This window comes from Hyla sarda, chromosome 1 (genome assembly GCF_029499605.1).
Source record: "Hyla sarda isolate aHylSar1 chromosome 1, aHylSar1.hap1, whole genome shotgun sequence".
Lineage (NCBI taxonomy): Eukaryota > Metazoa > Chordata > Amphibia > Anura > Hylidae > Hyla > Hyla sarda.
Genome location: NC_079189.1, coordinates 487,163,693 through 487,235,781, shown reverse-complemented (window position 1 = coordinate 487,235,781; position 72,089 = coordinate 487,163,693).

Here is a 72,089-nt window from a genome sequence, read left to right as displayed (position 1 = left end):
TGAATAAAAAAATTGATGAAAGGTGTCAACGCAGGATAGTCTGGATGGTGGCTAAGCAGCCCCAAACAAGTTCCAAAGATGCTCAAGCTGTCCTGCAGGCTCAAGGAGCATCGCTGTCAGCGCCAACTATCTGTCGACATTTAAATGAAATTAAACGCTATGGCAGGAGAGCCAGGAGGACCCCACTGCTGACACAGAGACATAAAAAAGCAAGATTACATTTTGCCAAAATGAACTTTTTGAGCCAAAATCCTTCTGGGTAAACGTCTTGTGAACAGATGAGACCAAGATAGAGCTTTTTGGTAAAGCACATCATTCTACTGTTTACCGAAAATGGAATGAGGCCTACAAAGAAAAGAACACAGTACCTACAGTGAAATATGGTGGAGGTTCAATGATTATTTTGGGGATGCTTTGCTGCCTCTAGCACTGGGTGCCTTGAATGTGTGCAAGGCATCATGAAATCTGAGAATTACCAACAGATTTTGGGTCGCACTGTACAGCCCAGTGTCAGAAAGCTGGGTTTGCGTCCAAGATCTTGGATCTTCCAACAGGACAATGACCCCAAACATAAGTCAAAAAAAGCACCTGGAAATGGATGTAACAAAGAGCTGGAGAGTTCTGAAGTGGCCAGCAATGAGTCCAGATCTAAGTCCCATTGAAAACCTGTGGAGAGATCTTAAAATTGCTGTTGGGAAAAGTCACCCTTCCAATAAGAGAGACCTGGAGCAGTTTGCAAAGGAAGAGTGGTCCAACATTCCGGCTGAGAGGTGTAAGATGGTTATAGGAAGCGACTGATTTCAGCTATTTTTTCCAAAAATAACTGGGTATGCCACCAAATATTAAGTTAAGGGTGCCAATAATTTTATCCAGCCCATTTTTGGAGTTTGGTGTGACACAAAGGGAATAAACATGTGTATAGCAAAACATGTGTTACTGCAATCCTTTTCTGATAGAAAGACTTCATTTTCTGGAAAAAAAATTAGGGTTGCGGCCATGACTGTATATATATATATATATATATATATATATATATATATATATATATATATGTAGGCAGCACACCAAAATAGTGAAATCAAAAGACTGTGATTTTATTCCATGATGTAAAGTACAACAGAGATCGCCGAAACGTTGTACTTTAAATCATGGAACAAAATCCCAGTCTTTTGATTTCACTATTTTGGTGTGCTGCCTACATCTATTACCTACTAAGGAGAACCAGAGCACTGCGGCTCTATTGTGCCTGTGCTCACCTTATCTGTGTCAGGATGTGCTGCTTTTTATGGACATATATATTATATATATATATATATTGCTCACTAGGTTGAGATGTTTTACATTTTTTTATGTGTCTAGCTTCTGTATTTGGCTCACAAATCGTTTTGTACTGCTGCTCACTCATTCTGACATCCACTGCTCAGGAAGGGGTGTGTACCAGGCAGGCACTGAGCCCGTTCTACCTCCCCATGCATTCCCTTTCTTCCTGAGTCTCCAATGATGTGCTGGATCTCTTCATCAATCCCTGTGCTTTAGCTGGGACAAAGATGATGCTGCAGCTGAACAGGAACATGTTCTGGATGGTATACAGACCCCCCCCCCCCCCATGATTTCTATAAATAAATAAAATAAAAAATGAAAACTGTTGCAGCATTCCAAAATGGTGAATAAAGAAGTAGCTTTATTTCATCAAGCAATCAAGGTGAAACATTTCGGTCAACATTTCATTCTGAGAGACTGACCTTTCACTGACCATTCATAACAACACAGTGTATTGGCATACTGCAGTTACCGTATTTATCGGCATATAACACGCACTTTTTAGGCAAAAGTTTTTAGCCTAAAGTCTATCTGCGTGTTATACGCCGATAAGCCGCTGCAGTTCAATGATTTAAAGTGGGCGCTTTCAATCAATGAACTGCAGTGGCTTTGCAGGTGCAGGGGGAGAGAGGCTGTCGCTGCCTGTCCTGGGGTCTAGAGCCCTGCTGCCGTCCCTTCTCTCCCCTTGGCTATCGGTGCCGGTGCCCCATTGCCGGTGCCGATAGCCAGGGGGAGAGAAGCGGCGTGGGCAATGGGGCAGCGGTGCCGACAGACAGGGGGAGAGAAGGGGCAGCGGCACCTATTGCCGGTGCCGCTGCCCCGTTGCTTCCCCCATCCCCGGTTGTATAATTACCTGTTGCCGGGGTCGGGTCCGTGCTGCTTCAGGCCTCCGGTGTGCGTCCCCTGTGTCGTTGCTATGCACTGCACGGCGCGGCACACCGACGTCACTCGTCATTGCGCCGCGCCGTGCAGTGCATAGCAACGATGCAGGGGACACACACCGTAGACCTGAAGCAGCGCGGACCTGACCCCGGCAACAGGTAATTATACAACCGGGGATGGGGGAGGCAACGGGGCAGCGGAGACGGCAATGGATGCCGCTGCCCCTTCTCTCCCCCTGGTTATCAGCGCGGCTGCCCCATTGCCGGCGCCACTTCTCTCCCCCTGGCTATCAGCGCCAGCAATGGGGCGCCGGCACCGATAGTCAGGGGGAGAGAACGGGCAGCAGCGCAGATAGCCAGCGGGAGAGAAGCGGTGGCAGCAGGGCTCTAGACCCCAGGAAAGGCAGGGGGAGAGAAGCGGGCAGCGACGGCCTCTCTCCCCCTGCCTTTCCTGGGGGTGTATCGGGGTATACACATACACACACGCACTGTTCCCCGGAGCGCTCGCAACATCCTCGCTACTGCAGCGCCCCGGTCAGATCCACTGACCGGGTGCGCTGCAATACCGCCTCCAGCCGGGATGCGATTCGCGATGCGGGTGGCGCCCGCTCGCGATGCGCACCCCGGCTCCCGTACCTGACTCGCTCTCCGTCGGTCCTGTCCCGGCGCGCGCGGCCCCGCTCCCTAGGGCGCGCGCCAGGTCTCTGCGATTTAAAGGGCCACTGCACCACTGATTGGCGCAGTTGTTCTAATTAGTGTGTTCACCTGTGCACTCCCTATGTATACCTCACTTCCCCTGCACTCCCTCGCCGGATCTTGTTGCCATTGTGCCAGTGAAAGCGTTTCCTTGTGTGTTCCTAGCCTGTGTTCCAGACCTCCTGCCGTTGCCCCTGACTACGATCCTTGCTGCCTGCCCCGACCTTCTGCTACGTCCGACCTTGCTCTTGTCTACTTCCTTGTACCGCGCCTATCTTCAGCAGTCAGAGAGGTTGAGCCGTTGCTAGTGGATACGACCTGGTTACTACCGCCGCTGCAAGACCATCCCGCTTTGCGGCGGGCTCTGGTGAATACCAGTAGTAACTTAGAACCGGTCCACTAGCACGGTCCACGCCAATCCCTCTCTGGCACAGAGGATCCACCTCCTGCCAGCCGAATCGTGACAGTAGATCCGGCCATGGATCCCGCTGAAGTTCCACTGCCAGTTGTCGCCGACCTCACCACGGTGGTCGCCCAGCAGTCGCAACAGATAGCGCAACAAGGCCACCAGCTGTCTCAACTGACCGTGATGCTACAGCAGCTACTACCACAGCTTCAGCAATCATCTCCTCCGCCAGCTCCTGCACCTCCTCCGCAGCGAGTGGCCGCTTCCGGCCTACGACTATCCTTGCCGGATAAATTTGATGGGGACTCTAAGTTTTGCCGTGGCTTTCTTTCACAATGTTTCCTGCACTTGGAGATGATGTCGGACCAGTTTCCTACTGAAAGGTCTAAGGTGGCTTTCGTAGTCAGCCTTCTGTCTGGGAAAGCTCTGTCATGGGCCACACCGCTCTGGGACCGCAATGACCCCGTCACTGCCTCAGTACACTCCTTCTTCTCGGAAATTCGAAGTGTCTTCGAGGAACCTGCCCGAGCCTCTTCTGCTGAGACTGCCCTGCTGAACCTGGTCCAGGGTAATTCTTCCGTTGGCGAGTACGCCATCCAATTCCGTACTCTTGCTTCCGAATTATCCTGGAATAATGAGGCCCTCTGCGCGACCTTTAAAAAAGGCCTATCCAGCAACATTAAAGATGTTCTGGCCGCACGAGAAATTCCTGCTAACCTGCATGAACTCATTCATCTAGCCATTCGCATTGACATGCGTTTTTCCGAAAGGCGTCAGGAGCTCCGCCAGGATATGGACTTTGTTCGCACGAGGCGTTTTTTCTCCCCGGCTCCTCTCTCCTCTGGTCCTCTGCAATCCGTTCCTGTGCCTCCCGCCGTGGAGGCTATGCAAGTTGACCGGTCTCGCTATACACCTCAAGAGAGGACACGACGCCGCATGGAGAATCTTTGCCTGTACTGTGCCGGTACCGAACACTTCCTGAAGGATTGTCCTATCCGTCCTCCCCGCCTGGAAAGACGTACGCTGACTCCGCACAAAGGTGAGACAGTTCTTGATGTCAACTCTGCTTCTCCACGCCTTACTGTGCCTGTGCGGATATCTGCCTCTACCTTCTCCTTCTCTACTATGGCCTTCTTGGATTCCGGATCTGCAGGAAATTTTATTTTGGCCTCTCTCATCAACAGGTTCAACATTCCGGTGACCAGTCTCGCCAGACCCCTCTACATCAATTGTGTTAACAATGAAAGATTGGACTGTACCGTACGTTACCGCACGGAGCCCCTCCTAATGTGCATCGGACCTCATCACGAAAAAATTTAGTTTTTGGTCCTCTCCAATTGCACTTCCGAAATTCTCCTTGGTCTACCGTGGCTTCAACGCCATTCCCCAACCCTTGATTGGTCCACAGGAGAGATCAAGAGCTGGGGTACTTCTTGTTTCAAGGACTGTCTTAAACCGGTTCCCAGTACTCCCTGCCGAGACCCTGTGGTTCCCCCTGTAACCGGTCTTCCTAAGGCTTATATGGACTATGCTGACGTATTTTGCAAAAAACAAGCTGAGACTTTACCTCCTCACAGGCCTTATGACTGTCCTATTGACCTCCTCCCGGGCACTACTCCACCCCAGGGCAGAATTTATCCTCTGTCCGCCCCTGAGACTCTTGCTATGTCTGAATACATCCAGGAAAATTTAAAAAAGGGGTTTATCCGCAAATCCTCCTCTCCTGCCGGAGCTGGATTTTTCTTTGTGTCCAAAAAAGATGGCTCCCTACGTCCTTGCATTGATTACCGCGGACTTAATAAAATCACGGTAAAGAACCGCTACCCCCTACCTCTTATCTGAGAACTCTTTGATCGCCTTCAAGGTGCCCACATCTTTACCAAACTGGACTTAAGAGGTGCTTATAATCTCATCCGCATCAGGGAGGGGGACGAATGGAAAACTGCATTTAACACCAGAGATGGACACTTTGAGTATCTGGTCATGCCCTTTGGCCTGTGCAACGCCCCTGCCGTCTTCCAAGACTTTGTTAATGAAATTTTTCGTGATCTCTTAAATTCCTGTGTTGTTGTGTATCTGGACGATATTCTGATTTTTTCTGCCAACTTAGAAGAACACCGCCAGCATGTCCGCATGGTTCTTCAGAGACTTCGAGACAATCAACTTTATGCCAAAATGGAGAAATGTCTGTTTGAATGTCAATCTCTTCCTTTCCTAGGATACTTGGTCTCTGGCCAGGGACTACAAATGGACCCAGATAAACTCTCTGCCGTCTTAGATTGGCCACGCCCCTCTGGACTCCGTGCTATCCAACGTTTTTTGGGGTTCGCCAATTATTACAGACAATTTATTCCACATTTTTCCACTATTGTGGCTCCTATCGTGGCTTTAACCAAGAAGAATGCCAATCCTAAGTCCTGGTCTCCTCAAGCGGAAGACGCATTTAAACGGCTCAAGTCTGCCTTTTCTTCTGCTCCCGTGCTCTCCAGACCTGACCCATCTAAACCCTTCCTATTGGAGGTTGATGCCTCCTCAGTGGGAGCTGGAGCGGTCCTTCTACAAAAAAATTCTTCCGGGCATGCTGTTACTTGTGGTTTTTTTTCTAGGACCTTCTCTCCGGCGGAGAGGAACTACTCCATCGGGGATCGAGAACTACTGGCCATTAAATTGGCACTTGAGGAATGGAGGCATCTGCTGGAGGGATCAAAATTTCCAGTTATCATTTACACCGATCACAAGAATCTCTCCTATCTCCAGTCTGCCCAACGGCTGAATCCTCGCCAGGCCAGGTGGTCTTTGTTCTTTGCCCGTTTTAACTTTGAAATTCATTTTCGCCCTGCCGACAAGAATATTAGGGCCGATGCTCTCTCTCGTTCCTCGGATGCCTCGGAAGTAGAGGTCTCTCCGCAACACATCATTCCTCCTGACTGTCTGATCTCCACTTCTCCAGTCTCCATCAGGCAAACTCCTCCAGGGAAGACCTTCGTTTCTCCACGCCAACGTCTCGGGATTCTCAAATGGGGTCACTCCTCCCACCTCGCTGGCCATGCGGGCATCAAAAAGTCCTTGCAACTCATCTCTCGTTTCTATTGGTGGCCGACTCTGGAGACGGATGTTGTTGATTTTGTGCGGGCCTGTACTGTCTGTGCCCGGGATAAGACTCCTCGCCAGAAGCCTGCTGGTCTCCTTCATCCTCTGCCTGTCCCCGAACAGCCTTGGTCTCTGATTGGTATGGACTTTATTACAGACTTACCCCCATCCCGTGGCAACACCGTTGTTTGGGTGGTCGTTGATCGATTTTCCAAGATGGCACATTTTATTCCTCTTCCTGGTCTTCCTTCAGCGCCTCAGTTGGCAAAACAATTTTTTGTACACATTTTTCGTCTTCACGGTTTGCCCATGCAGATCGTCTCGGATAGAGGCGTCCAATTCGTGTCAAAATTCTGGAGGGCTCTCTGTAAACAACTCAAGATTAAATTAAACTTCTCGTCTGCTTATCATCCTCAATCCAATGGGCAAGTAGAAAGAATTAACCAGGTCCTGGGTGACTATTTACGACATTTTGTTTCCTCCCGCCACGATGACTGGGCAGATCTTCTACCATGGGCCGAATTCTCGTACAACTTCAGAGTCTCTGAATCTTCTTCTAAATCCCCATTTTTCGTGGTGTACGGCCGTCACCCTCTTCCCCCCCTCCCTACTCCCTTGCCCTCTGGTTTGCCCGCTGTGGATGAAGTGACTCGTGATCTTTCCACCATATGGAAAGAGACCCAAAATTCTCTTTTACAGGCTTCATCTCGCATGAAAAAGTTTGCCGATAAGAAAAGAAGAGCTCCCCCCATTTTTTCTCCCGGAGACAAGGTATGGCTCTCCGCTAAATATGTCCGCTTCCGTGTCCCCAGCTACAAACTGGGACCACGCTATCTTGGTCCTTTCAAAATCTTGTGCCAATCCTGTCTCTTACAAACTTCTTCCTCCTTCTCTTCGTATTCCTAATGCCTTTCATGTCTCTCTTCTTAAACCACTCATCATCAACCGTTTCTCTCCCAAACTTGTTTCTCCCACTCCTGTTTCCGGTTCTTCTGACATCTTCTCCGTGAAGGAGATACTGGCCTCTAAGACGGTCAGAGGGAAAAAAAATTTTTTGGTTGATTGGGAGGGCTGTGGTCCTGAAGAGAGATCCTGGGAACCTGAGGACAACATCCTAGACAAAAGTCTGGTCCTCAGGTTCTCAGGCTCCAAGAAGAGGGGGAGACCCAAGGGGGGGGGGGTACTGTTACGCCGAGCGCTCCGGGTCCCCGCTCCTCCCCGGAGCGCTCGCAACATCCTCGCTACTGCAGCGCCCCGGTCAGATCCACTGACCGGGTGCGTTGCGATACCGCCTCCAGCCGGGATGCGATTCGCGATGCGGGTGGCGCCCGCTCGCGATGCGCACCCCGGCTCCCGTACCTGACTCGCTCTCCGTCGGTCCTGTCCCGGCGCGCGCGGCCCCGCTCCCTAGGGCGCGCGCGCGCCGGGTCTCTGCGATTTAAAGGGCCACTGCGCCACTGATTAGCGCAGTTGTTCTAATTAGTGTGTTCACCTGTGCACTCCCTATGTATACCTCACTTCCCCTGCACTCCCTCGCCGGATCTTGTTGCCATTGTGCCAGTGAAAGCGTTTCCTTGTGTGTTCCTAGCCTGTGTTCCAGACCTCCTGCCGTTGCCCCTGACTACGATCCTTGCTGCCTGCCCCGACCTTCTGCTACGTCCGACCTTGCTCTTGTCTACTCCCTTGTACCGCGCCTATCTTCAGCAGTCAGAGAGGTTGAGCCGTTGCTAGTGGATACGACCTGGTTACTACCGCCGCTGCAAGACCATCCCGCTTTGCGGCGGGCTCTGGTGAATACCAGTAGTAACTTAGAACCGGTCCACTAGCACGGTCCACGCCAATCCCTCTCTGGCACAGAGGATCCACCTCCTGCCAGCCGAATCGTGACACGCACCCTCATTTTACCAAGGATATTTGGGTAAAAAACTTTTTTTACCCAAATATCCTTGGTAAAATGAGGGTGCGTGTTATAGGCCGGTGCGTGGTACACCCCGATTAATACGGTACTTAAAAATAACAATTCACTACTCAAAAATGTGTTTCCTGTCTAAAAACTGTGACACTTTTTATGATGATCATACTGCTTACTCATAAATAATGGCTTGATGCTACATAATAAGCTAAATGACCTCAGCTGCTTAGCAACACTGATATCAATAGCTATGGAACAGGATGATATTTCCACTTAAAACGTAGAGGTAAATGAGCAAGCTTTTGCATAGAAGCCATCAATTTAATAAGTAAAATAATGTAAAATGTTTAATTCAAAGGTTCAATAGTAAAGTATAATTACTTTAGCATTTGTAACCATGTTTCTGTTCACACAATGTAATAACAGATCATATATCAAAATATTGAAAAATGTTTGATTCCTATTAGACTACTGTTGTTTGCCTTCAACCTATTTAAAGGAAGGCCTTGATTTTTATTACTAAAGCCAAATATGTTGTGGCAACATGTTTGCTGGTAGTCTATAAGTACATATGAGTATTAGACATGTGCAGAACCAAAAATTTTGTTTTTTTCGTTTTCGTTTTTTTAAAATTTTCGGTTCTGTGAATATTCGGAATGCTGTGTATTCGTCATATTCGGTTTTCGGATGCATCCGCGGAAATTTCTTTCGTCTTCGGATGCATTTGTTAATTCGGATCTTTCGTTATATCTGTAAAATCCGTTAAATTTAGCATTCGTTACTAAACGAAATGCACAATAGTTTCACTTGCTGATCCTCTTTTGTAATAAATAGCAGGTGTTACCTTAGGATTCTTGTTGTTTTCACCTTTTTTTGCAGTTTTCTCTGTGTAGGAAGGCAAGTTTTCCTCAGGTAAACCCAATGAAAAGAATCTAATTCATTCCTTACATTCGGTTTACTCATAACGAATGCATTCGTTATTCGTTAACATGCATTATTCGTTATGCGTTACTTAACGAATGCATTCGTTAATGGTATATTCGTATTCCATTTTTTTTTCGTGCATTCGGATTGTAACGAACACCCGAAAATGGGAAAATTTGTTAAGTTTAGTATTCGTTCCGAAACAAATTGCACATGTCTAATGAGTATATACTGTTTTCATTTGAATTTTTTTTTTAAATGGACAAATGCCAGAAAACTTTTAATATAATCTTCATAAAACAATTACATCTCAAAAACGTAAATATATGCTGTGTATTCTTCTATTCGCTGACACACAGGGCTACCTAGCAGCAGCCCTGTGTTTAGTGAGGTTTGTAGGCGGAGCCGCTCGCCGATGTAACTGTGACATGCCACCCCATCTCCAAACCTCACTGCAAACACAGTGGTCCCTCAAGTTACAATATTAATCGGTTCCAGCACAACCATTGTATGTTAAAATCATAACTCTTTGGAAACCTGGTTATTGGTTCTGAAGCCACCAAAATGTCATAAAAAATAGGAAAAAGTGAGGTTTAAATAAAAATAAGTAGATAACTAATATAGATAAAACAAGATAAAACATATAAAAGTAAGAAAGAGCTGCTGGGAGCTGTAAATCTAAGTAGAGGAGATGGGGTGGCAGCAAGTCTAAGTAGAGGACAGCAGGGTCCTGTAGAGGACAGCTTCAGGGTCCTGTACAGTACACACAGTGTCCCAAAAAAAAAGTAAATTGAAGAGTTGTACAGAACACGTGCTACCTCCCTGTACTGTAGGGGTCACTACCACACAGGAATTAAGTGCATGCGCTTCAGTAATGCAGGTGTTTTACCAGTGAATGTCCATTCAAATTGGTCAGATTTTAGGGCCATTCAAATGTTTCTCAAATACATTGTATGTTGAAACTATTGTATGTTGAGGCCATTGTAAGTTGAGGGATCACTGTACTGTTTTTTGGCACTGCCATTGTACATGAGTGGTACAGAGGCAACCAACTTTCAACACACACACACACCCATTGAATTAAAATGTAGTTTCTTCCTAACTAGCTGTACTCAGTATTTAAGTATTAATATTCAGAGCCTAATACGAGTATCCTAATCTATCATTATTTAACGGAGTATTCCAGCCAAATACATCTTATCCCCTATCCAAGGGATAGAGGATAATATTTATGATCGCGGGGGGCCTGATGCTGGGACCCCCCGCGATCTCCGTGCAGCACTCACATTCTATGCGGTGCTGCGTCTCCAGTCTCTGAAACCTCTTTGTTTCCAGGACTGGAGATTTGACGTCACCCCATGCCTCCTCCATTCATGTCTGTGGGAGGGGGCGTGACACCCCCTCCCATAGACATGAATGGAGGGGGCATGGCGCCATGTCACGAGGGGGCGTGGTGTCATGTCACGAGGGGTCGTGGCGTCACATTACGAGGGGTCGTGGCATCATGTCACGAGGGGGCATGGCATCATGTCATGAGGGGGCGTGGCATCACGTTACGTCTTCAGTCCCAGAGACTGGAGAATGCGGGTGCTGCATGGAGATCGATCCTTTGGATAGGGGAAAATATGTATTTGGTCAGAATATCCCTTTAAGCCCTTTTAATCTTCTATTAAAATGAGTAGGACCTAGTAAAAGTAAGAGTAACAGAGACAGAGAATGAGCACGAGTAGCAACAAGAAGCTAGATGTCAAGGCTTACCCAAAAATGAATAAAGATGATATATAAAAAGAAAACATTGCATATGAATACATATGTAGGGTCAATCAAAGCATGTCCCATAAAATATTAAAACATCCATTAGAAAAAACAGACATAAGAAAAAAAAATTGCTCCTTCGTAGGTTGCTTCCCTCTGCTCCATATTCTGTAAAAAACTGAATAAAACACAAGAATTACCACAGATTCCACATACCCTACACATTCTGACAACTAAAAGAAACTAAACCTTACTACTTCTAAAAGCAAAAATCCAATGTGACGTGAAAATTAGACTTAATAATCAAAAGTACACAATTCATAAAAATAAATAAATAAAAAAACGGATTCACCTGTCTCTTAACAATTTACTGGAATGGGACACATGGAAAAAGATCTTCGCTTTATGATATCCTGATGTTCCATGATATAAAAGTATAGGGTTAAATTAACCCTAACCCAGCCCCATTTTCAAGGGTTAGGTATTTTGTCTAAAGTCCCATGCAAGTCTATAGGACTTCCGTTCCAATACTCCATAAGCTCCACTCTGCTGGTGATTGTGTCGGTCTAGCTTGGAAGCTATGCCCCTTCTGCAAGTGAGGTCCCTTCTATTTCCAGCCCTTTTTTTGTTTTGGTTCACGTCCAAAAACACCATTTACAATGACCATCATTTTCGATACACCCACATCACAAGTCTTTCCACCACAATCTCTTCATCACAGCTTAGCCCCACACTACTCCACAAACTCACAATCTCTGCATGAAGGTGTCAGCCCGGCTTTAAAGCTACACCCCCTGCCAAAAGCCACACCTAATGCAAAACCACACCCTTTTATATCTTAGGCCTACAATCTCTTCATCACAGCTCAGCCCCATCTGAGAACGGGATATGAGGTCGGTATATGAGGATGGGATATGAGGACAGGATATAAGGTCAGAATATGATGACAGAATATGAGGTCAGGTATGAGGATGGCATATAAGGACAGGATATATATATATATATATATATATATATATATATATATATATATATATATATGGGCGGGATAAAAGGTCAGGATCTGAGGATGGAATATGAGAAAGGGATATGAGGTCACAATATGAGGTCAGGATATGAGTACAGGATATGAGGTCAGGATATGAGGACAAGAGCATCAGTGTTGCTTTTGCTCTCCAGCAAGGTTTAGATAGGAAGACCAGACAATGCTGGTTACTCTGCTAGGTACTCTGCTAGTCAAAAATATAGGTAAGCTGTTCTAGTCCGGAAAATGTACAAAATGATAAACAAAGCATTATATATACCATGGAACAGTAAGTATGAAAGACAGTCATCATTAAGTGGAGAAAAAATGGCACAACAGAGACATTACGAAGAACTGGTAGGGGAGGTTAGCAAGAGTAACTGCAGGAATTTCTGGCAAGTACTGGCTGTGTGACATGTGACAACAATCTCCTGCATTCTAAATATGAATGGGCTATGGAAGCCTTTTCTTACAAAGAAAGCCATAAAGTCTCCTAAAAGCACATGGGAAAACATGTCATGGTCTCATAATATGAAGGTTGAAGCATGCCCAAGGTGAAGCATAAAAATAGAGGAAAAAAGCGGAGGTAGCGCCGGGATGTGGTGTAGGTCTTTATCCGGTATAGGTGGGTACCCAGGTGGGGGTATCGTGTTCCTTGCCAGTGATGGTAGCTTGGTATACAGGCCAGCAGTGTGAGGACGGAGCCCAGCGGAGAGTCCGTAGAGTAATGCAGAAGTATTGGAGGAAAAAAGCTGCGTTGGCGTTCCCAAGGAAGTAACCCAAGTCGTGGGTATTGATGTAAAATAAATTTTTTTTACAGCATAAAAAAAATCTAAGAAAATAATAAATATAAATCTAATATATATATTTATATTTATTATTTTCTTAGATTTTTTATGCTGTAAAAATAAATTATTTTGCATCAATACCCACGACTTGGGTTACTTCCTTGGGAGCGCCAACGCAGCTTTTTTCCTCCAATATTTCTGCAAGGTGAAGCATGGCAGTGACAGCACCATACTTTGGGGCTGTTTTTCTTCAGCTGGAACCAGGGTCTTTATCTGGGTGGAGGGATTTAGGAATGGACCAAAACCTTTAGGCGTCCATTAGAAAGCTGAAAATAAAGAGGAAGTGTACCTTTCCCTACCACACGACAACAACACAAAAACACTTTCAAATCCACATATGTACGGCTTAACAATATGAAGAGTAACATTTTGAAATGGCCCAGCCAGAGCACAGACCTTAAAGGGGTTATCCAGGAATCGAAAAACAGAGATATTTAGTTTCATAGACAGATTCCTGTCTGTCTCCAGGTTGCGTGTGGTTCTGCAGCTCAGTTCCATTGAACTGAATGGAGCCAAGTTGTAATAGAACACCCAAAGGGGAGACCAACAGGGAAGAGTATTTGAAAGAAATTATATCTGTTTTTTGATTGCTGGATAACCCCTTTAATTCAATTGAGCATTTGTGGGGTGATCTGAAGAGCCCTGTGAACAGGAAAGGTCCTCTCAATCTGAAAGATATGGAGTGCTTCTGCAAGGAAGAGTGGGCAAATTGTCACACCAAGGTGTGCCATACTAATAGACTCCTACCCTTAAAGACTGATTGCTGTAATAACATCAAAAGGTGTCTCAAGTATTAGTTTAAGTATTAGTTTAAGGGTGTGCACACTTATGCAACCAGGTTATAGTGTGTTATTTAGTTATTGTTCTAGTTATTTTAAAAAGGTGAGTAGACTTTTTATGTGCACTGATATTTTTTTTAGAGCAGAACATATGGCTCAGGAGTATTTTTTTTTTATCAGCTCATATTGTTAAAGGAGATTTACAGTGTTAGACACTTATTAACTATTCGCGATCTCCTGTACAGGGCCCCAGCCCTCCTGTGCAGGAGGCACATCGTCCACAGCATGACACCGTGGCCAACACGCCCCCTCCATGTATCTCTATGGCAGAGGTGGAAATGCAGCGATCGTGCATCCCTGCCTCTCCCATAAAGCTGTAAGGCAGGGGCATGCAATGCCGGGTCCCCGTACAGGTGATTGCGGGGGGTACCAGCGGTCGGATCCCCCGCGATCAGACACTTATCCCCTATCCTTGACACAGGGGATGAGTGTCTTACACTGCAGTACTCCTTTAAAATAAATCAAAATATTCACAAAACAAAGTAGTAGCAATCGTCAGGGCCTGTGTACAAAAGAGATTTTTTTGCCAAAAAAATCAGTCACTTACTGTATTCACATGAGAAATCCGAGTGAATACTGTGGGATTTCTGACACCATTTTCACTCTGTATGCAGAAAATCATGCAGCAACTAATACAGTCTCCACGCAGACACTCCTTTAATATTTAATATTTAGTTTGTATTTTCTTCTGCATGCAGAGTTGGAAGTCCTTGTTGGAGAAACGTGTTGTTTCACGCAGAACGGAGCAGTGTTTGGCAGTAACATTTACATGCATTTCAGCACACAGAACACAACCTTATCATATCTTTGAAGAAGTAAACAAAGAGGAAAAAACTAAACGGTTGTTCCTTGTGCAGAACATGAGAAACTGAGTAATGTTTTTTCCTATATTATAATCCACCCTCCCCTGGTGGAACTAGAAATAATAACCAAAAGGTTACCTGCACTGAAATTCTTTGGACATTCTAAGTGCCAAAATGGAAGTAAAATTAGATTTGCGCTTATTACTATGTGTGAAAAATAACATGGCCAGTCCTATTAGGCCAAATAGTTTTTGGTACAGCCAGATGTCAATTTTTTCTCCCATCTGAGGAGGTGGATGATCTTGTTATAAAAATATATTATGCAATAATTTAAATAGATAACTCACTATAAAGTATCTATTTGGACTCATTTTTAGTGATGATTATTTTTGGCTTGCACATGTTCATAATTGTGTTTGGCCTTTACCAAATTCGTATTACTTCTTTCTACAGGCATTTTATCAGTTTGCAGATCTTAACCTATACTTTTCCCATTCATACCTGACTCCTTATGCTCCCTTCCTCTAGACTCACAGGCAGTATATCTCATTTTATGATTTATGAGGAGTATTCAGAGAAAAAGTCTAGTTGAAGAACTTCTAGGTAATATAATCCTATATCTATCTATCTATCTATATAACACCACTGTGACTATACAACATACCAGGAAAGGTTAAAGGACCTTAACATGTATAGTGTCATGACCAGGGGGTGGACAGGGAGAGTGAGCTCTAAGCTGTCCCTATATACACTCTCCCAGCCTACTTGCCCATCCACCCTTAATGGTGGATCGACAACTTGGAGACGGTCCCTCCCTGCGCTAAAGTGCAGTGGCATTAAAAGAAATAATAAACATAGTCGGTCACACGCCAGAAACAGAATGGGAAAACTACCAGACAACAGATATACCAGAGAGAATATAAACTCTCAAACAGGGCAGAATATTGTGTACTAACAAACAGTTCACAAACCAGAATCCAGATAAATGGCAGATATGATAAAATGAACCAGACCAGGCATGCAACAAGTAAACAACAGAATCCAAGAGATGCAGGGGATAAATGGAAGAACTGAATGCAAAAACAACAAACTGATAAGGAACATAGAACACTGTACACACTGGGACACAGAACAGAAACAAACTGGACACCCACTCCAAATAAGTTGTAGACAGCATAATGAAGCCAAATGGACTACTAGCCAGTGGACACACTCCTCCGTGTGAACAAGATGCTGACCTAGTAGGAAACTGAAATATAAAACACAGAAACTCGAGACCAGAACCGGATGAGTCTAAATAGACTCCAGGAAAGACTAGACTGAACCGGATGAGTCTGAATAGAATGAAGGATACCAAATTATAACTTACAGAGCAAATAAGACTAATACAGTGTGAACACAGACCAAGCAGAATGGACATACATAATACTAAAAACTGACATATGAAACACAGACTAAAATCTACAATAGACAAGACTTAACCATGGCTAAAACTCAGATAATATCACAAGATAAATGCAAGGTGCATGCTCAAGCAGACATGGAAGAGTATTGCACAAATGACCAGCTCAGAATGCAGGAGAACTCTGGTTAAAATAACCCCACACGAGTTCTCATTGGTTCAGAGCATTAACCATTCCTAATCCAGGGAGAATGGCAAACTGCTCAGAACATCCTAGTGTGTGAATACACACCTAAACAGAAAAAATACATAAACAAATAAACGGACATTACATATGGCTTGGAAGAAAAATGAGACAGAGGGGATATGATAGAAACTTTTAAATACATAAAGGGAATCAACACAGTAAAGGAGGAGAAGATATGTAAAAGATAAAAACTACCACAAGAGGACATAGTTTTATATAAGAGAGGCAAGGGTTTAGAAATAATATCAGGAAGTATTACTTTACTGAGAGAGTAGTGGATGCATGGAATATCCTTCCTGCAGAAGTGGTAGCTACAAATACAGTGAAGGAGTTTAACCCCTTCATGACCCAGCATTTTTTTTTTCTGGCTCACATTTTTTTCCCCCTTACCTTCTAAGACCCATAACTTTTTTTATTTGACTGAGAAAGTTGCATTAGGACTTATTTTCTGCGTGACGAGTTGGACTTTCCACTGATTAATTTTTTTTTTACTCAATGTATTACAAAGACAGAAAAAAATACATGCAGGGCAAAATTGAAAAAAATATGGAATTGCACAATTTTGTAGGGACCTATCATAAGCCATCATCAGATGGCTTACATAGGTCAATGTAATGCTATTGCATTACATTGATCCATTAAATCTGTGCTTGATTGCTAAGGGCTGCCAAAGGGAGCCTTAAGCAATCTCAGAGCCAGGTAAGACACAGAGGTCCAGGCATAGCACCATTTAGTGTTTAAAGGGGTACTCTGGTGCTAAGACATCTTATCCCCTATCCAAAGGATAGGAGATAAGATGCCTGATCGCGGGGGTCCCGACACTGGGGACCCCTGTGATCTTGCACGCAGCACTCCGTTACAATCAGTCCCCAGAGCATATTCGCTCCGAGTCTGATTACTGGCGATCACGGGATCGGAGCACTGTGACATCACGGGCCACGCCCTGTGTGATGTCATGCTCCGCCCCCTCAATGAAAGCCTGTGGGAGGGGGCGGACATCTTTCACGCCCCCTACCATATGCTTGCATTGAGGGGACGAAGCATGACGTCACACGGGGCAGGGCCGTGACATCACAGTGCTCTGGCCCTGTGATCGCCAGTAGTAAGACCCGGAGCGAACATGCTCCGGGGAATGATTGTAACGGGGTGCTGCGTGCAAGATCATGGTCGAGACCCATGGCTAATAGCGCACAGCACCGGTCGCGGTGCCGAGCACTATTAACCCTTTAGACGCGGTGTTCAAAGTGGATTGCATCTAAAGTGAAACTAAAACGTTGCGGATTAGCTCAGGGAGCTGTTCAGGATCGCCGCGGTGAAAACACGGCATCCCGAACAGCTTACAAGACAGCTGGAGGGTCCCTACCTGCCTCCATGCTGTCCAATCGCCGAATGACTGCTCAGTGCCTGAGATCCAGGCATGAGTAGTCAAACAGCAGAATCATTGATCAATGTTTTCCTATGAGAAACCATTGAACGATGTAAAAGATGAGTGTGTGCAGTGTCATAACATTGCAAAAAAAGTGAAAAAAAGTGAATAAAAATCATTTAACCCCTTCCCTAATAAAAGTTTGAATCACCCCCCTTTTCCCATAAAAAGAAAACTGTGTAAATAAAAATAAACATATGTGGTATCGCTGCGTGTGGAAATGACCGAATTATAAAAATATAAATTAATTAAACCGCACGGTTTAATGGTGTACGCACAAAAAAAATTTAAAGTCCAAAATTGTGTATTTTTGGTCACTTTTTATATCATAAAAAATGAAAAAATAAACGATAAAAAGGTCCGATCGATACAAAAATGATACCGCTAAAAACTTCAGATCACGGCGCAAAAAATGAGTCCGCCCCATACATGGAAAAATAAAAAAGTTATAGGGGTCAGAAGATGACAATTTTAGACGTATAAATGTTCCTGCATGTAGTTATGATTTTTTCCAGAAGTACGACAAAATCAAACCTACATAAGAAGGGTATAATTTTAATCATATGGACCTACAGAATAAAGAGAAGTTGTCATTTTTACTGAAAAATGTATTGTGTAGAAATGGAAGCTCCCAAAGTTACAAAAAGGCGTTTTATTTTTTTTTCAATTTTGTCTCACAATGATTTTTTTTCTTTTCGTCGTAGATTTTTGGGTAAAGTGACTGACACCATTACAAAGTAGAATTGGTGGCGCAAAAAATAAGCCATCATATGGATTTTTTTAGGTGCAAAATTGAAGATTTCTGATTTTTTAAATGCAAAAACGGAAAAACCCTGGGTCCTTAAGGGGTTAAACAGTTAAATGATTAGATATAATACTTCACACTCCAAGATAAAGAAAATACTTTGAACCAATTGGAATCTAGTTAAGGGAGATCCTATTTTTAGTAAATATATAACAGATCAACCTAGATGTACTTTTAGGAGTCTGCGGTGAATCCCAGATAAATTTAGGGTTTTTATTATATATTGTGTGGATGTGCCAAATGGCTCTTATATGCCGACACATTCTATGTTTCTTAAATTTGCTTAATTTTCTTTTTTTTTAAATCTTAATTACTATAATATGATGGAAGTATTAAATGCATATTTAATTAACCATTTGTGGACTTTTAATTATTTTTTCCAATAATTTTAGTACCCTGAACAATGACCATTAATTATCATCGCTTATGATCAGATCATTATGAGAGGCATTTCATTTTTTTACTTCTATTGTCCAGCTTTAGAGAATCATTGCATCCCACACACAACAACTAGTAACCATGAAATCTATATAATGTCAAGTTTAATACTTTTACAGGCTTCCATAGTCAACAGTATTATGATTAGGGGTAGTTTTAGTAATGATGTACCAATTATATGTTTCCCTAACTTTTAAAGGGGTATTCCAGGATTTTTTTTTATTTTACTATGCTACAGGGCCTGTAAAGTCAGTGTAGTTTACAATATAGTGTCTGTACCTGTGTGTGATGGTTTTCTCACAATTCTTATGGGATTTTCCCCCCGATATTTATTTTTAACAGTATACAAAATTACTGTTGTCTCAGATTTTTCCTAGGTTGCAATGCGGCCGAGACCTGACTCACTAGTCAGCTGATGACAGAGAGCCTGTCTGCTTCAATGGGTGGAGGGATCGCTTGGTGGGAGAGAGATCAATCTGCAACTAATGCAACAGCTGTAGGCACCCTGATTGAAAACCACAGGTCTTTTGAATGGGTGCAGCTTATTTATGTTTAAATGAGTGGGGTGGCTGATGTGTGGAAGGGAGAAAAATGCAATTATGGGATTTGTAGGCAAAGAAGAAAACTCAAAAAGGAAATACCAGTTCACCAAAAGCTAACCACAATGTTATGGTAATCTCACAACATAGCCATTTAGCCCTAAGACAAGCGTAGATCCTTCCTAAGCATGCCCATTACCTTCTGCAAGATACGTACTAAAATCACCTTATGGTGGAGAACCCCTTTAATGTCTTGTAATGGATAAGGCATACCATATACCACTCTTGGGAATCATTGACATGCCCATATTATAAATCCCTACCACAATATCAAAGCCATTAGTGTGTTTCTGTTTTCATATGAAGGCTCTCCAGCAGTGATCATACAGGCGCAAAAAGGTCACTTATATTTTTATAAAACTGTAGGGACTCCAGAGCCAACATGTAGGCTCCATATATTTGACTTTCTGTGTGCAGGGTAGTAGCTTCTATAATGCAACTGTGGCAATCTCCTCAGGCGTGCTGCTCAAGGGGGCACATCGGCTAAGGACGTCCGGCACAGGGAGTCCAGCACACATTACATTTGGTAGTGATTCCCAACCAGGGTGCCTCGGCAAGGGTGCCGGGACACTCCAGTGGGAAGGATGACACAAAAATTTTGAATTTTCCATCCCGACTTGGGCCTGCAGCGCTGTGAGTGAGTCACAGGCGTGCAGTACGGGTGGAAGAGACGTCTGTGCGCATTCCCGGGACGGGTGATGCTGCAGCTCTAATTCCCATGTATCCTCTTTCTCCTGTGAAGCAGCTGTAGACTCTGGATTCTCCTTGTTCCCTCAGCAGAATGATGTGGATGGAGGGAAGGAGCAGGGGCAGCACTGACAGAGGCCTACTCAGCTTCAGGCAATGCACCCCACCCTTTCTTTCACTCCTCTACACCTCTCTTTCCCCCTCTTAACCTCTCTGTAACCCCTGGACACCCCTCTGTTATGCTGTACTCTCTCTGTCACCCTCTACACCCTTCTGTCACCCCTCTAAACCCCTCTGTAACCTCTGTACACCCCACGGTTACCCCCTACACCCCTCTGTCACCCACGTACACCCCCTCCACACCCCTGTATCCCATGTACACCCCTCTGTCACCGTGTTGGGTAAGGCTGGAGACATTGTGTGTGGGTGAGGCAAAATGCATTGCGTGTGGGGAAGGCTGGAGGAATATGGGTAAGGCAGTATTCATTGTTTGTGATTGTGGGGTGGGGGGGGGGGGATTGGAGGCATTTGAGTGAGGCTGGAAATAATTTGGTAGGGGTGGTCCACACATTTTTTATTTATTTTTCAGAGGGGTGTACCGAGTCCAAATGGGGGAGGGGGCAAAATCTTTTGTTCTTGCCTCAGGCACTAAAGGGGCTAGCTACAGCTCTGTCTGTGTGCATGAAACCTTTCCTAACACAAACCTTTGTAATAAGTCTACACATTTAACACTAAATTTATTGTAATATCTCACAAGCTTAGGGCTTAATAAAATTCAACGTTTTACTCTCTATAAAATAAGTGCCACTTGGAGGTACAGAATGGATTCCCAGATATGTACGGGTACTCTAAATTGCTAAATTAATGGTTTAAAGGAAAACTGTCAGCTTGCTCCCCCCACACTAACCAGCGGTACTGGCTGATTCGGGGGACACTGATCAGTTTGATGCTTACTGTGCCCAGATCCGCCCTGGCCGTTTGGACGATATCTTTGTTTTTCCCTATGTGCTTATTAAGTGCTAACTGGCCCAGGCGGTGTAACTGGCACTCTGATGTCACCGCCACCGGCTGCAGCGCCACCCAGCTCATCAATATTCCTCCCCCCCCTCCGCCTCTTCCTCTTCATTAAAGAGTGGGGAGAGAGGGAGAGGCGGAGGAAGGGGAGGAATATTGATATCAGCCAGTACCGCTGGTTAGTGCAGGGGGAGCAAGCTGACAGTTTCCCTTTAAACAAAGTTATATATCTTTGTAATTTATCTTTATTCTAAATGTTGCAAGTTTTCTGGTGGTTCTGTGCTACCATACTCTTTCTATTACAGACAGTCCCTACATGGTCTCTCTGCTGCCCCCTTTGCCCATGTTAAGACTAATTTTCATAAAATTTGCTAAGCAAACAGCTATTTAACAGTGCTACTGTACACATAGCAATTCCCTGCTAAAGATAGTGACCCTGTCAGCAGAGAGTTAATGTGTGTAGCATGGGATCGGGGTGTAGCTGTGCTGAAGCAGGGTATTGGTAGTGCCCTATTTCATCTCATGCCAATGCCAATGACAGGTTAGACACAGAACTCCCCTGAAGACAGGATCGCTGTTTGTAGCAGGGGATCAGTATATAGCACGGATGAATAGCATCAAGCATGCTTAGGAGATTTTATAGAAAGTCCTGATTTTATAGAGTCCTTGTTACGCCTAGCGCTCCGGGTCCCCGCTCCTCCCCGGAGCGCTCACGGCGTCTCTCTCCCCGCAGCGCCCCGGTCGGTCCCGCTGACCGGGAGCGCTGCACTGTCATGGCCGTCGGGGATGCGATTCGCACAGCGGGACGCGCCTGCTCGCGAATCGCATCCCAGGTCACTTACCCGTCCCGGTCCCCTGCTGTCATGTGCTGGCGCGCGCGGCTCCGCTCTCTAGGGCGCGCGCGCGCCAGCTCTCTGAGACTTAAAGGGCCAGTGCACCAATGATTGGTGCCTGGCCCAATTAGCTTAATTGGCTCCCACCTGCCCCCAGACTATATCTGATCACTGCCCCTGCACTCCCCTGCCGGATCTTGTTGCCTTGTGCCAGTGAAAGCGTTTAGTGTGTCCAAAGCCTGTGTTACCTGAACTTCTGCTATCCATCCTGACTACGAACCTTGCCGCCTGCCCCCGACCTTCTGCTACGTCTGACCTTGCCTCTGCCTAGTCCTTCTGTCCCACGCCTTCTCAGCAGTCAGCGAGGTTGAGCCGTTGCTAGTGGATACGACCTGGTTGCTACTGCCGCAGCAAGACCATCCCGCTTTGCGGCGGGCTCTGGTGAAAACCAGTAGCCTCTTAGAACCGGTCCACGCCAATCCCTCGCTGACACAGCGGATCCACAACCCGTAAGCCGAATCGTGACAGTAGATCCGGCCATGGATCCCGCTGAGGTGCCGCTGCCAAGTCTCGCTGACCTTACCACGGTGGTCGCTCAGCAATCGCAGCAAATTGCCCAACAAGGACAGCAGCTGTCACAGTTGACCGCCACGTTACAGCAACTTCTGCCTCTGCTACAGCAGCAACCATCTCCTCCGCCAGCTCCTGCACCTCCTCCACAGCGAGTGGCCGCTCCTAGCCTCCGCTTGTCCCTGCCGGACAAATTTGATGGGGACTCTAAACTCTGCCGTGGATTTTTGTCTCAGTGTTCCCTGCATATGGAGATGTTGTCGGACTTGTTTCCTACACAACGGTCTAAGGTGGTGTTCGTAGTAAGCCTTCTTTCAGGAAAGGCCTTGTCTTGGGCCACACCGCTCTGGGACCGCAATGATCCTGCCACAGCCACAGTCCAGTCCTTCTTCGCTGAAGTCCGTAGTGTCTTCGAGGAGCCAGCCCGAGCTTCTTCTGCCGAGACTGCCCTGTTGAACCTGGTCCAGGGTAATTCTTCAGTGGGCGAGTACGCCATCCAATTTCGTACTCTTGCTTCCGAGTTATCATGGAATAACGAGGCTCTCTGCGCGACCTTTAAAAAAGGCCTATCCAGTCGCATCAAGGATGTGCTGGCCGCACGAGAGATTCCTGCCAACCTGCAAGAACTCATCCATTTGGCCACCCGCATTGACATGCGTTTTTCTGAGAGACATCAGGAGCTCCGCCAGGAAAAAGACTTAGATCTCTGGGCACCTCTCCCACAGTATCCGATGGCAATCTACGCCTGGGCCTCCCGCCGAGGAGGCCATGCAAGTGGATCGGTCTCGCCTGACCCAGGAAGAGAGGAATCGCCGTAGGGAAGAAAATCTCTGTCTTTACTGTGCCAGTACCGAGCATTTCTTGGTGGATTGCCCTATCCGTCCTCCACGTCTGGGAAACGCACGCACGCACCCAGCTCACGTGGGTGTGGCGTCTCTTGGTTCTAAGTCTGCTTCTCCACGTCTCACGGTGCCCGTGCGGATTTCTCCTTCAGCCAACTCCTCCCTCTCAGCCGTGGCCTGCTTGGACTCTGGTGCCTCTGGGAATTTTATTTTGGAGTCGTTTGTGAATAAATTCAGCATCCCGGTGACCCGTCTCGTCAAGCCGCTCTACATTTCCGCGGTCAACGGAGTCAGATTGGATTGCACCGTGCGTTACCGCACAGAACCCCTCCTGATGTCTATTGGACCCCACCACGAAAGGATTGAGTTATTCGTCCTTCCCAACTGTACCTCTGAGGTCCTCCTCGGTCTGCCATGGCTCCGGCTTCATTCTCCCACCCTTGATTGGACCACCGGGGAGATCAAGGACTGGGACTCTGCCTGCCATAGGAAGTGCCTCTCCCCCCCTCCCAGTCCCGTCAGGCAAGCCTCAGTGCCTCCTCATGGCCCCCGTCCTGGTGTCACACTGCCCCGTGCCAGGTTTCGCCCTCTGCCCTCCCTCCCCATTCCCACTCCTGCTGTGCTGCCTGCCGTTGAGGAAACCCTCCATTCTTTCCCGGTGTCCTCATCCCAGGGGAGGCAGTTACCGGACAAAGAAAAGGGGAGACCTAAGGGGGGGGGTACTGTTACGCCTAGCGCTCCGGGTCCCCGCTCCTCCCCGGAGCGCTCACTGCGTCTCTCTCCCCGCAGCGCCCCGGTCGGTCCCGCTGACCGGGAGCGCTGCACTGTCATGGCCGTCGGGGATGCGATTCGCACAGCGGGACGCGCCCGCTCGCGAATCGCATCCCAGGTCACTTACCTGTCCCGGTCCCCTGCTGTCATGTGCTGGCGCGCGCGGCTCCGCTCTCTAGGGCGCGCGCGCGCCAGCTCTCTGAGACTTAAAGGGCCAGTGCACCAATGATTGGTGCCTGGCCCAATTAGCTTAATTGGCTCCCACCTGCCCCCAGACTATATCTGATCACTGCCCCTGCACTCCCCTGCCGGATCTTGTTGCCTTGTGCCAGTGAAAGCGTTTAGTGTGTCCAAAGCCTGTGTTACCTGAACTTCTGCTATCCATCCTGACTACGAACCTTGCCGCCTGCCCCCGACCTTCTGCTACGTCTGACCTTGCCTCTGCCTAGTCCTTCTGTCCCACGCCTTCTCAGCAGTCAGCGAGGTTGAGCCGTTGCTAGTGGATACGACCTGGTTGCTACTGCCGCAGCAAGACCATCCCGCTTTGCGGCGGGCTCTGGTGAAAACCAGTAGCCTCTTAGAACCGGTCCACTAGCACGGTCCACGCCAATCCCTCGCTGACACAGCGGATACACAACCCGTAAGCCGAATCGTGACAGTCCTGACATGGGTAGAGGGGGCACTAGAAAAAGTATGATAACACAGAGCTACCAGAACATTACACAGTAGTATAATTAACCCCTTAAGGACAGGTCCATTTTGGCCTTAAGGACTAAGTCAATTTTATTTTTGCATTTTTGCTTTTTCCTCCTCGCCTTCTAAAAATCATAACTCTTTTATACTTCCATCCACAGACCCATATGAGGGCTTGTTTTTTTGCATCACCAATTTTACTTTGTAATGACATCACTCATCACCATAAAATGTACGGTGCAACCAAAAAAACATTATTTATGTGGGAAAATTTTAAAGAAAACAGCTATTTTGACTATTTTGGAAGCTTTTGTTTTTACGCTGTACACTTTACCGTAAAAATGACATGTTTTCTTTATTCTGTTGGTCAATGCGATTAAAATGATACCCATGTTAAATTCCTTTTTATAATTGTACCGCTTTAAAAAAAATCTCAAACTATTTTGACAAAATTAGTATGTTTGCCCTATTGTGATCACGGCATCTGAGGGGTTAATGGCAGACATCTGCACGATCGCGGATGTCCGCCATTACCGGCGGGTCCCTGGCTGCTGATGGCAGCCGGAACCTGCCTCGCATGGCTCGAGCATCGGTCCGATGCTCTGGAGTGTAAATGTACGTCATTGTTACATCTTGCGCTTCGGCTACTTCCCCCTGCCATGAGCGCATTGTCCCTCTCTCCCCTGCTGCCAGCAGGGCAGGGATTAGCATCGCGGGACGCGCCCGCATGTGAATCCCAGCACGTCACTTACCACGCTCCTCTGCTGCTTCTTCTTCTGCCTCTCAGGAGCACTGAAATTTAAAGGGCCAGTATGCCCATAATTATGTGAAATACCTTACACTATTCTATAAGTCCCTGCACCTCCCACTCTTCCCTGCCGGATCTTCAGTGCCATTTGCCTGAGATTAAGCGTTCCATACTGTCTGTTTGCCTTGCCCGTGTCCTGACCATTCCACTATGTTATTTGACTACACAACCTTTGCCACCTGCCTTGACCTTCTGCTAAGTCCGACTACGCTTCTGCCTCATCCTACTGTACTTAGCCTCGCCCAGCTACCTGTGCGGTCGAGGCGTATCGGGGGTAGCGACCTGGGTGTCGCCTGCCGCAGCAAATCCATCCTGCCGCGGGTTCTGGTGAAGAAACCGCTCCCTGATACAGCCCGTGTCATCAGCCACTCAGGTCAGTGGATCCACATCCAGCATTGTTACCATCATGGTACGTTAAGTACCACCCCACCATGACATACATTTATGCCCATTGTCATTAAGGGGTTAAGTAATATATTTTTGTCTGGAGTATCTCTTTAATATCATGGATTTGTGTTGTATTATGGCCCATGTGTTTAAGTACAGGAGGATATTTATAAAATAAACTTTTCAGAATTTTTTTTTTACCTGCAAACATTTTGCTCCAATATTGTTTAATTTATAACAAATGATGCTATTGGATTTTAAGATTCCTTGCAGTATATTAATATTCATTAGCTAATTATTGTGTTTACTTCTGAAGTGTTGGATGATAATCTTGTCATTAGAAACCTTTTAGTGACACTCCAGGGATATTCTTCTAATGAATCACTTAATGGGCAGGAAATAAAAACCAACTAGAATTGCCTGGTTTAACGGTAGACGACGGAATGCTTCAATAATTACTTCTCATATATGAGTTGTAAAATTATACATAACCTAATAATCCTTGAAGGATTGAAATACTGACTTGCGGGTCATTTAGAGCTAAATATATTAAGATATCATTAACATATAAAAAGTTGATACGTTGCAACTTTCTATATTGTAAATTCATTCATCTATATGCAAGGTTATCAGCTATGTACAGTAAATAACACAATAAAAATGATACAGCCAAATATATTGCAAAATGTATTCATATTTGGTTCTACAGTTGTTTAACCTTTTTTGAAGACTTTAAATAATATGTACAAAACCTTAAAGCAGTTCTGTCAGCAGCAAAACATGGGTGTAAATAAGCACATAGATAGCTAGAGCTAGTCATGAGGGGAGATGGCTTGGCTGACACTGGGCATTTGTCCTGCTGGGGAATACCCACTGGTCACTTAAAGGAATACTGTAGCGGAACATAACTTATCCTCTATCCGAAGGATATGGGATTAGTTATAGATCACGGGGGCTCCAACTGCTGGATCCCCCTGTACTCTCCTGAATGGGGCCAGGGGAGTCTGCAGGAAGCGCCATGCCAACCCCCGCAGGAGGCTGCGGCAGACACGCCTCCTCCATTTATCTCTATGGGATACATGGAGGGGGCCACCACGTTATGCGTTGGACAGAACGTCCCTTCCTGTGGACTGCCGCGGCCCCATACAGGAGATCTATAACTTATCCCCTATGCTTGGGATAGAGGATAAGTTATTTTCCACTACAGTATTCCTTTATGCCTTGCTTTAAAGGGGTACTCCGGCCCTAAGACATCTTATCCCTTATCCAAAGGACAGGGGATAAGATGTCTGATCACGGGGGTCCCGCCACTGGGGACCTCCGCAATCTTTTATGCAGCATCCACCTGTGCTGCATGATAGGGGATAAGATGTCTTAGGGCCGGAGTACCCCTTTAAAGGAAACACCTGAAAAAGCAGATTATAATGTTAATGGAATCAATCAAAAATTATCAAGGAATACATCTTTTATAGTGTGTATGTAAGGAAACACTTAATTTTTGTTGTCACATTTTACATGTCAGGTGGTAGTGACATACACTGGAGACCCAAAACAGCATCCAATGCTTTTTATGAGAAGATGGCCACTGGTCTCCATCATTAGAGGGAGGGGCAAAATGTAAATCCAGATTTTATATCTCTGCAGTTTAGACAACCACATGGGAGGCAACCGCCAGGGTTTACGCATCAGAAGCTGGATATTAGGGTGGGCACTAACAATACCCATTAAAAGGAAATAAATGTTTGTTAAAGGAAGGGTTAGATGAGGATGAGGTTGAGGAAAGAGCACATCTGCTGAGCATAGCTTTCCCTCCTCCTTCCTCCTTTCATCTATGCAAAGTCAATCACTGCCACACTGTAATACATGCTAATCCTGGGCGAGTAAAGCCACATAGCGGATAACTTGCTGCCCTGTCTTAAGCAGGAAATTTAACACTGGCAATTTGTTCATTATGTGAAATTGGGATAAGTGGACACCAATAAGGGCACAAACAACGTGGCTGCACTGTGTCCAAGTGACACTACACATTCTCTCTGTATGGCACATGTGCGAAATCTTTTCATAAAGCATTTCTTGAAAAATGGTGATGTTTGATGTGCCGGCTTTGTGCAGAAAAGTTTGCATAAGCTATAGCTGTTCTTATGCCTTTAAACATGCCTCTTCTAGTCCCAAAACACCAAAATGGTCTTCCTCAATGCCGCCTCACTTACAACGTTCCTACACAGTTGAACTCAGTTTTCAGCTAAGGCATTAATAGCTAACCAGAGAAACCTGTCCCATGCTCAGGCCCCTGGAAGAGGCAACATGATTTGTCAGCAAGGACAAAGTGGAATTATTGTTCTTATGTTCTTCCTTTATCTTTCTTCTGGAGCAAACAAAGGTGGTTATGACTGAGCAAGGGATGGAGGAAGATTCATCTGGCTGGCAGCTGTATTGATATTCTTCTTGAGTTTTACAATCTTTTTATTAAATGTTTTCATTTTTTTCAGTTACAGAACATAGAATACATTAAAGCATCGAAGATTCTTTACAAAGAGCTGTCCACAAATTGTACACAGCCGTTACAAACAATTAACTCTGCGAAGAGGAGTTAGATGATGAGGATGTTGAAGTGGGATCTGTGAAAGACTTTGAGATGGAATATTTCAGTGGAATAAGGGAAAATGAACCTACACAAGGTGACAGCGATAAATACGATAGGCTTGCCACAGCTTTCCAGCAACAAATTCCTGGTGAACAGGGGTCCAATCAACTCAATGCTTCACCCCTTTTGTCAGTGCAACCCCTGTAAAAGGCAAGAGCAGCAGTGGCAGCAGCAGTAGAATTATGGCAAAGTTTTAACATCCAGTATTCCAACCTGACATGAATTGACACCAAAGGGATGTACACCTCCACCAAAAGAACCAGGTTGATGCATATTACCACTGTCTGCTGTCTGCTAGCTACAACTATCACTAGTCCACCACTGCCTGTTGTGTGTGGGCTACCACAAATACCATAAGTTCACTGCTGTCTATTGTCCGCCGGCTACAACTCTCAATAGTCCATCACTGCCCGCTATCTGCTGGCTACAGCTATCAATAGTTCACCACTGCTTGCTGTCTGCTGGCTACAACTATAACTAGTCTACCAGTGCCTGCTGGCTGCTACAAATACCATCAATTCATCACTGCTGTCCACTGGCTACAAAAATGATCACCAATCCACCACTTCCTGCTGTCTGCTGGCTACAACATTCACTAGTCCATCACTGCTTGCTGTCCTCTGGATGCTACAACTATTACTAGTCCACCCCTTCATACTTGTTGTTGACTACAACTACCCATAGTCCCCCACAGCCTGTTGTCCACTGGCTATAAATATTACTATTCTACCACTGTCTGTTGTTTGCTGGATATTACAACTTCAATCATTCCACTACAGCATGCTATCTGTTGGCTAAAACTACCCCAGTCCACCAACATTGCTGCCGCTACAAACAGCCAGGCCTACACATACACAACCCATAATTCCCCCCCAAAAGAGGACACTTTTTGGCTTATCATACAAAATCAGTTTTTTCTTTACTACTTTGGGACACCAATCCTGTGGCAACTTCCAAAAGTGAGAATTTTTGGAACACTTGGAAAAGGCCCTGGCATCTTTTGAGCATTTTAAAGGGGTACTCTGCTGCTAGACATCTTAGTGGATAAGATGTCTGATTGCGAGGGTCCCACAGCTGGGGCCCCCACAATCTCCCATAGCACCCGCCATTCAAAACAAACGCTGGGTTTTCAGCGGCAGTGGTTGTGACATCACGGCCACACCCCTTGTGATGTCACACCACGCCCCCTCCATTCATGTCTATGGTAGGGAGCACGTTGGCAAAACATCCCCTTCTATAGACATGAATGGAGGGGGTGTGGTGTGACTTAAGGGGGAGGGGGGGCATGGCCGCTCCAAGCGTTCAGAAGTCAATTTTCTAAACGCTGGGCACGGGAGTACCCCTTTAACACCAGCAGGCATCTGACAGCAAAAAGGGCTGTTTTATGCTCCTTTATTAAAAGCAAAAGAAATCTACTAGTGCAGTGTGTGTTGTTAAACAAACTGTTAGTTACCATGAACTACTGCATGTCACCATAACTTTGACACTTTTAAACTACTTGAATACATTCCTATGTGACCCTAGCATTGTTATACATGCCATAAGGCAATGTTATACACATGTTTTAGGGGTTACTGAATTGCTGGTTCAGATAGAATTTATTCATCACAAACTGAACCTTATTGAAAAGAGATCTTGATCAATATTTTGAAAAGTTAGATTTGCCAGGCTCCAAGAGCTTTTCAAAAAGGTTTGGTTTGGGATGTATGAGAAAAAAGGTCTAAGGTCTGTGGATCAGAATTTGTAGGGCTACCTCACATACTTTAAAGTGAATTCCACTTTTAGCAGATCTTGTAATTCAAGTCTGTAAAAACTTAAAATGTTAAATCATAACAGGGGTGCATTTTTTTCTGTGTTAATCTGTAAAATGAATTCTGTTGATCTCTATGGATTTTCAATTAGCAGATGGATTTCATTCTTCTGCTTATTGCTAGATGTTCTTGGAGATCAGTAGAGTTAATTCAATACATTATTAAAGCATTTACAGGCTTCTCAATGGGAAGTCTCATTTTCCTCAGCATATGTGTGATAGTTGCCTGAATTGACCTCTTCTTAGTTGTGGTTTAGTTGTCTGTGCTTTAAAATTCTGCCCTTGCTATAAAGGAAATCATCTCTCTATGCACTGACTTACTGGTGAGCATGTTTCGGGTGTGTGCTTATGTATAGCAGACAATCTAAAAAGGCAGAACTGCAGGTAAAAGGGAAAGCTAGCTGACTATCCGTAGAAAAGTCAAAACCATTTAATCACCATTGCTGCCACTGGCATAACTATGGGCATGTGTCTTGGGGTCCCAGGCAAACTTAAGACCTGGGTGTGACTGGATACTGCATCATCATACTGTTCCCAAAAAATAAAAACTACTATGACAAGAAGAACGTTAGCAATAGGGACAAAATTCCTGCAAAAGGGACGAAATTACTGCAACACGATGACTACATTTTACCACCACATAGTGACCAAATATTACCTGTTACTAAATAAAAAAAACACTGTACCCAGACCAATATACCCTCCCCTCCCCATACAGTGACCATTTCAAGTTAAATACCAACTCCACACAGGTCCTGCAGACCGTACAGTTATTACAATTCAGTTTAGTGACTCACAGGTGATGTATTCTCATATTGGAGTCATTACCCATTTAATGTCTTTTCCATCTAGCCCAGATCGTCATGATGTTTTCTATGAGCCATAACTCATTTCTGAAGAATCTGTCGGAAAACATCCTAAACACCTCAAACTTCCAGTACCCATCTCACCTCTATACAAACTCCCCCATCTATGGTACCCTATATAGGCCCCACACAGTAATTAACCCCTTCTGTGACCCAACATTTTAAGGTCCCTCTGTGCCCTCACACTTTATAAAAGCCCCCTTTGTGCTCTAATACTATGACAATATCCCCCTCTACGCTTCTACTCTAAAATAATGCCATCTAGGGTTCCTTTATGTAGCCATAGCACAATAAGGACCCTTCTACACCCCACATGATAATGCATTGACTCTAATAATATCCCCTTCTGTGATTCAACTCTCTAATAATGCCATGTCTGTTTCCCATACTATTATACTGCCCCCTTTGTGCCCCGACAAGATAATGTTGTCTTCTGTGACCACACTATCATAATGCCCCTTTCTGTGCCCCAACCCTTTATGTGGTAAATACGAAAATAAATAAATAAGTCACTTTTTTCCATTCCCATGCAGCGGTGTCCACTGTTGGATGCTGCCCAGTGTCATTGCAAAGTTATGGATTACATTGGATCACTTGTGCTGCAAGCTTAAAAGGCTACTCCACTGGGGAAAAAAATTAAGTCAACTGGTGCCAGAAAGTTAAACAGATTTGTAAGTTACTTCTCTTAAAATATCTTTATCCTTCCAGTACTTATCAGCTGCTGTATGATCCACAGTAAGTTCTCTTCTTTTTGAATTTCCTTTCTGTCTGACCACAGTGCTCTCTGCTGACACCTCTTTCCATTTCAGGAACTGTCCAGAGCAGGAGAGGGATTTGCAGTTCCTGACATGGACAGAGGTGTCAGCAGACAGCACTGTAGTCAGGCAGAAAATAAATTCAAAAAGAAAAGCACTTCCTGTGGATCATACAACAGCTGATAAGTACTGGTACCTGTTGATTTAAAAAAAATGTTGTCCAGTGGAGTACCCCTTTAAAGCAGTCTGTGGCTTACAAGGTTGAGTCATATGGCAGAACAGTAATGGCTTTGTGTTCTAAGATAACTATACACTGTGTCTGCATCCCAAAGACACAAGCTCAATTTGCTGGGACAGTCACAGTTAAACCTCTTGGGAACACAATCTGTAACACCTCTAGCCCCTGTTTTTGCAATAATTATATACATGATACTAAATGAACACTGTCTATACAGTTAAGAAAATGTTTGCTCGAGCAATCACATGATCGCCAAATGCCTGGTACTGCAGGAGCTGCTGGATCTTAACAGATTCAGATTAGCTCTGCAGTTAATATTAGAGGAGTTATAATTGAGTCTTATATATCAGTGACATATGTCTAAATCCCAGAATATTGAGAAAAAGTCCCCTATTTTTATCCACAAATGCTTAGCAACCCTTTTCATTAGCACAGGGTAGGGTTCTGTTTAGCTATGTAAAATAATGTAGGATTTCCTTTGGGACTAGCAACAGTAAGGTTAAAAGATTTCCAGGCATTGTAATATGCACACGGTTGAACAATAAAATGTATTTTTCTTAATAAAGAAATCAGGGCTTGGATGTTTTTGGAAAGCATATTTGGCTTAGCACAGTCAAGCTACTGTGATCAGATATGAACATGTACAAAAGAATTCAACAATGCTAGAAATTCAAATATAGAAACCAATAAATCCCAAGACTATTCTGTTTTGTGACACAATGAGCATCATGCTGTAACTAAAAGATTTAGATGCCTACATTTTATCTCCCAGTGGGATCGGTGATGGTGAATTAAGGCATAGTAATAATCGCTGCAATCTGCTTGATGTTCCATTTTCCTGCTGTTCTGCATTATGGACTCCTGTCTTCCAAACAAGAAGAAGAGAGTATATACCGTATGTACGTAGAGTCAGCTCACCACTTCAGCAGTTCATGTGCAGACACAGTGTGGATTCGTGCAGGGGAGCACGGAGCCATGCAGCCGGTACTCAGGGAGGAATGTCCAAAACCAAACGATAAAGTGATCCAGCTCCCCTAAAAATTGACTTTTAATCTATAGGTTAAAATCCATGTGCTCCAAAAAAAAAAAACATTAAGAGCTAAATGAAACGCCTTTGCAACCGTGGTGGCCTGAAATTTCCTTGTGCATATCCAGCAGCAGCACTTGTATCAGACTTGTCTTTTTCTCCTATTTTGCAATCCCTAGTACTTATCCACACCCTAGGGCAAGCGGACATCTGCAAACACAATATATGACACATACTCTTGAGTTGTGCCTCACACAGCTCAACTAGATAAGGTCTAGTGGTGTGGTGGCGAGTAAATACCATCTCGCAATGCTCCCCAGGGGTTTTTTCTTTTTTCTTCTCATGTAACACACTTGACCTGTCCTCATCTCTAGTTTCCTATATAATTTAACCATATTTTATTACTGGATTTTTTTCTTGCTTTCAAATAAGCTAGGAGACAAAGTCATGTAAAGTGATGGGCCTCTTTTTGACACCATCCTAAAACCCTCACCCACCATATCTCTCAAAACCTGGTCCTGTTTCAACACCGTGAGATACCTTTTTATAGCAAAATATTGCTTACCATAGGCTGTTACATAGGGGGGGGGGGGGGGAGAGAGAGAGTTTCTTTTATTTCAATCTCTATTATGGCTGTTCAGACGTTTCCGATCCATATTATTGGCCCTTCCATCTTTAGCGTCATTCAGATTACTACTGGAGTAACCCCTTTCCCTGAGCCTGTTAAATTATTTGTCTGATTCTGTTTTATACACCTCTGGATTTGGAGCAATTTCTTCATAAACGACACCATTCTCCATAGGGGATTTTAGGAATGGCATGTGCAGGGTGACATGAACTAGCCTGTGAAATCATATTTACTGCTCATTCTTTTCTATACAGTAGGACCTCAATTTTTCCCTACACTTTAGAAAGCATGACATCTAAAAAGTAGTTTTTTGTTATTTTTTTTTTCTTCAAACTTTATTTCTTAGGTTTTATGTATTAATTTATACATAATGCCGTGTATGAGACAAACATAACAAAAACAAAAATAAAGCACGCACATCATATAACAGTGAGATATGGTCAGGAATATCTGTTACGCCGAGCGCTCCGGGTCCCTGCTCCTCCCCGGAGCACTCGCGTCGTTCTCTTCTCTGCAGCGCGCCGGTCAGACCCGCTGACCGGGAGCACTGCACTGTTACTGCCGGCGGTGATGCGATCCGCGTAGCGGGACGCGCTCGCCCGCGGGTCGCATCCCAATCCACTCACCTGTCTCGTTCCCCGGCTGTCATGTCTCGGCATGCGCGGCCCCGCTCTCTAGGGCGCGCGCGTGCCGGCTCTCTGAGATTTAAAGGGCCAGTGCACCATTAATTGGTGCCTGGCCCAATCAGTGTCATCACTTCCCATTCCTATAAAAACCCACTTCCCCTTCCTGTCCTCGCCGGATCTTGTTGCCTTAGTGCCCTGAGAAAGCGTTTTAGTGTGTTCCCAAGCCTGTGTACCCAGACCTTCTGCTGTTGCCCCTGACTACGACCCTTGCTGCCTGCCCTGACCTTCTGCTTCGTCCGACCTTGCTCTTGCCTTGTCCCTGTGTACCGTGCCTGTCTCAGCTGTCAGTGGGGTTGAGTCGCTATCGGGTGGAACGACCTGGGGGTTACCTGCCGCTGCAAGTCCATCCCGCCTTGCGGCGGGCTCTGGTGAAAACCAATAACCCCTTAGATTCTGTTCCCCTGGTACGGCCCACGCCATCACCTCACTGACACAGAGGATCCACCTCTAGTGTCCTCACTGCATACCAGTCCGGATCCTGACAATATCCAGCTGCATTGTAGGACATACAGAGGAGGAAAGGTATTACTTTAGAGAGAACAAAGTCCACATATGCAAGAACAGTAAATCCTAAAGTAACAGAGAGTCAGGTATGATTGGTGGGCTCTCTGGAGACCGACCCAGTGACTCCAGATTTTAGCTATTTATTCCATTTGCGGTGATAGGTCCTTTCTCTACCAAGTATCAAATCAATGAGGCCTTTCATTGTGCTGGAGTACTCCACCTTAGCAATAAGTGCCGAGAGGTCCGGGACATCTCTGGACTTCCAAACAGGGAAGCGATCAAATTTCGAGCAGCAGTGAGAATGTGGGAGGCGATAGTACTGCCATCCTCAGGTAAGTCTGTCATTTCTAGAGACAACAAAGCTAACCCCTGACCCGGGGGTGTGTTTTGGTCACCGTGCAGTATGGCCGCTTAGAAGGAGAGCTCCTGCACCAGCACCGCCAAACAACACTTTAAAAATACTGTCAGCGACTTTTGGCCACTTCGGGGGCCAGGCGAAGGATCATGGCGACTTATGGCAGGAAGAGCACCTCAAGATTTGGCCAGTACAAGCCGCTACAACAGCTTTTCCATGCCGCTCCTCCGTCCCACGGACCCAGCAAAGATGGCACGGGTTTGCGCGCTTCCCATTCAGTCTCCGCTATGCAGCGCTCGGGGAAGGCGAAAACGAGTGAGATCGCGGCGGATAAGAAAAGGCAGGAGAGCTAACCGGGACAGCAAAGACCGAACTTACGACTCACCTTTGCAGCACCGGAACACTGGAGTAACACCACCACGCTACATACTATGCTGCCCGATGAGTCAACCCCCTCTTCTGAATGGGAGGGCAGCACGGGTCTTCACATGTTGACTGAGGGTGGTTGTCGGGCTCTTCAGGGATCAGCTACTCACTCTGATTCCCCTAATATTAGTCCTCTGAAGCAGCGCCCGAGACTCAGTGGGCCTGACACCCTGCCTGAGTCCTCAGACTTAGATGACACTCTGCCCCTGCAAGATGCTGATCTCTTTGCTGCATACCCGACCACTGATGCTGTGGTGTCCGACACTACTTTGAAAGATATGCTGCAGATGTTCCGCAGTACATTACAGAAAGACTTTTGCCAACTGATTTCACCCATAAAATCCTCTATGGCTGTTCTGGAACAGAAAGTGGCATTTCAGGAATCCAATATGGAAACCTTTGCAAACACCCACAATGATCTAGCCGATGCACATGCAGGTTTAGAGGAACAAGTGCAAAGTTTGCAGGCTAAACTGATTGATTTCGAGGATAGAAACAGACGGAACACTGTCAAATTTAGGGGTATCCCTGAGACAGTGGCAGGCTCACAGCTGCTGAGATATGTAAAAGAATTGACACAGTCATTGCTGCCTGATCTGGAACCGTACGACTATAGTATTGACTGGGCTCACAGAGTCCCTAAACCCCGCTCCTTGCCAGAAGAAGTTCCTAAAGACGTCCTGGCCAGATTCACGTTTTTTCAAACAAAAGATAAACTGCTCCAATTCTCTAAGAGACACCCTGTATTGCCCACTCCGTATGATGAAATCAAAATGTATGCTGACCTGTCAGCTACCACCCTTCAGGCCAGGAGAGACTTTGGCCCACTTACCACCATACTGAGGAATCTCGACCTGCCGTATAGATGGGGCTTCCCGACGAAGATTCTCACTGCTCGCAATGGAAAGACTCATGCCTTTTCTTCATTGGTGGAGGGAGTTGAGGTCCTCCGTTCCTGGGGACTCCTTGATGAGACTAACTATGACCAGAGATGTTTGCAGAAACGCAATAACTATGATGGAGAGAAGCAGGATGACAGACCGCCAAATGACTGAGGTTAAAGCAGCGTGATGCTGCTATGCAGCTTTATGATTGTGTTTCTATATCTGCTTATTTTACACTCCCCTGAGTGCTGGAATAGACTCATTATGTCTACTGCCTGGTTAACCAATTTATTTTCTTCTATTTTCTCTTGTGTTGTTATATTTCTGTTGTTAGTTGTGACATCCCTGTCAGTAGACACCAGTCAGGTTTTTAACTCATTGGGTATCATTGGAGAACCTTTTTACCCATGTTATAGCAGTAAAGCGTAACCAGGATTGGGTAAGAAGGGGGTTCTTACCCAATCCTGGTTACGCTTTACTGCTATAACATGGTTATAAAGGTTCTCTCTCTCGATGTTAATGGACTCAATAGCCCATGTAAGAGGCAGTTTATGTGGTGAGAATTAGAAAGGCAAGAAGCCACTCTGGCATGTATACAGGAGACCTACTTCTCCTCCTCTAACACTCCCAAGGTTCACCACGGAAATTATCCTCATGTATTGTATTCCACGTATACATCTAAAAAGAGAGGAGTTTTGATTGCAGTGAGATCAGATGTTACCTTTCAAATCATTGCCCAAATAGTGGACCCTTCCCGTAGATATATTATACTGGTTTGTGGTATTGATGGAGCTGAATACACAGTTGTCAACTTGTTTGCCCCCAATGTTAGGCAAATCAGGTTTCTTAACAAAGTCTCCTCCCTGATTGACAGACATAGAAAAGGCGAACTTATCATTTGTGGTGACTTTAACTTGGTGTCAGATCCACTACTGGACCTGTCGGACCGTTCAACCAAAAGACAGCTTCTCCCTACTACATTCTTGAGAGACAGAGGGCTTTATGACATCTGGCGGTTGCAACATGCCACCGAGCGAGACTATTCTTATTTTTCCCCTCGCTTCAAGACTTACTCTAGGCTCGACATGATACTTACCACTAGAGGACTACTCGATAGGACAGAAAGTTCTGACATTGGTGAGATAATGTGGAGTGACCACGCCCCTGTGACGCTGACCGACACCATCCCTAAATACAATGATTTTGTTTGGAGGGCCAACACACATTTGATAAACCACTCTGAACACTCTAAAACACTTGAAGAGGCACTCACTGAGTACTTCACCATTAACACAACCCCAGATGTTGACCGGACCACAGTATGGTTGGCCCACAAAGCTGTTATAAGAGGTACGTTTATAAAAATAGGTACAGCCCTTAAAAGACAACGCTCCTTCCTCATTGATGAGGCAATGGCGAAGATTTTTGCGCTTGAAAGTCTTCACAAAACCGCTACCTCCGATGTAACACTTTCAGATCTTCTTAATGAGTGCTTGAACCTTCGCAAATTGCTACTCTATCAATGTGAGAAAAGCTTCAAAAAATCCAAACTAAAATACTACTCACAAGATAATAAGACTGGAGCATTTGTAGCGAGGAAATTAAAACCATCCTATTTTAAGCAGCGCATTCCCGTAGTTCACCACCCTGTCACAGGCCGTCCTGAACTGATGCCCAGAGCCATAGCTAACGCTTTTAGAGATTATTACCATAATCTCTACAACCTGAACAAAGATCCCTCCACGCCACAACCTGATGCTCCCAAAGTAGATGAGTTTCTTTCCTCCCTTAACCTCCCTCGCCTCACAGAGCATGCACTTAATTCTCTTAATTTGCCCATTACCTTCCAGTAAATTTTAGACGCCATTAAAAAGCTACCTGTCAATAAATCCCCTGGCCCTGATGGCCTGCTTAATGAATACTATGCCCGTTTTGCTTCAGTCCTACTCCCACATATGAAGGCAGTCTTTACCACCGCTATAGAGGCTGGTACCTTTCCCAAGGAAATGCTTTCTGCATTAATTACTACTATCTCGAAACCGGACAAATCGACAGATCAAACAGCAAATTTTCGGCCAATATCTCTATTAAATGAGGACATTAAAATCTATGCTCGAATTCTTGCTGCCCGGTAGAATTTACATGTAGTAGGCAAGCCCCAGATAATACTCGGAGAGTTATCTCCCTGATGCAACACTGTGAACACCATAACCAACCTGCTGCTTTTTTAACCCTAGATGTGGAGAAGCCGTTTGACAGGGTGAACTGGCGGTATGCATTTTCGCCTTCACGCACCTTTGGCTTTTCAGGCTCAATTCTCAAAGCAATTGGAGCTTTATACTCCAACCCAGCTGCACAGGTATTCACTAATGGTGTGTTATCCGACCAGTTCACCCTGTCAAACGGAACCCGGCAGGGATGCCCGTTTTCGCCAATCCTGTTTAACCTCTCCATTGAACCCTTGGCACAGGCAATTAGGCAACATGAACCAATCAAAGGAATTAATATAGGGAATACAATGCACAAATTGGCCTTATTCACCAACGATGTAATTCTCACCCTAACAGGCGTTGAATCTTCTTTACCTTGTCTATTTGAGGTCTTAAATCGTTTTAGCTCCATTAGCTACTACAAATTAAATACCACTAATTCGCAAATCCTGACAGTGTTTCTTCCCCCTAAAATGGTTGCCTCGCTTAAATCCTAATTCCCATTAGATTGGCGTAATTCTTCTCTACCCTATCTTGGCATACAGCTCTCCCACCCTTCTTCCCTCCTCTTTACTAACAATTTTATCCCCATGTCCAATTCTCTTGCCCATGAAATGCAGCAATATTCTAAGCTAGTGACATCAAGGTTTGGGAGGTTGGCCACGTTTAAATGATGCTTCTTCCCAAAGTTTTATACCTGTTTCGCACCATACCCATACACATTCCTAAAACTTACTTCATCACTCTCAATAAGCACCTCTCCCAATTCGTCTGGTCGAACAGGAAACCCAGAGTAGATCGCCGCATTATCACCCATCACAGGCTGGGCGGCGGATTAGGCCTTCCGCACCTAGAAGATTACTATATAGCTAGTTTACTAGACCAGTTGCAACATTGGTGGTCCTCCACTCCTTAAAAACTATGGGTAGACTTAGAAGCTGATGCATCCTCCCCTCTAGCACTTAAATCCCGTTTATTTATGCAATTGAAAGGTACTCGTCCACCACCATCCCATCTCACAGCCATCACTTCCACAGACAGAGCCTGGAAATACACCCTCGACCAGACCCTTCCCAAGACCACATGTTCCCTGACCAAATTCCCACTTACGCACCTAGAAAACCTGATCCCAAATCTAGATTTAGGCTCATGGAAAACACATGGCATCTTTTCAGCACACGACCTGGTGGGTATAGAGGGTGACATTCACTTTCCCTCCCTACGTGAGAAATACAATCTACCACACAAGGACTTCTATAAAGGACTCCAACTCAGGGACCTCATGACCAACAGTTTCATTCAGGCCCATGTCATTCCGACAGAATACTTGCGATATTTAAACAGTGACCCTCTAATTCTAAAAGGAATTACTTTCTTCTATAATCTTCTACATGACAAAAAGACTATTGCCAAACAACACTTTATGACTAAGTGGGAGACTGATCTTAAACAGGTGTTTACCACCGACCAATGGGCTTCGGCCTTCTTACAACTTAAATCCCTGTTTCGTGCTGTCAACCACCAAGAAGCGGTCGCTTCTTGGTGGTACTACACCACCTCGAGATTGCACCTCCTGGACCCATCTCATTCAAATCTATGCTGGAGGGGATGTGGGGAACACTCTTTCACACACTGTGGGACTGCCCCAGACTGACTAACCTGTGGACTAGTATTCAGTTATTGATTAACCGCCTGACACAAATACAGTCTACTCTAAACCCAGCAATGGTATTGCTGTTAATAGACATTGATTCTCTGCCCCTTGACGTTAGAACCCCAGTTGCAAACATATTTATGTCTGCCAAGCTACACATTACCGGAAACTGGAAAACATCTAAGGTACCCACTCTTTGCGAAATACTTAAATCGGTTAACCTGACATGTGACTATGAAAGAACCCTCTCCCTAGCCCACAATACACATGCTAAGTTCCTTAAGCGATGGGAGAGCTGGACCTCCAGTCCCCACTACCTCAAACGGAATAGTCAATATGTCAGCTAGTTCATTGTTTTACATCTATGCTCTGTGTTTTTGCTCATTTCTTAATTTTATGCTTTATTATTCTGCTCTAATGTAACTCAGTTTAAATCTGTACTGGTACAAAAGTGCTGTACTAACTTTAAATAATTCTGTATGACCTCTTGTCTAATCCACCCCTGTGAAGTGGACAAGTCTATTGTCTGATGTAACATGTTTTTATTATTATAATATTTTCAAAATAAAAACCTTTGAAATAAAAAAAAAGCTAACCCCTGACCCCACGAAATGTCACAGTCCAGGATTATCTCAAGCAAGTCAAACACCTTCATCCAAAAGGGAGCCAATACAGTGCAGTCCCACCAGATGTGTCTAAACGTCCTCACTTGGATGCCACACCTCCAACACATAGGACATGTCTGCGGTAAGATCCTGGAGAGACGTTCAGGGGTATAGTACCAGCGGTACATGAGTTTACAAGAGGACTCCATGTGGTTGGTACACCTCAAGAGTCGGAAAGGCAATGCATACATAGATAGCCACTGATCATCTGAAATCGAGATATTGAAATCTTTTTACCATTGTTTCTTAAATGTGTAAAGCGAGGGCAACACAAGGGCTAACAAGTGATGATACATCATGGAGATACCTCCTTTTACTCCCGCATGTTCTGTGAAACAGGGGGCAATCTCCCAAAGAAGGCCACTGATGAGTAGAAATGAAGTGCCTAAGTTGGAGGAACATATAAAAATCTCTAGCTGGATTTGGGAATTTTTTTCTAATGGCTTCAAAGGACATTAATTCATCTCCAACACTAATGTCTTCCAAGCAGGAGACACCCATAGCCTGCCAATTTTAGAAGTTTACATGAGATAATAAAGAGTAAAGATCTGACAGGAGAGTGCAGTAGAAGAAGATAGGGGAAAGTAGTTTAGAAGAGAAAGAAAAGATTAAGATTGAAAGACCAGCAGAAACAGTAGGGTTAATGGAGGATGGATGGGAATTGGTGATAGTCACCGTCCACATCACATGCTGCAAGGAAGAAACCCCAAGAATAGATGCCCCCATGGATAGGCAGTACCGCCCACAGGTGTGGGCGCATGTTTGCTGCTAGTCTGGAAGGAAAGCTGGGTGATCAGCACAACATGAAGGCTCTGGCTGGAGCAAGAGACTTGCAATAAGATGCTGCATCCTTGAACAGCGACGAGCACTTGGGTGATTATGTTCTGTTAATTACTGTCTCTGTTATTTGAAGTTTTGTGAGAAATAAACAGAAATTAAAAGTAAAGTATATGGAATTGAAGCATGAACTTTTTGTATACGGACATTTGGCTGGGAGTGAGTGGATTCTCAGCTGTACAACACTACACCCAAGGTGCTTTTAACCGAATAGGATTTGTTATATGGAGTGCCTCCATGGATAGCCGACTCACCTCTCCACCATTGTTTTAGACCAACTAGGTGAGCGGCCCTGTAATAACTAAGAAGGTCTGGACAGCCCAAACCGCCCAGTTTAGTAGGTAAGAATAATATCCGGGAAGCCACTCTTGCCCTCCGGCTGCCAGATGTATCTCATCAAAAATGATTGTAGTTGTCTAATAGTTGCTAATGGTAGTTTAACTGGAAGGTTGCTAAATAAGTATAAAATGCTTGATAAGAGGAAAATTTTTGCAACCGCTATGTGACCAAACCATGAGATTGGAAGGTGGAAGTATTGTTTAACCCCTTAAGGACGCAGCCCTTTATCACCTTAAAGGGGTTCTCCGGTGCTTACACATCTTATCCCCTATCCAAAGGATAGGGGATAAGATGCCTGATCGCGGGAGTCCCGCCGCTGGGAACGATCATGATCATGCACGCGGCACCCCGTTTGTAATCAGTCCCGGGAGGGTTTTCGCTCCAGGTCTGATTACGGGCGACCACCGGGCCGGCGGCGTGTAACGTCACGCCTCCGCCCCGTGTGATGTCATGCTCCGCCCCTCAATGCAAGCCTACGAGAGGGGGCGTGATAGCTAACACGGGCGTCCCCAGCGATCACGGGCGTCCCCAGCCCCCCAGTGAATAAAGATCATTTAACCCCTCCCCTATTAAAATTTTGAATCACCCCCCTTTTCCCATAAAAAAAAACACAGTGTAAATAAAAATAAACATATATGGTATCACCGCGTGCGGAAATGTCCGAATTATAAAAATATATCATTAATTAAACCTCATACCGCCCAGTAAATAAGTTATAGGGGTCAGAAGATGACAATTTTAAACGTATTAATTTTTCTGCATGTAGTTAGGATTTTTTCCAGAAGTACGACAAAATCAAACCTTTATAAGTAGGGTATCATTTTAATTGTATGGACCTACAGAATAAAGATAAGGTGCCATTTTTATTGAAAAAATGTACTACGTATAAACGGAAGCCCCCAAAAGTTACAAAACGGCGTTTTTTTTTCAATTTTGTCGCACAATGATTTTTTTTTCCGTTTCACCGTAGATTTTTGGGCAAAATGATTGACGTCATTACAAAGTAGAATTGGTGGCGCAAAAAATAAGCCATCATATGGATTTTTAGGTGCAAAATTGAAAGAGTTATGGTTTTTTAAAGGCAAGGAGCAAAAAAAACGAAAATGCAAAAACGGAAAGGACTTTAAGGGGTAAAGGACTGAGCCCTTTTTTGCAATTCTGACCACCGTCGCTTTACGAATTAATAATGCGAAAACGCTTTTACCGAATATTCTGATTCTGAGATTGTTTTTTCTTAACATATTCTACTTTATTTTGTTGGTAAATCTTCGGCGTTACTTGCATCCTTTTTTGGTGAAAAATCCCAAAATTTCATGAAAATTTTGAAAGTTTAGCATTTTTCTAACTTTGAAGCTCTCTGCTTGTAAGAAAAATGGATATTCACAATAAATGTTCTTTTTATTCACAAATACAATATGTCCACTTTATGTTGGCATCATAAAATAAACATATTTTTGCTTTTTGAAAAAATTGGAGGGCTTCAAAGTAGAGCAGCAATTTTCAAAAAATTCATGAAAATTGCTAAATCTGAAGGGACAGATGTTACAGAACTACAACTCCCAGCATGCCTGGGCAGTCCAGGCATGCTGAGAGTTGTAGTTTGGCAACATCTGGAGGGATACCGTTTGGGCACCACTGTGAACATGCTGGGAGTTGCAGTTTGGCCTTCCTAGTGATTGCCACAGTGAAGATCATTTTACTTTCACTTTCAATTCCCCCCCCCCTCCACCGTCGCTGATCCAGTATCCAGCAGTCTCCAGCGAAGATCCGGGGTCCCCAGGCATCTTCTCCTGCAGGTACCGGCCTCCATCTTCTTCCCACGATCCCCTCGACATCCAGGGGTGGGCAGAACGGGGGGTTGCCATGGCAAACCACTGTCCTGCTCTGCCATTTGTCAGAATCAGTTCTGACCAATGGCAGGGGATAGGAGGAGATCGCAGCTCTGCGACCTCACTCCTATCCCTCAAGATGATTGGGGCTGTCCCTGACAGCTCCGATCATCGCTATTTTCCAGGTGATCGGGTCACCAGAGACCCGCTCAGCCCGGAATAGCAGAAAATCGCATGTCTGAATTGACATGCGATTTTCTGCGATCGCCAACATGGGGGGGTCTCAGGACCCCCCTGGGTGATGTGCCGGGGTGCCTGCTGAATGATTTCAGCAGGCATCCCGATCCGGTCCCCAACCGGCTAGCGGCGGGGACCGGAATTCCTACGGGCGTATCCATACGCCCTCAGTCCTTAACGACTCGGGATGCAGGGCGTATGGATACGCCCGGCATCCTGAACAGGTTAAGGTCAAGAAAAAGGAGTGAATATAGAATAGAAAGTAAATATTGTTTTTTAAGCAAGTGGGGGTGAAGGATAAATTTAAGTTGTTACTGGTAGTATACCTAGCAAACTCCCCAAAGGTGTCCTCTGTACCCTCCACACCATGACAATATCATCAATATACCTCCCTACAGAGGCGGCTCTCTAATTAGGTGATATAGGCGGCCGCTTAAGGCCTCGCGCTAAAGGGGGCCTTGCGGCCGCCTAAATTGTATAGTTAGAGCAGTGATTTTGGCGAAATTTTTTTTTTCACAAATGTCCCGCCCCGGCCTGAGCGCAGGGGGGGAACGGAAGCCTGCGTGCGCACTGCGCACACAGCGTCCTCCTGCGTCCCCTGCGTGACCCCCCCCCCCTCCCCATTGCGGCGCAGTGAGCCGAAAATCGTGCCCGACGGCGGAGCGAGCTGCATTTGCGCCGGACTGCCGTGGAACTGCAAGCTGCGCGGGCCGATGTGAGGTGAGATTTCCGAAGGTACCGTACCCTTTCCACCCCTCTGTTACCCCTTCTCAACCCTGTCCAAACCCCCTCACCGTCACCCAGGTCCACCCTCTGCACCCCCCCCCGTCACACATCCATGTCCACCTTGTCTACCTCCCTGTCCATCCCTGTCACCCATGTCTACCCCCCCCCTGTCACCCATGTCTAGCCCCCCTCAAACCCCGCCAGTCCAGTGTGTTTCCCAACCAGGGTGCCTCCAGCTGGTTCAAAACTACAACTCCCAGCATGCCCGGACAGCCTAAGTCTGTCCAGGCATGCTGGGAGTTGTAGTTTTGCAACAGCTGGAGACACCCTGGTTGGGAAACACCGATCCAGTCCATACTCATCCCACACCATGGCCAGTTAGGATGTCAGGTGTGTACACTGTCCGTAATAATGTTATGAAACATGTCCACCCCCCTGTCACCCATGTTCACCCCCCTGTCACCCCTGTTCACACCCCTGTCACCCCTGTTCACCCTCCTGTCACCCATGTCCACCCCCTGTCACCGATGTCCACCCCCCTGTCACCCATGTCCACCCCCTGTCATCCCTGTTCACCCCCCTGTCAACCCTGTTCACCCTCCTGTCACCCATGTCCACCCCCTGTCACCCATGTCCACCCCCCTGTCACCCATGTCCACCCCCCCTGCCACCCCTGTTCACCCTCTGTCACCCATGTCCACCCCCTGTCACCCATGTCTACCCCCTGTCCTCCCTGTCACCCCTGTTCACCCCCTGTCACCTATGTCCACCCCCCTGTCACCCATGTCCACCCCCCCTGTCACCCATGTCCACCCCCCTGTCACCCATATCCACCCCCTGTCACCCCTGTCCACCCCCTGGTCACCCTTGTCCACCCCCCTGTCACCCATGTCCTCCCCCCTGTCACCCATGTCCACCCCCCTGTCACCCATGTCCACCCCACTGTCATCCCTGTCACCCATGTCCAACCCCCTGTCATGCCTGTCACCCATGTCCTACCCCCCCCTGTCACCCATGTCTACCCCCCCCCCCTGTCACCCATGTCTAGCCCCCCCCCCCCCCCTGTCACCCTTGGCCATTCATTTTGTGGTGTTGGGAAACCCCTTGGAGCCCTGCTGGCTCATCGAGGATCAGCCCTTTAAGTGGTGTTACTCTGGTAGCTCTGGATGTAAATTTAGCAATATACTCAATGATATAAGTATCCAGTCCAGTGTTTCCCAATCAGGGTGCCTCCAGCTGTTGCAAAACGACAACTCCCAGCATGCCCGGACAGCCTAAGTTTGTCCAGGCATGCTGGGAGTTATAGTTTTGCAACAGCTGGATGCACCCTGGTTGGGAAACACCGATCCAGTCCATACTCATCCCACATCATGGCCAGTTAGGATGTCAGGTGTGTACACTGTCCGTAATAATGTTATAAAAGATGTTCACCCCCCTGTCACCCCTGTTCACCCCCCTGTCACCCCTGTTCACCCCCTGTCACCCATGTCCACCCCCCTGTCACCCATGTCCACCCCCCTGTCACCCATGTTCACCCTCCTGTCCCCCCTGTTCACCCTCTGTCACCCCTGTTCACCCCCTGTCACCCATGTCCACCCCCCTGTCACCCATGTCCACCCCCCTGTCACCCATGTCCACCCTCCTGTCACCGTTGTTCACCATCCTGTCACCCCTGTTCACCCCCCCTGTCACCCAAATCCACCCCACCCTCTCACCTATGTCCACCCTCCTGTTCACCCATCTATCCCTTTGTTACCCCAGTCCACCCCTCTGTCACTCCTGTCCTTCTTTTACCCACTGTCTCCCATGTCCACCCTCCTGTCATCCATGTCCACACCCCCATCCAACCCTCTGTCACCCCTGTCCATCCCTGTCACCCATGTTCACCCTCCATTGTCCACCCCCCTGACCACATCCTTGTCACCCATGTTAACCCCCTATTCACCCCTCTGTCCCCCCTGTCCACCCCTCTGTTACCACCTTGTCACTCCTGTCCACCCCTCTGTCACCACCCATGTTCACTCTTCTACACCCATCTGTTACCCATGTACACCTCCCTACACCCCTCTGTACACTCCTCTACACCCCTCTGTCACCCATGTACACTATTCTACACCCCTCTGTCACTCATGTACACTCCTCTATACCCCTCTGTCACCCATGTACACTCCTCTACACCCCTCTGTCACCCATGTACACTCCTCTACACCCCTCTGTACACCCCTCTGTCACCCATGTACACTCCTCTACATTCCTCTGTCACCCATGTACACTCCTCTACACCCCTCTGTCACCCATGCACACCCCTCTACACCTCTCTGTCACCCATGTACACCCCTCTACACCCCTCTGTCACCCATGTACACTCCTCTACACCCCTCTGTCACCCATGTACACCCCTCTACACCCCTCTGTACACTCCTCTACACCCCTCTGTCACCCATGTACACTCCTCTACACCCCTCTTTCATCCATGTACACTTCTCTACACCCCTCTGTCACCCATGTACACTCCTCTACACCCCTCTGTCACCCATGTACACTCCTCTATACCCCTCTGTCACCCATGTACACTCCTCTACACCCTCCTGTCCTTCTTTTACCCCCCTGTCTCCCATGTCCTCCCTCCTGTCATCCATGTCCACACCCCCATCCAACCCTCTGTCACCCCTGTCCATCCCTGTCACCCATGTTCACCCCCCATTGTCCACCCCCCTGACCACATCCTTGTCACCCATGTCCACCCCCTATTCACCCCTCTGTCCCCCCTGTCCACCCCTCTGTTACCACCTTGTCACTCCTGTCCACCCCTCTGTCACCACCCATGTTCACTCTTTTACACCCATCTGTCACCCTTGTACACCTCCCTACACCCCTCTGTACACTCCTCTACACCCCTCTGTCACCTATGTACACTATTCTACACCCCTCTGTCACTCATGTACACTCCTCTATACCCCTCTGTCACCCATGTACACTCCTCAACATCCCTCTGTCACCCATGTACACTCCTCTACACCCCACTGTCACCCATGTACACCCCTCTACACCCCTCTGTCACCCATGTACACTCCTCTACACCCCTCTGTCACCCATGTACACCCCTCTACACCCCTCTGTACACCCCTCTGTCACCCATGTACACTCCTCTACACCCCTCTGTCACCCATGTACACCCCTCTACACCCCTCTGTACACCCCTCTGTCACCCATGTACACTCCTCTACACCCCTCTGTCACCCATGTACACCCCTCTACACCTCTCTGTTACCCATGTACACCCCTTTGTCACCCATGTACACCCCTCTACACCCCTGTGTCACCCATGTACACCCCTCTACACCCCTCTGTACAGCCCTCTGCACCCCTCTGTCACCCATGTACACCCCTCTACACCCCTCTGTACACTCCTCTACACCCCTCTGTCACCCATGTACACTCCTCTACACCCCTCTGTCACCCATGTACACTCCTCTACACCCCTCTTTCATCCATGTACACTCCTCTACACCCCTCTTTCATCTATGTACACTCCTCTACACCACTCTGTCACCCATGTACACTCCTCTACACCCCTCTGTCACCCATGTACACTCCTCTACACCCCTCTGTCACCCATGTACACTTCTCTGCACCCCTCTGTCACCCATGTACACTCCTCTACACCCCTCTATCACCCATGTACACTCCTCTACACCCCTCTGTCACCCATGTACACTCCTCTACACCCCTCTGTCACAGATGTACACATCTCTACACCCCTCTGTCACCCATGTACACATCTCTACAGCCCTCTGTCACCCATGTACACTCCTCTATCACCCATATACACCCCTCTACACCCATCTGTCACCCATGTACACTCCTCTACACCCCTCTGTCACCCATGTACACCCCTCTACACCCATCTGTCACCCATGTACACTCCTCTATACCCCTCTGTCACCCATGTACACTCCTCTACACCCCTCTGTACACCCCTCTGTCACCCATGTACACTCTTCTACACCCCTCTGTCACCCATGTACACTCCTCCACACCCCTCTGTACACCCCTCTGTCACCCATGTACACTCTTCTACACCCCTCTGTCACCCATGGAAAAAAAAAGTTCGGCGCCTAATAGGTTTGTTTTGCAGCTTTAACGGTGAAGAATTGTGTATGGAAGAAATTGTGATGATGGCCCGGACCAAATGGAGAAGAGAAGGCAACGAAGCAAATTAGAGAAGACGTCATTGGTGAATTGCTGTATAAAGCAGCACTTTAAACTACATACCCACTGATAAATAGATATAGTGCATTGCGTTTTTTTTATCGCGTTTGGGGGGCCTCAGATATATTTTTGCCTAAGGCTTCAAAAAGTCTAGAGCCACCTCTGCCTCCCTATCACTTTATCTATAGATATAAAATTCAACATTTGTGTGTATGTGTGTGTGTTCCAGCATCACTTTCAAACTGCTAAAGATATTATCATGAAACTTGTCACATATGTTACTTACAGTATATGTCAACAACAAATATAGGATAGGTGATTTAACCCTTACCCACCCCCATTTGCGAGAGTCTGGGTTTTTATTTAAAGTCCCATAAAAGTCTATGGGAAATATATGTTACTCTCATCATGTTTAATAGTCATAGTACAATAGAAAACAGTTTTCTATAACATGAATGTATCTAATTTATGTTACAAGCTATATTATAATTTAGAGTTAATTTTATTTTAACTTTGTATTCCAAAGCTATAATTCACAAATTATATAACAAAACTATTCCAAAGCCTATTGTTATTTAATTAAAATACCAATAAAAATTTAGTTCAAACGGAAATATATTTTACTGCATAACTTCCAAACTGCTGGAGATATTTCAATAATACTTGGTCACGTTACTTATATGTCAAATAAAAATATATAATAGTTAAATTAACCCCCAACCTGCCCCCATATGTGAAGGAGAAGTCCATGCAAGTATATAGGACTTCTGGTGACTTACTCCACAAGCTCCGCTCTGCTTCTCCTGGTGAATGCGTCAGTCCAGCTGGTAAGCCATACCCTCCCTGCCTGCCATGTCCTATCTCACAAAGATACGCCCACCTTTAAAGCCACACCCCTTTTATGTTCAGTTTACAATATCTTTACCACAATGCATCTCTACCCGAGGACGGAATATGAGGATTAGAAAGGAGGACGGGATATGAGGACGGGATATGAGGACGGATATGAGAACGGGATATGGGGACGGGATATGGGGACAGGATATGGGGACAGGATATGAGGTCAGGATATAGGGACGGTATATGAGGTCGGGATATGAGGATGGGATATGAGGTTGGGATATGAGGTCAGGATATGAGGTTGGGATATGGGGTCGGGATATGAGGACGGGATATGAGGACAGGATATAGGGATGGGATATGAGGATGAGATAATAGGTCGAGATATGAGAACAAAATATGAGGACAAGATTTGAGGTCTGAAAATGAGGAGGGGATTTGGGGTTGGGAAATGAGGAGGGGATATGGGGTCAGGATTTAGAGATGGGATATGAGGACCAAAGCTTCCTCCTTTGTTGCTTTTCCTTCCCCACAAGGATAAGGTAGGAAAAACCGGTCAGCGCCGGGTACTCAGCTAGTACAATAAAAAAAAGAAATATGAGCGGTAAAGATAAAAATCCTGCACCTTATTGTGTATACAGTGAAGAAAGATCCGCCTACTCACCCTGTTCCTGCTGCGGCCTCTTCTTTTGTAGCTCTACCTCTAGCGATGATGTCACTAGAGGCAGAACTACACAAGAAGAAGATAACAGCCTGAAACAAGGTTGGTAAGTATGGATCTGTTCTCATCATGCATTTTCAGTGTGCCTTTTTGTTTAGAAAAGCCATGTAAGGGTAGGGTCGCACGTGATTTGACACTGCATATACGCTAACAGCAGTCACAGAGACACAGCAGAGCGAGCTCCCTGCTGCTGCTATAGCTCTGCATGTCCATTCATGACTGCCAGCTGGAAATCCTCAGATACAAGCGGACACACAGAGCTACGACAGCATCAGCAGGGAGCTCACCCTGCAATGGCTATGTGACTGCTGTCAGGATATCCGTGGTGTCAAATCCACGGGGTCAATTGATGCGCTCCCATGTGACCCTACCCTTATAGGTTAATTTGCACTGCCAAACCTGGCAATGTTCAGAAGTTCAGCAAGTCGCGGTTACCCCAAAGTTCAGGTGGAAACTGGGTTCGCCAGACTCGTCTCGCTCAACGCTAGATAAAAGCAGGGAAACAAGAGTTCCATTGGTTTTCCTTCATTACATCTTCAGAATACATGCTTTATGAAGTTCTGTGTCTGTGATGCCACTGACAGAAAAATGTTACCACAAAAAGCTTGTATTCTGCTGGAAACCGCTATTCTTTTATTTTTAAAAGCTCTCCTATGGCTGTGGGATAATTTCATAGTAACCGATCGGGGCTGCTAAGGCAATTCAGACACCTAGCAGTTTCCTATTCAACCTCTGAAGTCCAAATCCAGAACCCACAGTTATTATCAGAGCAGCACTAATAATGTAATAATAACATTGTATTGTGGAGGAAATGGTTATCTTTTTATATACTGTATTCTACAGATTACATTGGCAGAAAATCCTCAAGAACTGACAGCTAGAAGGACAAATGTCTGCAAAGCTGTAATTGCTGCAAATGGAAGATTCTTTCATGAATATACAGATGGATGAACAAAGCAGCTAAAAGAAATAAAAATAATACGCTATGACATTGTCAATATAAAGAGAATAATTATTTGCCACGGTAAACCATTCCCGCAATCTAATGTACTTATATGTTCTGGATACAGTATGGCTTGGATATGGCAAATGTGCCCTTGTAATTGTAAGGTGGTAATTGTTCCTAAAGTTGTAGGTAAGGCAATATGCCCTCCAGACCACTGGGAGATCAACCAAAGAAGCCGTTTCTTAATCTTTACTGAAGGAACATGACAACAATAACAGCAAAAAATTCTGGTTTTCCAAGCCAAGGGGCACAAACTTGAATGTTACGAAAACAGTACTACTTTGCGTATGCCCTTGTTGTACCTTACAGTAGACAACAACAGTCTTACAGCCGGACAGAAGGAGCACTTAGACAACATCACAGCTTTAGGTTTTGTCTCTAATGGATCTTTCATCCTCAGCTAACTATCTGTAGCAAATGGAGACCTTCTTGCATTTTCTTTAGCACTGGGCCTCTCCTGGTCTACTCATTTTCTATGTGCCTGAGTTGGTATTTTATCAACTTGGTTGCCACCCTCCCAGCCATTTGAACAACCCATGACAGAAGGTCCCCATAGGGTCCAGCTGTGAACCCAGGTATCATGAAAACCAACTCCTCAAATATAATCACTGCAGTTGAAAACAAGAAACATGTTATTAACCACACACCTAATGTAGATTCGCAGTAAAATCACATGTATTAACAATGCAGAGAAAATTATCAGGAAATACATACAGGGAACCCCAACATGGCTTATAGAAATCATGGAAGGGCATCAGTAACTGAGAAAAAAAGGGTCCACAGCTCTCATTATGAGGATTTATTTAAATTTTTTGGAGGTATAAAACCTTTCAAGAAGGTCTTTTCTAATTTTTTGACAGACATACGTTAAAAGATATGGCAATAATTTAAAAAACTTCTACCATTCATACACAAAGCCCTACCCCTAACATTCTAACCTTAAAAAGGGCATCCCACATATGAAAACAACGAAGACACAATGGAAAAAAGGAAAAACATTTTCATACATGCCGTATTTGCCATTAATGCTTAACCTATTAAAGACATTCTGCATGTAAGAGAAACAGTCATCAAGTTATTAATTCAACCCTACAATATGTCTACTTTATGTTCCCCTCATTTCCTAAATGTCCTTTTACTTTTTTACAATGTTTGAAGGTTCATTAATTTTGCAGCACTTTTCCAAATTTCAAATTTTAAAATCAAATATTTTTATGGACCAAATATTTTTAGTTCAGTTCTGAAATAGAAGCCTATATGTTGGAAACCCCTACAAGTCACCCCAATGTCAGAATGACACTTAGGAAATGTAGTTACCTTTTAGATGTTTAACAGATATTAAAGGGGAACTATAGTGGAAAACAAGTGGGAAACAAATGTTTTTAAATCAACTGGTGCCATGAAGTTAAACATTTGAAAATTACTTCTATTTAAAAATCTGAAGCCTTCCAGTACTTATCAGCTGCTATCTACTACAGAGAAAATGTTGTAGTTCTTTCCAGTCTGACAACAGTGCTCTCTGCTGACAACTCTGTCTGTGTCAGAAACTGTCCAGAGTAGGAGCAAATCCACATGAAAAATCTCTCCTGCTCTGGACAGTTCCGGAAACAGACATATGTGTCAGCAGAGAGCACTGTGGTCAGACTGGAAAGAACTACATACATTTATCTGTAGTTTATTTGTAGTATACATCAATTATTAAGTACTGGAAGGATTTGTTTAAATAGACGTCATTTACAAATTTGTATAACTTTCTGGCACCATTTAATTAGATTTTTTTTTTCTTCTGGAGTACCCCTTTAACCTGTCCAGGACCAAGGGTGTGCAGGTACTGCCTCCAGCCTTAGTACTTAAAGGGGTACTCTGGGGAACTAAACCCAGAGCCCAGCCTTTTCCTCTCACCAACCTATGTATTTGTCTAAATGTCATTCATTAGCTATATACAGCAGTTTCCCTCTTTCAGCTGTCACTTACAGGCAGGAAATGAGAGAAAAATGTAATTCTGAAATCCACTTTGTCTTGGTGTAAACGCCTCAACACCACCTGATTTCTGTCTGATTTCTGTTTGGTTTAGAGCTCTAGCTGTACAGCCACACCTCCCATCCCTGTGTAAGAGCTTGTGAGCTGTGAGAGAAAAGCAGTGAAGATTCTTAGTCACAACTGACCACATATTTGCAGTTTTTCTGGTGAATATGTTGCCATTCAGAGCACAGCAAAATTTATTGCTGGAGGAAGGATAGTCTGAGCTGCACTGTAAGCCGATGCATGGCATTAACCCTTTAGACGCTGCAATCAAAGTTGATTGCGGATTCTAAAATGAAAGTGAAACAATCCCGGCAGAGACAAATTCGCAATGTCTTGATCAGCTTACTGGACGACGGGAGGGTCCTCACCTGCCTCCTCGTCATCAGCTCGGCAATCTGGTGCTCCAAGCCTGGCATAGCATTGATTAGTGTAAGCAATTAAAAGATTGCATGTTGTAGCCCCCCCAAGTGTAAAAAAGAAAGTATAAAAAAGAAAGTGTTAAAGGGGTTATCCAGGAAAAAACTGGATCCAGAAATTTAAACAGATTTGTAAATTACTTCTATTAAAAAATCTTAATCCTTTCAGTACTTATGAGCTGCTGAAGTTGAGTTGCTCTCTGATGACACCTGTCTCGGGAACTGTCCAGAGTAGAAGCAAATCGACATAGCATTTTTTTTTTGTGTGATGAGTTTTTTGTAGGACTACTTTGGTGTACCAGCGATATTTTGATTCATTTCTATTACATTTTCAAGGAGTTAGGATTAAAAAAGAAGCAGAAATTTAAATAAGCTTTTTTATTACATATTTTTATTAAATTTTTTAACTAGCTGAGTACCCGGCGTTGCCTGGTTTTTCCTTCCTAATCCTTGCTGGGGAGGAAAAAAACAAAGGAGGAAGCTTTTGACTTCAAATCCCATCCTCATATATTGTTGTCATATCCCAACCCCCTATCCCTTCCTCATATCCCGACCTCCTATCCTGACCTCCTATCCTGTCCTCCTATCCCATCCCCCTATCCCGTCCTTCTATCCCGTCCTCCTATCCTGTCCTCATATCCCTACCTCCTATGCCGACCTCCTATGCCGACCTCCTATCCCGTCCTCCTATCTCGACCTCATATCCCTTCCTAATATCCCACCCTCCTATTTTGACCTCCTATCTCGACCTCTTATCCCGACCTCCTATCCCGACCTCCTATCTCGACCTACTATCTCGACCTCCTATCCCGACCTCCTATCCGGTCCTCCTATCCCGTCCTCCTATCTCAACCTCCTATCTCAACCTCCTATCCTAACCCCCTATCACGTCCTCCTCTTCTTTCCTCCTATCCCGACCTCCTATTGCGACCTCCTATCTCGACCTCCTATCTCGACCTCCTATCCTGACCTCCTATCCCAACCCCCTATCCCTTCCTCATATCCCGACCTCCTATCCTGACTTCCTATCCTGACCTCCTATCCTGTCCTCCTATCCCACCCCCTATCACGTCCTCCTATCCCGTCCTCCTATCCTGTCCTCATATCCCTACCTCCTATGCCGACCTCCTATGCCGACCTCCTATCCCGTCCTCCTATCTCGACCTCCTATCCCGACCTCCTATCCCGACCTCATATCCCTTCCTCATATCCCGCCCTCCTATTTTGACCTCCTATCTCAACCTCTTATCCCGACCTCCTATCCCAACCTACTATCTTGACCTCCTATCCCGACCTCCTATCCGGTCCTCCTATCCCGTCCTCCTATCTCCACCTCCTATCTCAACCTCCTATCCTGACCCCCTATCACGTCCTCCTCTTCTGTCCTCCTATCCCGACCTCCTATTGCGACCTCCTATCTAGACCTCCTATCTCGACCTCCTATCCTGACCTCCTATCCTGACCTCCTATCCCGACCTCCTATCCTGACCTCCTATCCCATCCTCCTTTCCCGTCCTCATATCTGGACCTCCTATCCCTACCCGTAATATGTGTACCAGGTATTGAAATGTCTCCAGCCGTACATAAGTTATGTGGGAACATACATTTCCCATTAATTTGCATGGGACTTTAAACCCTTAAGGACTGAGCCCTTTTTCACCTTAAGGACTCGGCCATTTTTTGCAAATCTGACCACTGTCACTTTAAACATTAATAACTCTGGAATGCTTTTAATTATCATTCTGATTCCAAGACAGTTTTTTCGTGACATATTCTACTTTAACATAGTGGTAAAATTTTGTGGGAACTTACATCCTTTCTTGGTGAAAAATCCCAAAATTTGATGAAAAATTTGAAAATTTAGCATTTTTCTAAATTTGAAGCTCTCTGCTTGTAAGGAAAATGGATATTCCAAATAATTTTTTTTTAATTCACATATACAATATGTCTACTTTATGTTTGCATCATAAAATTGACGTGTTTTTACTTTTGGAAGACATCAGAGGGCTTCAAAGTTCAGCAGCAATTTTCCAATTTTTCACAAAATTTTGAAACTCGCTTTTTTTCAGGGACCAGTTCAGGTTTGAAGTAGATTTGAAGGGTCTTCATATTAGAAATACCCCATAAATTACCCCATTATAAAAACTGCACCCCCCCCCCCCCAAAGTATTCAAAATGACATTCAGTAAGCGTTTTAACCCTTTAGGTGTTTCACAGGAATAGCAGCAAAGTGAAGGAGAAAATTCACAATCTTCATTTTTTACACTCGCATGTTCTTGTAGACCCAATTTTTGAATTTTTGCAAGGGGTAAAAAGGAGAATATTTTTACTTGTATTTGAAACCAAATTTTTCTCGAGTAAGTAAATACCTCATATGTCTATGTTAATTGTTCGGCGGGCGCAGTAGAGGGCTCAGAAGGGAAGGAGCGACAAATGGTTTTTGGGGGGCATGTCACCTATAGGAAGCCCCTATGGTGCCAGAACAGCAAAAAAAAAAAAAACACATGGCATACCATTTTGGAAACTAGACCCCTCGGGGAACATAACAAGGGGTAAAGTAAACCTTAATACCCCATAGGTGATTCACGACTTTTGCATATGTAAAAAAAAAAAAAATTTACCTAAAATGCTTGGTTTCCCAAAAGTTTTACATTTTTAAAAAGGGTAATAGCAGAAAATACCCCCCCAAAATTTGAAGCCCAATTTCTCCCGATTCAGAAAACACCCCATATGGGGGTGAAAAGTGCTCTGCTGGCGCACTACAGGTCTCAGAAGAGAAGGAGTCACATTTGGCATTTTGAAAGCAAATTTTGCTCTGGGGGCATGCCGCATTTAGGAAGCCCCTATGGTGCCAGAACAGCAAAAAAAAAAAACACATGGCATACTATTCTGGAAACTAGACCCCTCGGGGAATGTAAAAAGGGGTTAAGTGAACCTTACTACTCCACAGGCGTTTCACCACTTTTGCATATGTAAAAAAAAAAAAAAATTTTTTACCTAAAATGCTTCTTTTCCCAAAAATTTTACATTTTTAAAAAGGGTAAAAGCAGAAAATACCCCCCAAAATTTGTAACACAATTTCTCCCGTGTACCGCGATACCCCATTTGTGACCCTAAACTGTTGCCTTGAAATACGACAGGGCTCCAAAGTGAGAGCACCATGCGCATTTGAGGCCTAAATTAGGGATTGCATAGGGGTGGACATAGGGGAATTCTATGCCAGTGATTCCCAAACAGGGCGCCTCCAGCTGTTGTAAAACTCCCAGCATGCCTGGACAGTCAGTGGTTGTCTGGTAATACTGGGAGTAGTTGTTTTGCAACAGCTGGAGGTTCCGTTTTGGAAACCGTGGCGTACCAGACGTTTTTCATTTTTATTGGGGAGGGGGGCTGTGTAGGGGTATGGGTATATGTAGTGTTTTTTACTTTTTATTTTATTTTGTGTTAGTGTAGTGTAGTGTTTTTAGGGTACAGTCGCACGGGCGGGGGTTCACAGTAGTTTCTCGCTGGAAGTTTGAGCTGCGGCAGAAAATTTGCCGCAGCTCAAACTTGCAGCCCGATACTTACTGTAAACCTCCGCCCATGTGAGTGTACCCTGTACATTCACATGGGGGGGGGGGGCATCCAGCTGTTGCAAAACTACAACTCCCAGCATGCGCTGACAGACTGTACATGCTGAGAGTTTTAGTTTTGCAACAGCTGTAGGCACACTGGTTATGTATCACTGAGTTTGTGACCTTACTCAGTGTTTCAAAACCAGTGGGCCTCCAGCTGTTGCAAAACTACAACTCCCAGCATGTACAGTGCATGGTGTAAGGTGACTGCTGGGAGTTGTAGTTTGCAACAGCTGGAGGCACACCGGTCGTGAAACACTGAGTTAGGTAAAAAAAACTGAGTTTCACAACCAGTGTGCCTTCAGCTGTTGAAAAACTACAACTCTCAGCAGTCACCGACAGCCAATGGGCATGCTGGGAGTTGTAGTTATGCAACCAGCAGATGCACCACTACAACTCCCAGCATGCACTTTAGCTGTTTGTGCAACCTGGGAGTTGTAGTTATACAACAGCTGAAGGTAAACTTTTCCATAGAAAAAATGTGCCTCCAGCTGTTGCAAAACCATAAGTCCCAGCATGCCCATAAGGGAATGCTGGGAGTTGTGGTGGTCTGCCTCCTGCTGTTGCATAACTACAGCTCCCAGCATGCCCTTTTTGCATGCTGGGAGCTGTTGCTAAGCAACAGCAGGAGGCTGTCACTCACCTCCTGCTGCTGCTCCGTCGCAGGACAGTCACTCGCCGCGGCCGTCGCTTCTGGGGCACCGATCCCAACAGGGACGCCGGGGATCGGGGTTCCCAGCACCCGGGGTCTTCTTCCCGCACCCGCTCACGTCCTCCGGAAGAGGGGCGGAGCGGGTGCGGGAGTGACACCCGCAGCAGGCGTCCTGATTGGTCGGCCCTTAAACCGGCCGACGAATCAGGGCAGTCGTGAGGTGGCACCAGTGCCACCTCACCCCTGCTGGCTCTGGCTGTTCGGGGCTGTCAGAGACCAGCCAGTAATTCCGTGTCACTGGAGACCCAATTGACCCGGAATCGTCGACATGGGGGGGCATAATGACCCCCCTGGGCGATATGCCGGGATGTCTGCTGAATGATTTCAGCAGGCATCCGGCTCCAGTCCCCAACCGGTTAGCAGTGGGGACCGGAATTCCCACGGGCGTATGGATACGCCCTGCGTCCTTAAGGACTCAGAATGCAGGGTGTATCCATATGCCCTATGTCCTGAAGAGGTTAAACAAAAACCCAGACCCTCACAAATGGGGGAAGTTAAGGGTTAAATTAACTATCCTATATTTTAAGTGGACATATAAGTAACATGTGACCAAGTGTTATCGAAATATCTCCAGCTGTTTGGAAGTTATGCAGTAACATATATTTTCCATAGACTTGTATAGGACTTTAAACATAAACCCTGCCCCTGGCAAATGGGGGTGAGTAAGGGTTAAATCACCTATCCTATGTTTGTTGGTGACATATAAGTAACATGTGTGCCAAGTTTCATGTTAATACCTTTAGCCGTTTGGACGTGATGCTGTAACATACACACATACATACATATATACATACAAACACATACACGTTGAGGGAGATTTATCAAAACCTGTCCAGAGGAAAAGTTTCTGAGTTGCCCATAGCAACCAATCAGATCGCTTCCTTCATTTTTCAGAGGCCTTTTCAAAAATGAAAGAAGCGATCTGATTGCTGCACAACTCTTCCTCTAGACTGGTTTTTATGAATCTCCCCCATTGAGTTTTATATAGACGTGGTATAAATGTTGTACGATAATGGCAATACCTAATCTAAATATTTTTCTTAATAATTGGCAATACCAAATATGCGTATATATATATATATATATATATATATATATATATAACACACATGTGCTCTTGTTAAAAAAAAATGGCAAAAAATGATTGTCCTATTTGTAAAAAGACTTCTTAAAAAAAAAAAAAATAATAATATAATAGCCATTTAACCAGTGTATGCAACAACAATAGAATCAAACAGAACATTACTGGAGTTGTTTATATTTCGTTTTAAATAAGTGTTGTAAAGTTTACAAATAAATTATACTCACCTCCCCTGACCCATGCTCATTTCTGATTCCTTTGACACACACAGACTCACATTTAGCAGATCTGTCTGAAACCAAAACTGTCTGATTTTACCCAATCAATCAATCACAGCTCATCTTTCATTTGACTAGAGCTCACTAAGATATGAGAGTTAAGCTGTGATTGGTTGTTATGGGCAAAACCAGACAGTTTTGGTTTCAGGCAGGTTGATAAATCTGGATCTATGTGTCCTAGGAAGGAGGAGGGACACTGCTGTGGCCAGTAATTGGAGTAAACAAATAAATAACCAGGAAGAAGCATGGAGGAGCAGGAAACTTGGAAGTATCAGGACAGCGGTGGGGGATAAAATGAGGTAAGTATGATTTTTACACCACTCAAAGTCATATTTACATTTTTTTTTATACCTTGGCAGCTCCTTCAAGACTTAGAATGCATCCAGAGGGAAGGGGTGAAAATAAATAAATAAATAGACTCTTAGAAAAAGAATTCAAAAGCTATGGTTTACTGCAGTAAACTAACAGCATGGAATCCATGCTTCTGTACAATAGTCCGCTTTATAGCGGTGCCTGAGAATAGATCTAATTCACACAGAGTCCATGCACATATCTCGCCTAGACAGCTTCGATAAATAATCACATTCATGCTTACGGTTAAGACCCCAGAGATCGTCTCAGAGAATGCTTTGGAACAGACTATATTACAAATATGCCCTCTACAACTATAAACTATAGAACCATTTCAGTATAATGGATCTGTCACTCATCTTCTCCAGTAAAATGTAATGACTTGCATTGTGAATTAGTCCTTCAAAGAATCACAATTTTTTTTATTTTTTTATTTCCAATTTATTTTCTTTTTGCCAATGATCCTCAGCTGCAGAGATTCCGAAAATTTAACCTGGCCAACTACACTTAAACACAAATGTCATCATATCTTCTTACCATTGTCTATGCAATTGATGTAGATTGCTGCTATTTGTACTGAGAGCCATAGGTTACGTACCAATCTAGTGTGTAAGTCTTTTACACTTACTGCCCCCTATTAGCTTTAACCAGAAAAAAATGTAGAATTGCAGAGTGCGTCCATTTTTCCCTTTTTTTTTTACAGTAATAAACCCCAGTACGGTTGCAACAGAAACAAGCGTACTCTTTCTCTCTGAACTGTCCCTACCTGCACTATAGTTGCTTGCAGTCTTTGAATGGGGATTGCTCCCAGTACTGAACACAATCAGACTCTGAAACAACTTCTGAACTGTCCTTGCCTGCACTATGGTTGCTTGTTGCTTGCAGTCTTTGAATGGGGAGTGCTTCCTGTGACGATCTCAATTGGCAGACTATGAAACAACTTTTAACCCATTAAGGACCGGGGTTTTTTCCGTTTTTGCATTTTCGTTTTTTTCTCCTTGCCTTTAAAAAATCATAACTCTTTCAATTTTGCACCTAAAAATCCATATGATTGCTTATTTTTTGCACCACCAATTCTACTTTGTAATGATGTCAGTCATTTTGCCCAAAAAAATACGGTGAAATGGAAAAAAAATCATTGTGAGACAAAATTGAAAAAAAAAAACGCCATTTTGTAACTTTTGAGGGCTTCCGTTTCTACGTAGTACATTTTTCGGTAAAAATGACACCTTATTGTTATTCTGTAGGTTCATACGATTAAAATTATACCATACTTATATAGGTTTGATTTTGTCATACTTCTGGAAAAAATCATAACTTCATGCAGGAAAATTAATACGTTTAAAATTGTCATTTTCTGACCCCTATAACATTTTTATTTTTCCGTGTATGGGGCGGTATGAGGGCTCATTTTTTGCGCCGTGATCTGAAGTTTTTAATGGTACCATTTTAGCATTGATAGGACTTATTGATCGCTTATTATTCATTTTTTCATAATATAAAAAGGGACCAAAAATGCACTATTTTTGACTTTGGAATTTTTTTGCCCGTACGCCATTGACCATGCGGTTTAATTAACAATATATTTTTATAATTCAGACATTTATGCACGCGGCGATACCATATATGTTTATTTTTATTTTTATTTACACTGTGTTTTTTTTTATGGGAAAAGGGGGGGGGGGGGTGATTCAAACTTTTAATAGGGGAGGGGTTAAATGATCTTTATTCACTTTTTTTTCCACTTTTCTTTTTTTGCAGTGTTATAGCTCCCATAGGGACCTACAACACTGCACACACTGATCTTTTACATTGATCACTGATTTCTCATAGGAAACCAGTGATCGATGATTCTGCCGCTTGACTGCTCCTGCCTGGATCTCAGGCACTGAGCAGTCATTCGGCGATCGGACAGTGAGGAGGCAGGTAGGACCCTCCAGCTGTCCTGTAAGCTGTTCGGGATGCCGTGATTTCACCGTGTCTATCCCGAACAGCTCCCTGAACGCCGTGTCTTAAGGGTTAATAGCGCGCGGCACCGTGATCAATGCTGCGCGCTATTAGCCACGGGTCCCGGCAGTTGTTAGAGGCCGGGCCCGACACGCTATGACGCGGGGCCACGCCGTGGCCCCGCGTTATAGATCGGGAGAGGACACATGATGTTCCAGTACGTGATGTGTCCTTAAGGGGTTAAACTCTCCCTGCTTCCCTGCCTGCAGTGATGTGGGCTTGAGGTCAATGGATTTCCCCTGTGCTGATCTATATTCAGTAATGCTGATTAGTGACCCCACAGTGTCTGCTCTCTCTCTAGCCAGAACGAATGCGGGTTTGAGGTGAATGGATTTGTTGCTGTAAAGATCTGTATTGTCAGTAACGGTGATAAGTGCGTACACACAGTCTCTCGGAAATGTCCGTCATCGGCAATGGCTGCTGAATATAAAGGGCTGTGAATTCACAGGGCTGGCTGCAGATCGGCTGCATGCCGCCATGTGATTCAGGGTGATCCCAGCTACCCGCCTTCTCAGACTTCCTTGCCCCATGTCCTCACACGTGTAGCCACCATTTTAGCCCCCCGGCCGGCACAAAATGTAGTGAAGGAAGCGATTCGTTACCATGAAGCATGAGGAAATTCGGATTTTGTTCAGAATCTAATTTTTTATGAAATTCAGAAAGGATTCAACTTTGTCAGCTTGATTCGCCCATATCTACTAGTAGTAATAGGATCTGTAATGGGACACATCACTTCCAAGGGAGAGTTCTTCAGCACCAGTGCATATGCCAAAGTACCTAGAGTATGTATGCCTTGTGGGATGCCGGGGAGAAGGCAGGGCTGGGACATAATCCTAGAATAACCCTTAGGTGGCCCTACGCAATTCGTTCTAAATCTAGCCAGAGTGACCATCCTACATATAAGATAGATATCCCTAGTACATATTGACCACCAAGATACTCCTACAGACCACAGTAGGGTCTTCTCTCACTACCTAGTCAGGTCAGTGGGTGTGTGTTGAGTGCAGATTCAAAGAAGTTTATGGGGCATAATCCACCAGGTTCAGATAATGTGTGTATCATTTTGGTATTGATTTAGTTTTTGATCGCTTTTACTCGCTTTTTCTGGGATATGATGTGACAAAAAAAACGCTATCTGGGGTTTGGTATTTTTTTCTGTTTACGCCATTCGCCATACGAGAGAGAGAGAGATAATATTATATTTACAGTAAATAGCTTAGACAATTTGGCGACAACAAATATGTTTTACTTTTATAATGTTTACATATTTTCAAATGAAAAATGGGAGAAGGGGGATGATTTAAACTTTTAATATGGAAGGGATTAATGTATATGGGTTAAAATTTTATAATTTTTGTTTACACTTTACTAGTCCCCTTAGGGAAGGTGTATGTGGAATCATTAGATTCCTCTCATATAGATCAATGCAGTTGAACTTAGCGATATGTTGATAGAGCCTATTCCAGGCAGGCTCTACCGATTGCATCGGCTATGCAATGCATCATGCTATCATGCTGGGGGGGGGGGGGGGGATTGTTTGGGATGGATGTTCAACCCCACTTAATCAGTAACAACTGCTTGAAGGTCCCTTCAGATGCAGCTGTCAGCATTGTTATTACTGTGGGCCACCCGAAATGGTTCAGCTTTAATCAGGAGCCTGCACTATACATCCTTAACGGCCCCATGACATATAAAAACACATCATGAAACAGTTTTTTTGAAAATTTTCCCCCAAATTTTGTGACACAAAACTCTTTTTTTCACTACTTTTCACAAGAGTGCACCACAAACAAAAAAAACTGACCCAATTGACAATGACAAAGATTTTGCCCTGACAAAACAAATGCTGCACACTGGGTATGTAGTGTGCTTTCCTGCATTAGAATATAGTAGTGGAGTGGTCCTGCTATTATCTGGGCTGTAAATACACATTGCATACAATGTCCCTCACACAGATCTTCTCCTTACAGCTGCTGTCCCTAAAATGGATGCTGCAAGCTTTTCTGATGCCTGATTGGATGGAAGGTGTGAGGTCAGGTGATTCTTCCTTCTTCCTGCGAGACAATTGACAACCCTTAGGCTATGTGTTTCTTCTTCCTTCTCCTATTTTCACTTGGTATAGAAACAAGGCAATCCTGCACTCACCGCTCCGGTACACTGTAAACGGCTCCTCTCACGGGCGTAACATCCGAAAGGCAGATATGTTCGGCATGGGGCGCTCAGAGCGCCCCACAATGAACATACTGGCCTTTCAGATGTTACGCCCGTGAGAGAAGCAGTTTACAGTGTACAGGAGCGGTGAGTGCAGGATTGCCTTGTTTCTATATGTATTGCACTAGCTAATTCCATACTTCTTTGATCCTAGCACCACCGCGGGACAACTTATTGTATACCTGTTACCCGTCGAGTGTTAGTTCCGTGATTGGTGTTCGTGTTGACATCCAGATTGGTGGCGGTGCCACTCAGATTTCTTCTTGGTTGCTATTTTCACTTGGCACTGACACTATTTTACCAGGTTTTGCCGCAGTGAACCAGCCAAAGTTCACCTTTGCATTAAACAAAACTATCATAAAGTTCAGATCGAACCCAGGTTGGCCAGATTCTGTTAGTTCAACCCTATTGACTACATTAAGTCCATTAAACTCAATGGCCCTGCTGCCATAATGCTGTGGTATACGTTGGCATACCTGTTTGACGGAATGCAGATGTATACCTCAGATGTACAAGTACCATAGGGTGAGCCTATTCTAAAAACTGTAGATTGGTAATGGCGTGTATTTACTTTTACGCAGCAACTTACTAACAGCAAGGTAACATTAAGTCTTTGTTTTAGATAAAACGTATAAAAACAACTAACAAAGATATGTGACAATGGCTGACAAGGAAATCTCTAAAATGGCTTGTTGCCTCTGCTTACAAATCTATTGCTCATGTAAGTAGCATTTATACTCTATATGAGTAGCAGATTTAATAGTATGCAAACAAAGCAATTTGTTTCAACTCATTTTCAGTACACATCAATATTATGGCAATTTGCTTCCACTTTAGTCATAGTATTGCATTCTGCTTAATTGAGTGTATACAGTGAAGCTTAGACTTTGCAATAAGCCACATCGCAAAGACAGAGATAAAACCACAACAACATAAAATCCCTGTTTCAATTTTATTTTTGTTTGTGAAAGGAGCCCTTCTAGGGTATATTTCACATTTGGACATTGGCAAAGTGAGTATGAGAATGTACTACACAGCTTTGAGGTTCTCAAAATTTTACACATTCGTTTCTGAACTCTTCTGGTGAACTTGTGGAAGACCAGGTTTATTATCTTGCATCTTTTGGAGCTTCCCAAAACTGCTTTTTGGGATGAGGTTACTAGACACATTGACTTACAATCCAACTCAACCGGTATTGTTAGTCTGCCTTTGCTTTACTGGTTCTAGATACATGCAGAGATCCACTGAAAATTAGTGTTACCATTTGCTAGCAATAGCGAGAAATTGGAAGCCTGAATTTATCTCCACCTTCTCTGTCAGAAAGGAGATTTATCAAAACCCGTCCAGAGGAAAGGTTGCTGAGTTTCCCATAGCAACCAATCAGAAGCGACCTGATTGGTTGCTATTGGCAACTCAGCAACTTTTCCTCTGGACAGGTTTTCCTGAATCTCCCCCTTAGGGTACGTTAACACTATGGAATCCGAATTCCACGGGTGGAATTTCACGGTGTAAACTTAACATTAGTGTGAATGGGACTCCGCGAGACCCGTTCACACTGCGGAATTTCAGCGGAGGACAATTCCTCCGCTGAAATTGTTCCGCGCAAAGAAAGAACATGTTCTTTCTTTGCACGGATTCCACGAGCACTGCAGAGCCTTAAAGTACTTTCGGCGGCAGCCGCCAAACAGATTCTCCGCTCGCTGAATTCAGTAAGCAGAGATTCCGCAGTGTGAACGCACCCTTAGTGTACCTAAACCATGCATGTGAAAACTTTCTTGCTATGCAAGCTTAGAGATGAGAGGCGTTTTCTCAAAGATGGAAAAAAAGGAATGAATATGTGGACTGATCCCACTCCCCAAGATCGCAGGACGAAGGAAAACAAACAAAAAAGACGAATGTTTACCTCATGTCCTGCGCAGCAGTCTCCTCCGCAGTGCAGGCTGACTCTGTCTTCCTTCATCCACAGTGCTTGAGTGATATCATCACTGCATGTTTGGCATGGGGGCGTAGACCACAGGTTCTGAAGCCCACATTGAGATTAAGTTTTCAGCTGTATGTACATGTGCACATATAGCTAAAAGCAGCGCTCACTCGCCTTGTCCCGGATTTCCATTAACAGAGCAAGCCCCTGTACCGTATCTACACTTGTGCATCCCTGACAGGGACCGGTTTCACCATAGCATTGGTACGCCATCTCTTACTTTGACGTAATGATATCTGTTATTAGCTTCACAATTTTCAAAAGTAAATGTTATGTCACTAAATTTTGCATTATGTCACTACCAATTTTGAAGTGAATCAATCTTAAGACGAGTACACAGAAAAATCCTGGGTTTCAACAGCGCTATCAGCCTTAGGCTAAGTTTCCACTTGGGTTTTTTTCTGTCAGTTTTTGGATTTCTGCCACTGCAGTTTTTGAGCCAAAGTCAGGAGTAGATCCATAAGGTAGGAGAAGTTTAAGTCCTCCCATTATATTTCCCATTCCCTTTGAATACACTTCTGGCTTTGGCACAAAAACTGCGGTGGCAGTTTTCCAAAAACTGCCAGAAAAAAACCAAGTGGAAACTTAGCCTTAGTAATATCACTCAGATGCCAGGTTTATTTAAAACAACAGACGTTTTTTTTTTTATGCCATTACAAACATGTTTTGAGACTCAGGGTCTCTTTATCAATGTGAATATGGCTCTGAACGTGACCTTGACGCTCAAAATGTGTTTGTGGTGGTAATGAAAGAGCCATGACTTTTTGAGTCAAGGTAAGTTGTTAATGGGCTTAAATTTTCTGCAGGAAAATATACATTTCTAGTGAATTATTTTGGACAACATATAAATTGTTGATTAGCTTTTATTACTTCTGAAGCAAAGAAACAAAAAGAGTAATTGTGTCATCATTTAATTTTTTTGCACTTTTTTTTATTATACTTTGAAACCTTATTTAATTATTTTTAAGCCCCACTAGGGAACTTTATATTACGATTTTCTGATCAAGGATATAATACATAGGTATATTCAGTATAGCAAAACATTATTGCCAGTCAGTAAAAAACTGACAGGCAATCTGTTATGCCAACATGTAAGGAACACTCAAGGGCCTTGTAATAAGGGATGGTTCTTCTAACAAGAGTATGAGAAATAACCAGTCTTCAGAAGACAAAACACACTTTAATGCTCCACAAATCAGTATTAAGATGTTACCAAAAGCTGTAATGAAAAGATTCATGTCAATGATCTGTAAATTACGGAGCAAATCTCAAAATCTTTTGAAACTGTAACAGATTGTTTGGAACATCTGGAAAATAAGAAATTATCAATGAAAGACAAATAAGAAGAATTGCATGGAATGGTTTGTTCAGTGCTGTAAAAAAAATATCAAAATCACTAAAGTAAAGTAATCACTGGAAAAAGTGCACACCACTGAACAATACAGTATAACTACAAGCACCAATAGTAGTATTTTAACCCCTTCAGGACGGAGCCCATTTTGGCCTTAAGGACCGGAGCATTTTTTGCACATCTGACCACTGTCACTTTAAACATTAATAACTCTGGAATGCTTTTAGTTATCATTCTGATTCCGAGATTGTTTTTTCGTGACATATTCTACTTTAACATAGTGGTAAATTTTTGTCGATACTTGCATTCTTTCTTGGTGAAAAATCCGTAAATTTGATGAAAAATTTGAAAATTTTGCATTTTTCTAACTTTGAAGCTCTCTGCTTGTAAGGAAAATGGATATTACGAATACATTTTTTTTGGTTCACATATACAATATGTCTACTTTATGTTTGCATCATAAAATTGATGTGTTTTTACTTTTGGAAGACACCAGAGGGCTTCAACGGTCAGCAGCAATTTTCCGATTTTTCACAAAATTTTCAAACTCAGTATTTTTCAGGGACCAGTTCAGGTTTGAAGTGGATTTGAAGGGTCTTCATATTAGAAATACCCCATAAATGACCCCATTATAAAAACTACACCCCCCAAAGTATTCAAAATGACATTCAGTCAGCGTTTTAACCCTTTAGGTGTTTCACACGAATAGCAGCAAAGTGAAGGAGAAAATTCACAATCTTCATTTTTTACACTTACATGTTCTTGTAGACCCAATTTTTGAATTTTTACAAGGGGTAAAAGGACAAAATTTTTAGTTGTAGCCCAATTTCTCTCGAGTAAGCACATACCTCATATGTCTATGTAAAGTGTTCGGCGGGCGCAGTAGAGGGCTCAGAAGGGAAGGAGCGACAAGGGGATTTTGGAGAGTACGTTTTTCTGAAATGGTTTTTGGGGGGCATGTTACCTTTAGGAAGCCCCTATGGTGCCAGAACAGCAAAAAAAAAAACACATGGCATACCATTTTGGAAACTAGACCCCTCGGGGAATGTAACATGGGATAAAGTGAACCTTAATACCCCACAGGTGTTTCACGACTTTTGCAAATGTAAAAAAAATAAAAAAATTTTACCTAAAATGCTTGTTTTCCCAAAAAATTTTTATTTTTAAAAAGGGTAATAGCAGAAAATACCCCTAAAAATTTGAAGCCCAATTTCTCCCGATTCAGAAAACACCCCATATGGGGGTGAAAAGTGCTCTGCTGGCGCACTACAGGTCTCGGAAGAGAAGGAGTCACATTTGGCTTTTTGAAAGCAAATTTTGCTCTGGGGGCATGTCGCATTTAGGAAGCCCCTATGGTGCCAGGACAGCAAAAAAAACCCCACATGGCATACCATTTTGGAAACTAGACCCCTCGGGGGAACGTAACAAGGGGTTAAGTGAACCTTTATACCCCACAGGTGTTTCACGACTTTTGCATATGTAAAAAAAAAATTTTTTTTTGACCTAAAATGCTTGTTTTCCCAAAAATTTTACATTTTTAAAAAGGGTAATAGCAGAAAATACCCCCCAAAATTTGTAACACAATTTCTCCCGAGTACGGCGATACCCCATATGTGATCCTAAACTGTTGCCTTGAAATACGACAGGGCTCCAAAGTGAGAGCGCCATGCGCATTTGAGGCCTAAATTAGGGACTTGCATAGGGGTGGACATTGGGGTATTCTACGCCAGTGATTCCCAAACAGGGTGCCTCCAGCTGTTGCAAAACTCCCAGCATGCCTGGACAGTCAATGGCTGTCCGACAATACTGGGAGTTGTTTTGCAACAGCGGGAGGCTCCGTTCTGGAAACAGTGGCATACCAGAGGTTTTTCATTTTTATTGGGGAGGGGAGGGGGCCTGTATAGGGGTATGTGTATTCGTAGTGTTTTTTACTTTTTATTTTATTTTTTGTGTTAGTGTAGTGTAGTGTTTTTAGGGTACAGTTGCACGGGCGGGGGTTCACAGTAGTTTCTCGCTGGCAATTTGAGCTGCAGCAGAAAGTTTGCGGCAGCTCAAATTTGCAGCTAGATACTTACTGTAATCCTCCGCCCATGTGAGTGTACCCTGTACGTTCACATTGGGGGGGACATCCAGCTGTTGCATAACTACAACTCCCAGCATGCCCGTTGGCTGTCGGTGACTGCTGAGATTTGCAGTTTTGCAACAACTGTAGGCACACTGGTTATGTATCACTGAGTTTGTGACCTAACTCAGTGTTTCACAACCAGTGTGCCTCCAGCTGTTGCAAAACTATAACTCCCAGCATGTACGGTGCATGGTGTACGGTGACTGCTGAGAGTTGTAGTTTGCAACAGCTGGAGGCACACCGGTCGTGAAACACTGAGTTAGGAAAAAAAAAACTCTGAGTTTCACAACCAGTGTGCCTTCAGCTGTTGCAAAACTACAACTCTCAGCAGTCACCGACAGCCAACGGGCATGCTGGGAGTTGTAGTTATGCAACCAGCAGATGCACCACTACAACTCCCAGCATGCACTTTAGCTGTTTGTGCAAGCTGGGAGTTGTAGTTATACAACAGCTGAAGGTACACTTTTCCATAGAAAGAATGTGCCTCCAGCTGTTGCAAAACCATAAGTCCCAGCATGCTCATAAGGGAATGCTGGGAGTTGTGGTGGTCTGCCTCCTGCTGTTGCATAACTACAGCTCCCAGCATGCCCTTTTTGCATGCTGGGAGCTGTTGCTAAGCAACAGCAGGAGGCTGTCACTCACCTCCAACGATCCAGACGCTGCAGGTCAGTCCCGCCGCCGCCGCTGCTCCTGGGGCCCCGATCCCAACATTAACGCCGGGGATCGGGGTCCCCAGCACCCGGGGTGCACGTCCCGCACCCGCTCACGTCCTCCGGAAGAGGGGCGGAGCGGGTGCGGGAGTGACACCCGCAGCAGGCGCCCTGATTGGTCGGCCGGTAATCCGGCCGACGAATCAGGGCGATCGTGAGGTGGCACCAGTGCCACCTCACCCCTGCAGGCTCTGGCTGTTCACTGGAGACCCGATTGACCCGGAATCGCCGCAGATCGCTGGACTTAATTGTCCAGCAATCTGTGGCGATCGCCGACATGGGGGGGGCATAATGACCCCCCTGGGCGATATGCCGGGATGCCTGCTGAACGATTTCAGCAGGCATCCGGCTCCGGTCCCCAACCGGCTAGCGGTGGGGGCTGGAATTCCCACGGGCATATGGATACGCCCTCGGTCCTGAAAGGACTCGGGATGCAGGGCGTATCCATACGCCCTATGTCCTGAAGAGGTTAAAATTGTCATATTCTGCCCCCTATAACTTTTTTATTTTTACGCAAACGGGTCTATATGAGGGCTCGTTTTTTTTCCCACCATGGTCCGTAGTTTTTATTATTGTTTTGATGGGACTTTTTGATTGCTTTTCATACATTTTTTAGGGTACATGAACAAAAATGCACAATTTTGGACTTTGGTATTTTTTTTTACGTGTACATCATCGACCGTGTGGTTTAGCTGTCCTTATATTTTAATAGTTCGGACACTTACGCACGTGGCAATATGACATATGTTTATTTTTGATAACATTATTTTATTTAAAAAATGGGAACTTATTTCAAACTTTCATTAGGGGAGGGGCTTATTCCCATTTATTAACTTTAACACTTTTTACTTTTTTCTTAGTCCCCATAGTGCATAAACTGTTTAATGCTGAGCTTTGGCTCAGCATTGATCAGTGTTATCGGTGCTCTTCTGCTCCAGCCTGCCATGGCTGACTGAAAGCTTCAGAGCACTGATTGGACGGTGAGAAGGCAATTGAGGGTCCTCCCACCACCCTCTCAGCTGATCATGACATTGCGGTTTCAACTTTGATTGCGACGTCTAAAGGGTTAAAGGGGTACTCTGGTGGAAAACATTTTTTTTTAAATACACTG